This window comes from Acomys minous (genome assembly GCF_964271855.1).
Source record: "Acomys minous genome assembly, chromosome: 18".
Lineage (NCBI taxonomy): Eukaryota > Metazoa > Chordata > Mammalia > Rodentia > Muridae > Acomys > Acomys minous.
Window position 1 is genome coordinate 45416238 of NC_140501.1, and position 72089 is coordinate 45488326.

At 41.7% G+C, this 72089-nt stretch overlaps 1 long non-coding RNA gene across 2 annotated transcripts; it reads right to left on the reverse strand.

The window, feature by feature from the left end:
• Positions 1–3235: 3235 nt before the first annotated feature.
• On the reverse strand, positions 3236–9384 carry LOC311589235. Of its 2 annotated transcripts, none has more exons than XR_014776463.1 (3): positions 9196–9384; positions 4202–4332; positions 3236–3709 (listed from the first exon to the last, which is right to left on the reverse strand). It is a non-coding gene; the product is annotated as an uncharacterized lncRNA (long non-coding RNA). The 2 variants fall into 2 exon arrangements; XR_014776464.1 differs by lacking the exon at positions 9196–9384 and adding an exon at positions 8780–8926.
• Positions 9385–72089: the final 62705 nt, after the last annotated feature.

A 72089-nucleotide genomic window follows, 5' to 3' on the forward strand; every position in this document is an offset into this window, starting at 1 on the left:
ACTGTGCTAATGCTCAGTCTGAGATGTATATGCACAGTATGTATCTTTGAGACAGCTGGTAGTTAAACTGCGTTGGAAATGAGAGTTGAAGGGGAGGTGGGAAGGCCACCCAATGACAAATTGCAGCTTTATCGTTGCTTTCTAAGTCTATAAACTATGTCAGATCCTTTACCTAACTCTGTTTTCTTGGAAGTTTGTAGATGGTACCATTTGGATAACAGGATGTTTAATAAGCATTGAAAAATAATAAGGAGATAATTTGTGAATTTCCTGCCACCTGGGAGTTTTCACACTAATACCGAGTTTTCATATTCTTATTCATCTTTATCTATTTAATTATAACCATTGTGCCAACATAAATAATTCCTACCACGGACAGAAGTTATTAACTATTTTCACTCTTTATTTTTACTCTTCAAAGGCTGAATTATATAATCTAATGTCCTGGAGATGATTCACCCTCACTTTTACTTCTGTATCAGTTTCTTAGTTTCTCATCTATCACTCTGACCAGACTAAATTTAATGTTGGTGAGAGACATAATCATGTTGTTGACTAATATTTCAATTACTAGATACTTGTCTCTAGTTCATATGCAGTGTGTGTGTGTGTGTGTGTGTGTGTGTGTGTGTGTGTGTATGTGTGTATTTGATGTTTAGTTTTGTACATATTTCTCTCGGTTCTGAGTCACTTTTGACCTGTATGCCAAAGGTTTTCAAAAGTTCTTGGAATATTTCTTTTTTAAAATATATTTCATTGATTTATTCATATCATATCTCAATTGTTATCCCATCCCTTGTATCCTCCCATTCCTCCCTCCCTCCCATTTTCACCTTACTCCCCTCCCCTATGACTGTGACTGACGGGGACCTCTTCCCCCTATATATTCTCATAGGGTATCAAGTCTCTTCTTGGTAGCCTGCTATCCTTCCTCTGAGTGCCACCATTTCTTAACACTGAATTCATAGTTTTGTTTTAAGCAGTGGTGACAGAAGTGCCTGTACTTGTGGGGGTGTCACAAGATACGGTTCAGAGAGGCTGAAACACAGCTGAAACTGTGCAGAGTGGAAGTTCATGAATGATATCTTATTCTACTTAATTACTCTGATGGTTCTGGGAAATTTTGAAAATGTGAAGAAAGAGAAAAAAAGATTTACAGGCTTGGGAAAACTATGACAAGCCATGGCCTTGTACCCTTGCCCCCGAGGCTCTCAGGGTCTGTGTGTGGCAACTCCCTGACTTGATGTGCTTCTCAAGTTCCCGCCACTGAGCTCTCTGCAGGCTGCAGGAGCCTGGGTTACATCTTGACTTCATTTTCCTGGTTCAGGGCTACATCCCTAGCAGGTCTCTCTCTCTCTCTCTCTCTCTCTCTCTCTCTCTCTCTCTCTCTCTCTCTCTTTGTAGTCAGTCACATGTGTAGCTCCTAGGTCTTCATGTGGCATCCTCCTCTCATCAATTTAGGTTCTGCTTGGGAATAATTCCCTAAAAAAATTTTCCTAACTATCAAAATACCATCTCCCCCTTAAACAGATGCCCAGTTGTTTCATGTCTCATGATGACTGTTTGGTTCTTTTATTACACATATTTGAAGTAGGTTATAATTTGTAATTTTATTTGGGGGGGTGTATTTGACTCCTTCTGCTGGGATGTCATTGAGTGAGTGATTGGCTGCATCTGTGAGGGATTGTTTTAAATGACAATTGATAGGAGAAGACCCAGCCCATAGTGAGTGGCATCGTTTCTGCATAAGTGGCCCCTGGGCTGCATGAGAAAGTTTCCTGAACATAAGCCTATGAGTTAGCCAGAGAGGGAAGCAGCAAGCAGTGTTTCTCATAAAGGCTCTCGCCTTGAGCTCCTGCCCTGGCTCACCTCAATGACGGCCTATGCTGGAAATGTACAACGAAATGAACCCTTTCCTCCCCAGGGTGTTTTTGGTTGGAGTGATTTTATCATAGTAACAGAGGAGAAAATTCTAATAGAAGTAAAACTTCCTAAGGAGACTATTAATTAAAGTTTGGATTCTTCATGGACTTTGCTTCCACAGGTCATATTGTTTTTTTAAAATATTTTTATTTAATTTTTTTAAATTTATCTGTGTTGGTGTGAGGGTGTCAGATCTTGGAGTTACAGACAGTTGTGAGCTGCCATGTGGGTGCTGGGAATTGAACCCGGGTCCTTTGGAAGAGCAGACAGTGCTCTTAACCACTGAACCATCTCTCCAGCCCCACAGGTCATATTGTTGAAGATTCTCATACTCCAAAAGGAATGGCTGCTATTGTCCATAGACTTAGAGTTGGTCTATAGTGGGTGGCAATGGAAGCCCCTCAGATTTCCCTGATTATCTTATGCTTTCTAGAATCAAGACTTGCAGGGAACATTTGAAAGTTACCAACTGTCTGTATGTCATTAGTCAGAAAAGATCCTAATCTCCTATTTTGGCCACAGGATATAAATACAATAACGATGCCAGGGGCTGGCGGGGATGGACTGGCATCCTCAAGTCCTAGAGGAATGAGGACAACCTACTGCACCTCATGATTGTAAGCCAGTCACTTGGGAGGCTGAGGCAGGAGGATGGCCTGTCTGGGATACAGACTGAGTTTAAGCTCAGCCTCAGAAACATAGTGAGCCATGGCTCAACATGAGGAAAAGATCGGAGGTGATAGCTCACTGGTAGAGCACTTGCCTGGCATGAGCAAAGCCTTAGGTTCAATCCCAACCCAAAAGAAAAGAGAGAGAGATGAAAACATGTCAGTACCACAGTAGGGAGCTGGCCACACCTGTGGGCTGCAGGCTACTGTTGCTATATTTTATATATAATATCCCTATATCATATATACACATATATGTATATATATATATATATGGAAAAGTACCTGTCTTTGAAACACAATCTTGCAGCCAACTTCCCAATTGGCAGGGAGGGCTGGAAGGGGGGGGACTGGGGGATAAGAGGTACCTATCTAGGTTTCTCAAAACATCCCTAAATGTTAAGTGTGGAATATAAAATCAAAAATTAAAAAGTAATCAGACTCCTGGGCTTTCAGCTGTGAATGAAGAGAAAGGGAGCATATCTCTGGACTCTGTAATAATTGTTTTGAGGAAACAAATCCCTATAGCTTACAGGGGGCGGGGTTTAAAGCATCCCTGCTGCTGTCATTCTTTCACTTCATCTTTTCATAAATTAATTAGTTTACTTACTTTGCATCCTGATCACAATTCCCCTCCGTCCTCTCCTCCCAGTCCCTCCCTCTCTATTTCCCATTCCCATTCCTTTCCCTTTCTCCTCAGAGAAGGGGAGGCCTCCCGTGGACATCAACATGTCTTGGCATACCAAGTTGCTATGGGACTAGACAGGGCTGCCCAGTTAGGGGAAAGGGATCCAAAGGCTGGCAACAGAGTCAAAGACAGCCCTGGCTCCTGATGTTAGGGGACCCACAGGAAGACCAAGCTACATATCTATTACAGGTGTGTAGGGGGTCCAGGTCCATCCCACGCATGCTGTCTGTTTGGTGGTTCAGTCTCTGTGAGCCCCTATGGGCCCAGGTTAGTTGAGTCTGTAGATCTTCTTATGGTTTCCTTGACCCCTCCTCCTTTTCTTCCACAAGATATCCTGAGCTCTGCTTAGTGTTTGACTGTGGGTCCCTGCATCTGTTTCCAGAAGCTGCTGGATGAAGCCTCTCAGAGGACAGTTATGCTAGGCTCTTATCTGCAAACACAGCAGAGTATCATCAAAAGTGACAGCGGTTGGATCTCTCCCATGGATTGGGTCTCAAGTTGAGCAAGTCATTGGTTGGCCATTTCCTCAATCTGCTCCGTCTTTATCCCTGTGTATCTTGTAGGCAGGACAAATTGTGGGTCAAAGGCTTTGGGAGTGGGTTGGTATCACCATCCCTTCATTGGAAGTCTTGCCTGGTTACAATAGGCGACCATGTCAGGTTCCATGTACCCTGTTGCTAGGAGTCTTAGCTAGGATCACTTTCATAGATTCCTGGGAGTTTTCCCTGTCCTAGGTTTCTGGCTCATCCCAGAGCTGCCTTCTACCTCATAGAGTTCAGCTCTAAAATCTTTTACAATTAAAAAAAAATCTATTCACTTTACATCCTGATTGTAGCCCCCTCACTCATCTCCTCTGGTCCCCTTCTTCCCTCTTTCCACCTCTTCCCTCCCCTACTCCTCACAAATGGGGAGCCCTCCTCACCTGCCATCTGATGCCAGCCTATCAAGTCTCATCTTGACTGACTGCATCCTCTTCCTCTGTGGCCAGGCCACCCCACCAGTGTGCAGTGATCAATGGGTGGGCAACAGTTAGCTCTGAAATCTTGACCAAGACTTTAGAAAAAAAATATTCAGTAATAAAGTCATTTTAAAAATTCAATCCTAGTTGGATCATTTTGAAATCTACAATATAAATGGATTATTAGAACAGTGTCCACATGGTAAGAGGAGGTGAAGGCAATAGCATATTACTGTTTTATTTCAGCATGTCTTTTCCAACAAGGAGCAGTTGAACGCCCAAGAACACGTTTTATGTAGTAACTCACATGCTGTCAGGCAAAGATAGCTGACACAGACACTGTTCTGTATGGCTTATAGCTTTATTACAATCTGTTCTTCCTGGGTGCTGGAGACTGAGTGTCCGTGTTCCACACACATTCCTGTGAAGCCCTGGTGGGCAGAGAGAGCACCGGGAGCTGATGAGCGCACCAGGCTGGAGCCTTCAGAATGAAGTTAGCGCCTTCAACAGGGACCCAGGCCACCGTCCATCCCACCTTGTGAAGCTACATTGACAAGTTTTTATTGAACAGGAAATGAGACTTCACTATTCTTGAAACCAGCTCCCACCTTCCTCTAGGACTTCCTGCTCATATAAGTGTCACTCAGCACCCACTGGTGGTAGTTCTGGGTCCTAACTGCCAATGGGTTGGTCCAGGTGCTGCTTGCTTCCAGAGGAGGGCAGGTAGATCTTGAGATCAAAGGTTCCAAGGTCCCCTTTTTTTTTTGTTCAGAGGCAGCTTTGAGCACTCAGGGTAAGGCTCATGGCCTGGGCACTAGGCCAGGTTCTCGGTCTTCCTGGGGGAGGTGGAAAAGGAGTTTTCCACCTGGTTTTACACGTTAGCTCTTTTAGAATGAGATGGCTGGTATCAGAAGGCAGTGGAGACTCTGGAGCTCCACAAGCCCATGCTAACACCCAGAGTGTTACAGCTCTTTGTTTGAGAGCAGAGGAAGCGGGCGGATGTCCAAAATCTGCTGGCAGGCTGGTCTGGTGAGACTCAGGCCTGGTAAAACACAGACCCGGCAGGCCCTGTGGGTGCTTCAGTGGGGATCAGCACCGAGCTAGCAGTGATGGAGCAGGCCCAAGCTGCGGCAAAGGCAGTCCTGCCATTGTTGCCTGACCACCGGGTCTCCAGTGGCGGTTCCCCCTGGTATAAATGGAGTCTCAGATGGTCATGATGGAGGCGCCAGCTTGCCAGTCAGCCTTTGTTTATAAACCTTGGGAAGTAGGGAGGGATTGTGGGGAATGTGTCTGATTCGCTAGGGCTAAGGATGCCAGGATACGTAATCTACACACAGTGGTACAGTGCCTCATTTACATGCAGTATCAAGGGGCCCAATCACAACAAGAAGAAACCATAGTACTTAATTGTCCTATGGGTGACGGGATGACTTCTGGTATGAATAGAAGTCATTTGCTGGAGGCTAGGATCTCAGCACAGGGTCGGGTACTTCCAGGAATTTCCTTGCTTGCTGAACAAGTTCTTTATCAGGAAAGGGTCAGGCCTGTAGTCTTCACTGAGGACTATGTGACACTCCTTACAACACTGGGGGTCACCTAACCAGGTGGAACGAGGACCCTCCTGAGGAAAGGGAGTCCACTCGCATAGACTGAGTGCAGAAATGGCTTTCCAAAGATGTCGGACTTCAACCTTACCCAGCAGAGTTCCACAAATAAGTATAAACCTATTATAGTTCATAGGTATTAAATTATATAACTAATTTTAGTTATTTAATTTATGCTACAAACAAACAAATTATAAGTATATTTATAAACAATTTTTATAACAAATTATACATTTCTGTTATGTAGTAGTATATGCATGTACTTACATGTATACCTAATCATATACACAAATAACTAATATGTATACAAATAATATATAAATAACAAACATGTGTACTTATGACAGCTCTAGGCTCATATATTTGAATGCTTGGTCATGAGGGAGCAGGTATACTTGAGAGGGATTTATGGGCTTGTTGGAGTAAGTGTGGCCTTTTTGGAGAGAGTCCATCCCTAAGGTTGGGTTTTGAGGTTTCCAAGGCAGACCCAGTGCCTCTCTCTTTCTGTTGTCTGCGGACCTGAATATAGAACTTTCAGGTCCTCCAGTACCATATCAGCCTGTGTGCCGCCATGTTTGCTGCTACACTGATAATGGACTAAACCAGTGAAACTGTAAGCAAGCCCCAATTAAATGCTTCCTTTCTATAAGAGTTGCCACGGTCATGGTATCTCTTCTCAGCAATAGAACACTAACACACACACACACACACATACACACACACACACATACACACACACACACACACACACACACACACACACACACACACACACACGGCTTGAACTGAACAGGCACCATGTATTATGAATAGGCAGGGTTTTTGATATTTCTCGATGTTGAATTCTGAGGCCAATGCAGTGCCTTGAAATAGTGCACCAAGGTGGATGAGGAACTTAACAAATACATTGCATGTGTTTATAGTGTTAAGATGTATTCTGCGGGCTGTAGAGACCATTCCGCCTTTTAGAAGCACCTGCTAGTCTCCCAGAAGACCCAGGTTCAGTTCTCAGTACCCACGTGGTGGGTCACAACCCAGTCCCAGGAGACCCAGCTCCCTTTTCTGGCCTCTTCGGGCATGCGTGCATGTGGTGCACATACATTCGTGCAGGCTAAATGCCCATATACAGAAACTAAAAGGAAATAGTTTTAAAAATTAAAATACATCATAAAGTCGCATGCCTTTCCGCGAGAAATTTCAGTATTATCAGCGTTCTGAGACCTGAGCCATAAAGTTTAGGTGGAAGGAGTCGTTCCCAGAGTCTCCTTTCCATTTGTGCTTGTGAGAGGGTAGACGGCCTCCTCAGTACTATGTTAATCTCATTATAGTTTTAAAGTCTCTGAAATGAAAATGTCTATTTGTCGTGGGAACTGGGGGGTGGGGGGGGAGGGTCAGCCTGAGATTGCTCCTTCCATGGTAAGACTTTTCCTGTCATTCAGCAAGTCAGACTGTACATATTTATGCTTTGTTTAGATGTGGTCTGCATTAGCATGGTGTCTGTCTGAATACGACTTCGGAATTGACAATGTTTGTGAACAGAAAATTGAAACTCTGGAAACAGAAACAAATGAGAATCACGCTGTTCCTTCTGTTTTCCGGGTGGGACTAATTCTTTCCCCTTATTACCTTTCACCCTCTGCCAGTTGCCCTGGGTCATCTGCAGAGCATCACCATGGTCTCTGTGCTCATCTTCAGGGACTCCGAACTCTCCTTCCAAGAGCATCTGTTCCTAGTGCCCCTTATAACTTTCCTGGCTTGAATTAGCTTTATGTCTAAAGCTGAGGTCAGCCAAGGCACGAAAGGTAGGCAACAAGTACTGTCCCCTGACTTTGGCTGCATCCTACCTTCTGAAGCCACACATTTTCCTCTGGTCTACAGACCCCTGTTTCAGGGGCCGAGGCTCCCTCAGGCTGCTCCTAAAAACAAGTGCTGAGCCTTGACAACCCTTCTACCATGATGATGACTGAAATCCTTAGAGTTAGCCTCTGCAGCCGCCAACCCACATCCCGATTTTGTGCAATGATTGATAATTGCCATCAATATGTCCCTAATGTTCTCGTCAATATGGTCTTCTTCCTCTGACGGAAAGATAAAATAAAATGAAAATGTGAAACTTTTGTTAGCTCTGTGCCTATGAGGGGATGATAAATCTCTCCCATTCACGTCATCTGGTTCTGAGTCAAGCGAAATTCAAGTCTGCATAGGAAAAATCAATAGTATCAGGCCCCCCCAAAGAACTGCTCTCCGTGTCTATTTTTTTCCCTGAATAATTCTTTGTGATCTGAAATAGAATTTTAATGATGGACTCATCAGTGTGCCAGCTTGTGAAATTTACTGGGAAATGTGAGGGCAACAGCTTTCCCCTCTCTGGAAGCCTAAAAATGCCAGCTCGTGTTCTTGTAGTATTTTGTCTGGCTTTGGAGAAAATCTTTTTTTTTTTTTTTTTGACACAGAATATGGACTCATCTTAACTGTGGAATGGGTGGATTCTTGTCTTCCAGGAGCTTGCATCTCAAATGCCAGCTGCAGCTCCAATCTCTTAGCAGCCTGAAAGACACTCTGCCAGCTACCTCACCTATGGTGTCCGGCCTGCCCTAGTATATAACCAGTGTCAACAGAGATGGGGCATATATCAGGAGCTTGCTTCTCTATTCCTGTCTGGGTGAGCTTTGCAAATGTCATCTTCAGGGAGACATCCTCCCTTGCCCACAACAGCAGTGAGAGTCTTCCACAGAGCTTAAACAAGTGCTGGCTCTTACCTGCCTCCATGTAGGCACCAGGCTCCACTCTGCCTTCAGTCTAGCTTTTGAGCTGAACTGCCTAAAATTAGATTCTCCTTTCTTTATGTGGGAAGCACTTTGGAGATAAAGGGGACAGATGGAGATGAAAGCATTGGCTTTATCATTGGTAAGAACCGGGCTTGGGGGGTGTGGCTTACCTCTGTCCTTCTGGCAAGCTTTAAAGATATGTCTTCAGAATTGGCCGTACTCATCTGGGCATAGGAAAAGACTACAGACGAATCCCACTGACTCTTCATAAGGGTGACATTTTTTTAAAATGTCAGGTCAGAAGGGAGCAGGTCAGAGGGGAGCATAAGCTTCATGGGGGACCACCTACAGGGAAAGGTGATAGGATGAGGCCTGGCCGAAGCAACTATGTGTAGCATCTCTCTGAAACACAAGGGAGCTGGAACAGGCCAGAGGGTGCTCAGAATGTGAGTGTGGTTCCAGTGGCTGCTGTGATGGTGTTGCACTAATTTCTGTGCCTTAAACAACAGAATTTCATTATCACATGATTCAACAACCTAAAAGTATCTCACTGAGCTAAAGGCAAGGTGTTGGCAGGGCCACCTACCTGATGATACTTCTAAGGGAAACCTTCCTTCCTTCCTTCCTTCCTTCCTTCCTTCCTTCCTTCCTTCCTTCCTCCCTTTCTTCCTTTCCTTCTTTCTGCTAATGATGTTACCCATATTCGCTGGTTTATGGCTCTTACTCAATGACTACATCATTCACCTCTTCCATTATAAGATCTTCTCTGAGCCTCCTACATCTCTCTAATCATCGTAATTACAGTTGGCCCACTTAGGTAACCTAAGAAGTTCTCTAAAGATCACAGACCTAAGCACAGTGGCCAGGTCCCCTCTGTTATGACATCATAGCGTAGTCACAGACATGAGTGATTAAGATGCGGGCACGTTTGTAGGGTACCAACAGTCTTATTATAGTCTTCCTCATGGAAGCTTCGAGAATTGGGAAGCAACGTCCCTTACCGGTTCTGGTGGGAGTGTCACTTTTGCATCTATCTAGTCATTTCCTATGTAGAAAATGTCTGGATTCACTGACCTTCTATCCACTGCAGAGCAGTCTCTGTGGAGAAATGGAACTGAACTGCTTTGTTTTCTGGGAGCCTGATAAGACAACAGTGTAGCTAGTGATTTAGGGATCTCTATGTCTTATTTTACATTTCAAACAACTCTGAAAAGTAGGTATGAATATTAAAAGGTAGATATAAATATTTCCATTTTGTGACCAAGAACTGATCCTTACAGCTGGATCGTCCATCTCAGACCCCAATGGCTTTCTGTTTTCCTTACAGAAAACTCTGCCTTGCATATCAGTCAATGTCTCAGGTCTTGTCCCACCACCATTATGAAAGGACCTGACATAGTTCTTGTTTGCCACCACTGGTGGCTGTCTCTGTGTGGCAGAGGACATATCACATCTTGTTTCCAATGCCACAGAGTAGCTGTGAATCGCAGAATGCCCTTGTGTTCTGTTCTTTCCGGTTTAGCCTCCCATTGTCTTTCAGCTATGAGTGTGCCCCTACAGGGCTGGTAACTCTGCTGCTGTCCGTGGGAAATCTGATGACTGTTTCTTCCCAGGCACTGAGTGCCTCCAGTTCGCTTATGGAATACAGAGATGATTAACACAGGCAATATAGGGTAGAATTTAATGGAAAGACCTGAGACCATTTGCTACAAAGCTGTGACCAATACATAGAAATAGTCCAAGCATGTATCTTAAACTAAATGTACACATACCGTATTTTCTGGAAGCCTGAGACCTGAAGCAAAAATGGATCCTTGATGAATATTTGCTGAATGCATCTTCTAAATACTAGGCTGTGACAGAGTTGATAGTGACCATTATCACCATCAGATGTCTTGAGTGTTAAAATGCTAAGTGCCGAATTGTCTGATTTGGCATGTATTTGGGTAGACTTCCTTTCCTGGGTTTCAATATCATCAGCATAGTATTTGCTGTCAAGACAACAGTTGCAATGTACCGGAATCCAAGATACATAGAGTTGATTCCATATCATGACCTAGGTGCCATACAAGGGAACATCATTGTCTTTATCCTTAAGATGCTGTTTGCAAGACTGACACTGAGCTTAACATGCATCTGTCTTTGCAGGAGTAGTTCTAGAGTATGTAGTGATGGCATGATTCCCTCTGCAAATGATTAACTTAGAAAATACTTCTCCAAGCATTTAGATTGTCAAACTTGCATTACGAGGCAAACATGCATTGTTTCAGTGAACATAGGCCCAGGAAGCTAGTTTTACCTTAGCTTCTTAAACTTCTTTGAGAAACAAAATATAAGCTTGTTTTGTGACAAGTGGGCACCGCTGTCGGAAATGCTCAAATGCTTAAGAGAGGCCACTGTAGTGAGTTTTTGTTTGTTTGTTTGTTTCTTCAATAACCCAGGCATGAATGTGTTTCATTTCAATCCCAAGTGTCAGGTACAGGGCTGCTTCAGATTGTCTGCACCAGCTGACTATGATTTGTCTCATGCTCTAGCAGGGGTGTGATTTTTGCCATCTGAAGACAATTTAAGTTTAAAATTCTGGGCACTCTTGAGAGGGTATAAAAATGCCAGAACCCCAAGGCTGGGGGCTGCTGATTTTCCTGCTGCTTCTGGTCCCTGCTGCTGCTGTTGTTATTTGCTGTTAGCTGTTTGCTGGTTGGAGATATCCTAATGATGAAGAGTGGACTTACCCCAAGGAACTCAATGCCCCTAATCATCAGGAAGCAGTCTACGGAGATTTATGCCCCCTTTCCCCTCTATTCTTCTTTATCTCCTATCTAATGTTGGGTGGTTGGAAGGGAGTGGGGTGGAGAAGGGTGGTAGGTAAAGGAACCCAATAAAATAACCAAAATGTATGGTTACAATCCATCAAGATGAGAAAGTTACACTGGCTTTTTTTCTGACCCAATTCTTCACAGTTGGTGCATTTTATGATTTTGTTTTAAATTAGTGAATGTATTATAATCAAATGTATACATGATTAAAGAGTATCACACTAAGCAGCTGTGATATTCTGGGATAAAAATTAGCATTATTACCTTAGTTCAGGTTTCATAATTTATTCTCATATGTACAAACACCATGTTTCTATTATAACTTTAAAAACATGCTTTAGATATGATCTATTGAATTGTTATCATGGAAGTTGACAACTTAGCTATATTTTTTTTCTCTTGTCCTGCTTCACACACTCACACTTGTCTCCCACCATTTACTTGTTTTAATACTTACATTTTTGGTAGATATGTTATTATTAAGACTACGTGAGGGCAAGTTTGTGCTTCTGTTTGTGAGCTCTGATCACAATTTTGTCTTTGCCTTGTCTTTCAATTATCTTTCATAATGGCTCATACTTTATGCACTGGCTTGATTTGCTATTCAGCCAACATTGATTTAATCCCAAACCTGCTCATGGTTATCTCAATGTAGCATTTGCACACACCTTCTCCTTTGCCCTGCCTTTTAGAGGAGACATTATCCTTGGCACCTGTGACCAACTTCTATGCAGGAAGCCTGGGCACTCTTTCCTGTTTCCCTTTATCCCTTGCCTTTTGTTCTTGTCTTCTTGCTTCTGTGTGTGGTTAAGGACTTGTTTCATCGAGCATATTTTCTGGGAATGGATGCATGATGAAACATTTCCTGACATCATGCATTTCTGCCTTTGCTTGTAATTATCCTCCAGGAATTTGAGGCCATTGTTCAATTTCCTTTTAGATTTAAGAATTGCTTTTGAGAACTTTGAAATTTCTTTTTTCCTGTTGCTTTAGGCGTGACCTATTTTTTTTTTCCTCCTACATGAATGGTATTTTCTTCAACTCCATTTCATGTACCTGATGTGACCTCATGTGAGTCTTTCATTCACTTTGGAATTTCACAAAACTTTGGTTTGGAACTCAATGCCGTCAGCTTCGCAAAGGTCTCAAGTCATTTCTGTAGCCGTATTGTAGTCATTTCTATCTCAGTTTGAAATTTCTTAGGATGGTTGAATGATATTGTCCTTTTAAAATGAGTTTTACTCCTCTACTTGTTTGTTTTCTTTTTCATTTTTTTCTAAATCTCTCTTTTTAAAAGTTCCCTATTCCTTTTAGTCACCGAGAGTTGCTAGTTTTCAAGGAGTCAATGAGGCAGAAAGTTACCACAGTGGTTCTGAAATGGTTGTCTCTTTATACGTCTCTTTCTGAGCCCGGAGTTTTCCAGAAGTGACCTCGTGTGCAATGCCACAATAGTCGGAATGTGGATGCAGGTGATGCAGACGTAGATGCAGAGACTCAGCTTGCTCTGACTAAACTGGATGCTGCACAGACCTGGAAAAAGTGTAAAACAAAGGCACAAGTGTCACATCTTTTTGTTTTGGATTTATGATTTCTTCATAGAAATGCATTATTTGTGTCAAGTATTAGGTATTTTTTTTATAATATAATGACTCCTCTGCAAATACTCAGCAGAGTCTCTTAAGCTCTCATCTGAGGAACATTTATAGAAATATCCACAGTAAACAAAAGCTTTTCAGGATTCTCAACATTTTAAAGAGAATATTAAGGCCTTTTGTAACAGAAGGTGTGAAAACTGCCACCATAAATATTCCTTATTAGACCATTAGAGTCTTGTTTCTCAGGTACAATACTTTTACTTCTCTAGGGACATTAATTTATGTTGTGTATGCGTGTTCTCTTTGTGTGTATTTGTCCATGTGCAGTTTGCAGGTACAACGTGTGTGTGTACATACATGACAAGTTTGTGTGTGTGTGTGTGTGTGTGTGTGTGTGTGTGTGCATGCATGCGTATGGGGGTGAAAGGTTTACATTTGCATCGTTCTCTATCACCCTCCACCTTACTTTTTGGGCCAAGGCCTCTAACTGAACCTAGTGCTCATCAATTGTTCAAGAACATCTGGCCAGCAAGCTGCAGGAATTACAGAGACTTGAAGCACCATTTCTACCTTTTTTCTCTTGGTTCTAGGAACCTGAACACTGGCCCTCAGTCTTGTGTGACAGTAATTTTACTGATTGGGCCATATTTCTAGCCCTAGGATATTTCTTTTGAAATTTCCTTTTCCTCAGGTGGTCTTTCTGCTAGCTCTCTCTGCCTCTCTTGTCCTTTACCCCCAACCCCACATGTCCTAGAGGCTTTCCAGAGATGACTAATGGTCCTTCTCTGCTCCTGTAAGAGTCGGAGCTGGAAACAAAGAATCAGGGTTCAGAGCATCAGCCTGTGTTTTCTCTGGCTACCTGGCTACTAAAGCCCCAGGTATGAAATCAGTGTCTTTGGGTCTTTTCTATTAATTGACCTCATTTCCCAGACAGTTTTCAATTTCTTCTTGGAGAATAAGTAGGGCTGAACTTGAGGTCTGTTCTAATGTGATTCTGTTGATGTAACAAATATTATGGTCAAAAACCAACTTGGGAAGGAAAGGGATTCATTGGCTTTCATATCCAGATCACAGTTCATCACTGAGGAAATTAAGAGTAGAAGCTCCTTCAGGAACTGCTGCAGAAACCATGGAGAGATGTTGCTTGCTGGCTCCCTCAAAATTGCTTTGGTTCACATCCAGCCTTTCTTAGACAGCCCAGGCCCACTTACTAACCTGTGAGCAACTCATAATGGGTGAGGCCCTATCAAATCAACCAATAATCAAGCAAATGTTTTACAGACATGCCCACAAGCCAATCTGATAAAGTCAGTCTTTCAGTTTAGGTCCTTCATAGATGACTCTAGAATGTGTCAAGTTGATAAAAACGTACAGTATAGGAGTCAATCATCAGACCTTCTGGAGGTTCCTGACATTCAATACCCTTACCTTTGTAGCAAGGTAGCTGCACTTCTATCCCAGAGTTCTTCACAGCCCTGGGACCACTCTGCTTTGTTCTGTGTTCAGAATCAACCTCCAACATGATGTGAGACTGTAATATTAGGTAATATTCTTCATTTGTTTTTAAATAAAATCCCTCACCATTACCCCTTACCCCTGCAGGTCCATCGCAGCGATGATTTCTTGGCTTTGAAGACCTGTGTCATTTCAGCTGTTCTCCATTTTACCCATGGCCAAGTGAGAGCTTGGCTCTTTCTTGGCCAACCGTTCCCAGTTTCCAAAACACTGTTATGTTTGACTTCACTCTCCTTTCTCTAAGTTTATGGATATATATATATATGAAGTTCAATATAAATATCTCTTCTAAGATTTGCTAATCTATAGCAGAATTGCTTGAGCGTGTTGAATGTTCCATCATTATACAGAACTAGGTCCAATCTTTATGTGGCCCAGGCATGTGGCCAGTGTTTATTTTTGTGAGTGTTTCTTTCTGAAGAGTCCGAGATGATGTCAATTTCTGTTGCCAAAGTTGTCTCTAAGTCCTCTGCTCAGTTCATTTTTAGCAAAGGACAGAAGATAGGCTGGGAAACCTAGTATTAAAAATCATCCCGAAGGCTTTCTTTCTTTCTCTCTCTCTTTCTTTCTTTCTTTCCTTCATAAGGTTGTAAATGAATACACTCGATTTCACTGATATTGTAACAATAAAATTGCTATTTTTATTTTTGTATGAATAGTTTCACAATGATAAATGTTTTATTTTTTCCAATACTGCTATCAGATGAGCATCGGCCATGTCTAGAATTTCATCTCATGTAGGAAAAGGCACAACATGTGGATATACTGAATGTTATATAGGAATATTTTCTAGCATGAGAATTCATTAATATTTATTGAACTATGTAAGCCTTGACCTCTGGTTATATCTCAATAGTATTTAGAGAGACTGAGTCACTTTTGAAGACCATTTAAAGCACAGCTGGTACCGGAAATATTTTTAGAAAAATGACTAGCTAAAATCCACCAGTAGAGAAAATGCTAGGGCTCCTGGGTTTGACCTTTAAAAAGACACTTCCATTCTCCATTTGCTCAGCTGGATCAAGGAGTGGCACTTCCCTCACTTGAGGGCCTTGTATCCAGAACACCTTACCTCTAGGGATGGCTTTATTGAACTGTGTGACTTCTCCCCTACATATTTCCCTGGCTTCTTCAGTGAAGGCAACACGGTTCCAACACATGCCTCAGAGAATTCAAGCTGGAAGTTAGAAGGAGGAAATTAAAATGTATGGTTCCTTAACCACATGTTGGGAAGTCTAGGGAGGGTTTTATCTGGATAGCTTGTTATTTTTCTCATGATTTTATTGTCAATAAAGTTTACAGGGATGTTTACAGGGGCGTTGCTCTATTGAATGGGATGTGTTCTTGTGGTGCTATCTGATTAATAGGAGAACTGACTGCTGAGGAACCAAAGAGGGACACAAACGTCAGCCTGCTGGACAAGGAATTATATGACAAGTTGAAAGTAAAACATTAGTATTTGGCGGGGGGGCTGAAAGCTGCAGGCTGGAATCCCTGCTATGTTAGGCTACCAGGGTAGATGGGCTGATGTGGACCCCACATCATCCAGCTTTATCTTGTATCCCTAAGATAATTCTAGTGAAAAGCCTACTTTGTAGTTTAGGGGCCATTAAAAAAAACATTTATAGGCTCTTATCATATATTGATGCCTTTAACTTTTGTTTAAAATATAAACTTGATAATAATACGGATTGCATGTTTCAAGATATGTATGGCTTTTGCCTTTGGAGTCACCTAGTTCTAATATGTCACTTGAATTATGGTCAACTCTTATTTTTCTTTAGTCATGACTGAGATGTTAAAATTAACCTACATATTTTAAAAATCTGTAATGATTAAGTGAGTATTAAATTTAATAATTGGTGAAGATTTCATAATAATAGGTTTTGATGATGCCTAGTGCACCTTTCTAATTTCAACTGTTTTGGAGTTAGCAATTCACTGTTATATTTTAAATTATTTATTTATTTATTTATTTATTTATTTACTTACTTATTTATTTTTTAGCATGTAGGTCTAAAATAGCTGAGAGACAAAAGACATGAGATGTCAATACAGTTTGATCTTGGAGCAATGGCTAAGAACATCATTGTCCAAATCCAAGGGAGAGATAACTTTGATCAGAATTGCATGAAGAATATATATTTTATGTTAATTCCAGTAACATATTGAAGAGGAGATGGAAATAGACATGGCAATGACTTTTAGCTACCTGAAGAGCTATCTCACAGGAAAAAAATCTCTAAGGTTTCATGATATATATGCCAGATTGGAATCAATAGATATAATCGATGAAGAAGCAAATTTGGTTCAGTGTCAAGTATTTACTCACCGATGAGATAAAATGTGGTTGTAGAAAATAAGAAACCCCTTGACCTGTTTGAACTGCACATCCATCTTTAAAAGTAGTATACAATTCTGATATGTAGTTGACTTACATGACCCAAGCTATACCAAACTAAGATTCTGTAAGTAAAAGCCTCGAAATATAATTCCTATGAATAATTTATAAATGATTGCATCTGAGCATAATCCCCGAGAAGTTCACCTTGGCTACATCTTCAATTAATAATAAATCTCTTGGAGAGTATAAGATCACACTCAGTTTTAAGTAAATTTATTTCCACAGCTGCTTGCTAATCATTTTATTTTTGCTTATTAGAAGCTTGCTAAAAGAGGTAAGAAAACGGAAAGGCAAAGATATCCGTAACATTTTTTTTCATGTAAATTGAAGCAACAGAAAAGAAACACATAAGCGATTATAGATGAAGCCAAAGATAACAATACCGTGAAAAGACTTTACTTGAGAAATAAGGTTACAAGCGTTCCAGTCTTTCTCACTGGGAAGGAGAACTTTGTGAGGTAATTTTTACCAAGCATTTTGGCAACATTGTTTCTATCGGTTGCTTTGCTCAGAGGTTGGGGCGCACGATTATCTGATTTTCAGGGTGCCTCTCACTAATTGAAATGCCAGAGGGATAGGTGGTTGCATCACCATGTTACCTCGGTATGAATGTATATCAACCCTAAGACCTGTCATCCTACTATCCCATGAGCAGCAAAAGTAGAACAACAGTTTCGGTTAAGATTTCTGGTACTTAATAGAAAAGAGGAGTTAAATGTTTTGGATCTAAACAGTCTTCCCAAGAATTTCCAGAAGTTGAAGACAGAAAAAAAAACTTTCCTTCACATCCCAAAAGACAGTCTTCATTTGGTTTGGTGGTGTTTAATTTCTTGAGTTCTTTATGTATTTTTGATATTAGGCCTCTGTTGGATGTAGGGTTGGTGAATATCTTTTCCCAGTCTGTAGGCTGATGCTTTTGTTTTGTTGACTGTTTCCTTTGTCTTCCAGAAGCCTTTCACTTTCATGAGGTCCCATTTATTAATTGTTGACCTTAGAGCCTGAGCTGTTAGAGTTCTGTTCAGGAATTTGTCTCCTGTGCCAACGAGCTCAAGGCTCTTCCCCATTTTCTCTTCTAACAGATTTAGTGTGTCTGGTTTTATGTTGAGGTCTTTGATGCACTTGGACTTTAGTTTTGTGCATGGTGATAAATGTCAATCTACTTGCATTTTTCTACATGTAGACATGCAGTTAGACATTTGGGGAAGAGGTTATCTTTTCCCAATCATATGGGTTTGGCTTCCTTGTAAAAAATCAAGTATCCATAGGTGTGTGGGCTCATTTCTAGGTCTTTGGTTCAAATCCATTGATCCACCTGTCTGTTTCTGTGCCAGTACTCTGCAGTTTTTATTACTGTTGTTCTGTAGTGCAGCTTGACCCCCTGCTCAGATGTAGTAGATAAACAATACAGTCTCCTTGTGGGTCCCCTAATATGGGAGTAGGAAATATTTCTAACACGGACTTTGATGCTCACTCGTGGATCACTTCCCCCTGGTGGGGTGGCCTTGCCAGGCCACAGAAGAAGAAAACACAGGCAGTCCTGATGAAACTTGATAGGCTGAGGTCAGATAATAGGGGAGAAGGGCTCCCCCTTTCTTAGGACTAGGAGAGAAAGAGAGGGAGATGAAGGAGGGAGGCTGGCACTGGGATGCACAGTGGAGAAATTTAACTAATAATAATAAAAATCAAAATAAATACAAGAAAAAGTCAGTCTTCATTCTGGGAGGGAAATTAACAAGGTTGTGATTCTTAATAGCTTAGACTAGTGCACGTTACAGACTGTGCATTTTTGCCCAGTTACCTCTCCCCCTGCCCCCGCCAACTGAAATCTGACTTAGTTAGGCCCAGATGGTGGATCACTCATGAATAGGAATTGTGATCTTATAACAGGGTGAATTGGATCCTGCTTTCACTAAATGAGGGCACAGTATGCAGTGGGCACGTGAAAATAGGGAGTTGGATTGGCTTTGGTCTTGGACTTCCAAGACTCCAGAAAATGGGGACAAAATTGTTGTTGTTGAACTTGCCTGATCTGTGCATGTCTCTTGTAGCAGGCCTTACACCTTCACACATATGGCTCTTGATGAAGCTGGGGTTCCCCAAAATGTCTTCCTTATATTTGACCTTGAAGTACTTGTGATAGCCTGGCTGTAATGTAAGTTTGTTAGTATGAAGGGTTTATTCAGATCTTGGTTCTCGGAGTTCTAGTCTTATATTTAAGAGCCAGAAGCTCTAAAGTGTCTACACGCATGCATGCGTGTGCATGTGTGTATGATGTAAGGCTTCTGGATTAGGTAAAGAGCAAGTATTTATTTGGGGAACATCTTGTGGGGATTCCTGGCCTTCAGTCTCCAAAGGTGAGGGCAGACATTGCTGTATCACAGGAGAACTGCAAAAGGCTACAATTAGAGTTTTCTTATTATAAAACATATAGAAAACATCACTGAAGGAAATTCAAGTCCAGAGACAGCTCCTCATCATCACCTCCAAATGTGTGCCTCCTCTATACTTTAATCCTTTCCTCCTGTACCAGGATGGACCACAGATACCCACACACCCCCACTTTCCATCACCCTAGGCACTTTACTCTTTCAGATATCTCTGCTTTGTGAATATTCACCTTTCCCCCTCTACTTTGGCATTTCAGTCACACAAAACATCATTGATGCTACCTTCCCCTAAGTGGTTCATCCATTTTTCTCTTTGTTTTAGTTCTTCCAAAGCAGTGTTTATCTATTTATTTCTTTATCCACATCTTTTGCCTCACTTCAGATCTTTCTGCTCTTCCTCATACACAGCAATTGTCTCTGTGTGGTCACTGGATACTTCTGTTTTTACAAATTTGTGGAAGCTCTTATTTTCCACGACACTCTAGTCACTTTCATCAGAGTTGATTTCTGTACTTACCCTACTGGGCATCAAACAGGCCACAGTTGTTCAGTGTGATTTCGGTTAAGGAGTCCTATGGTATGTGCAAAATGCAAAGACATTTATGACAATTTTCGGGCAACAAATCATGGCTGTAGCTAAGTAGAAAATAAAAGGAAAAAATCCTACTTGAACAGTCATTTTCACTAATACTCCTTTTTAAAATCTGTGGCTTCATATATTAATATATGTTAATGTCCCATCTTTACAGACTCTGGAAGATTTGTAAGCCAATTTGAAGCTTACACACACTCCTTCTTCACACAAAAAAAGTCAATAATCTCAGCGTTCAGTTCTTATAATGGTGTTGAGACTAGAGTTTCTGCCCTTTCTTCTTTATATATAACTATGGCAGTCTAATAGGTATCTCAAAAATACAATGGTAGAAGAATCTAAAGTCAAGACCTGTGTGTATATAATTTGATTTTTCACAAAGTCGTCCCTTAACCTATTAGGAAGAGTCATGGTTATGCATGGTGAGGCTAAGATAAGCAGAGTTATCTGCAGTTCATGAGCACTGGTCCTGCTTTGATGCAACAGATTATTTTGACGACCTGACTATTTTATACAAGATTGAGACATTTTAATTATACAAGGAATAGGCATGGTTTTTGAAATGAGACTTTAAATTTGGTTCACCTTTTTAAGAATTATTTCAGATGTAATGAATATTACAGGTGCATTTTGAGATCTTGGATTCTCTCAGTAGTGATGAAAGTTTATTAGCTTTCCTATAATGTTTGGTGTATGTAGGTGTGTGTGTGTGTGTGTGTGTGTGTGTGTAGATGTGTGTGTGTTTGTGTAGGTGTGTATGTGGGTGTGGGTATGTATGTGTGTGTGGGTGTGCTTTGTGTGTGTATGTGTGTAGGTATGTGTAGGGGTATGTGTGTTTTGTGTGTGTGATTGTGTGTATGTGTGTAGGGGTGTGTGTGAGAGTGTGTGTGTAGGTGTGTAGGTATGTGTAGGTATGTGTATATGTGTGTAGGGGTGTGTGTGAGTATGTGTTTAGGTGTGTGTGTGTGTGTAGGTTTGTGTGTGTAGGTCTGTGTGTAGGTGTGTGTGAGTGAGTGAGTGTGTGTGTTTGTGAGTAGTGTGTGTACGTGTGTATGTATGTGTGTACATGTGTGTTTGTACATGTGTGTGTGCGTGTGCGTGTGTGTGTGTGTGTGTGTGTGTGTGTGTGTGTGTGTAAGGCTGAAGCTGACTTGAGTGTCTTCCCGCATCACTGCCCACATTATGAACAGCCTCTTACCAAACGCAGAGTCCCAGAGCTCACCTAGTTATCTGGCTTGCCCAGAAGAAGTCCTGTCCAGTCTTGGGGTTGCAGGCAGTTTCCACCACTGTCAGAGTTTTAGACTCCAAAGACCCTAACTCAGGCCTCATGCATGTACTGCAAGTGCTCCAAGGCCCCTGCATGTAACTTCTAATGAACCAATTTAAAAAGAGGAGAATCCAAGTCAACACAACCAACATGAGGCTTTTTCTTTTTCTTTTCTTTTTTTTTTTTAATTAATAAAAATTGTTATTTTATTTTTTTTCATTTTTTCTCCTATATTAATTTATTCTTGTTACATCTCAATGTATCCCATCCCTTGTATCCTCCCATTCTTCCCTCCCTCCCATTTTCCCCTTATTCCCCTCCCCTATGACTGTTCCTGAGGGGGATTACCTCCCCCTGTATATGTTCATAGGGTATCAAGTCTCTTCTTGGTAACCTGCTGTCCTTCCTCTGAGTGCCACCAGGTCTCCCCCTCCAGGGGACATGGTCAAAGGTGAGGCACCAGAGTATGTGAGAAAGTAATATCCCACTCTCCACTCTACTGTGGAGAGTGTTCTGTCCATTGGCTAGATCTGGGTAGGGATTTAAGGTTTACTGCCTGTATTGTCCTTGGCTGGTGCCTTAGTTTGAGTGGGGACCCCTGGGCCCAAATCTGCCTATCATAATGTTCTACTTGTAGGCTTCTAGGACCCTCTGGATCCTTCTACTTTGCCATTCTCCCATGATTCTCTCATCTAGAGTCCCACTAGAATGTCCTACCCTCTGTCTTAGTTTCCTGGTAAGTGAAGGCTTTGGTGGGACATGCCCCTTGGGCTAATATGCAGATATAAGTGAGTATATACCATTTGCTCAACCTCCTTAATCATCAGGGAAATGCAAATCAAAACAACTCTGAGATTCCATCTTACACCCATCAGAATGGCTAAGATAAAAAATTCAAGTGACACCACATGCTGGCGAGGATGTGGGGAGAGAGGAACACTCCTTCATTGCTGGTGGGAATGCAAACTAGTACAACCACTTTGGAAATCTATCTGGTGCTATCTCAGAAAAATGGGAATAGGGCTTCCTCAAGACCCAGCTATTCCACTCCTTGGAATATACCCAGAAGATGCTCCAGCACACAACAAGAAAATTTGCTCAACCATGTTCATAGCAGCCTTATTCATAATAGCCAGAACATGGAAACAGCCTAAGTGTCCCTCAATAGAAGAATGGATAAAGAAACTGTGGTACATATACACTATGAAATACTATTCAGCTATTAAAAACAAGGAATTCCCGAAATTTGTGGATAAATGGATTGAGCTAGAAATGATCATAATGAGTGAGTTAACCCAGAATGAGGCTTTTTCTTGGCATTCAACCCATTAACATTGTGGAGAGTTTTAACAGGTGGTAAACATCCATGACAGGGCCTCCCCCCATGTGCCAAGTATGGAAACAAGAACCCTGGAAAAAAGTGAGTGCTGGTGGCCCATGCACATGGTACAGGGCACCTATGAACTCACTTGGCAGCCAATACTACTTTTTAACTTGGGTCTTTCCTTATGAATAATTTTTTATTCATTAAATCTCAATACAGGTTCCTTTCCTGCCAGGCACACCTGATTTACCACTTTACCTTTAGCAGTGATGAGATCTGTGAAGGGTCTTGGATTGTATCCCACTCACATGATAAGTAGTTCATTATGTGACTATTTTATGATGGCCACATATGAGACCTGTGAGTCCGGGACAAAGGGCTTTATTATGGTGTGGCAGGCAGGATGGAGATCAACATACTTTGTACTGGTTCCCTGAGACCCACTTCCCAACTGGTGATGAAAAGGGCCAGAACTTCATTATCTGGGAAGTTGGTCCTGTTAGGACAGAGGGACTTCACAGTTTTGACGCTCCAGTATTCTATAAGGGAAAGTAAACTTGCCTTTCCCTTGAAGTGCCTCTGCTTAGACACCGTTTCTATCTTCCAAATATGTTTTGAAAGCTATTCTGTTTTAAAGGGCACACTAAGTCTCTGCTGGCAAGGAAGGCGGAAGCCCAGGATACCCATGAAGAACTGTCACCCCAATGGCTGATCCAGTCCTTCACCTTTCAAAGCTGAAGGAATCAATCCTCCTCGGGAGTCTCTTTCTCCAGGAATCAGGAATGTGATGGAAATTCTTATCTTCGGAAGGATGACTCAGTCAAGCCACTTCTGTGTAGAGTGAAGAACCAGCCTAAGCAAGCACCTTAAGGCAACGACACGGAAATAAGGAATCTGTAGTCATCAGCAGATGCACAGGTATAGGATCTGGGTTAAAGTGTGGTGTGAGAAGAAATAAGGTGTGAATACTAAGGAGATCAGTCATCACAGAGGCAGTTGGAACACTTTAGATTACTCTCTCTGTTGACCAGGCTTGCTAGCAGGGCAGCTGTCCATGTTGCTATCTGTACGTACTTTGCAGGGGAGTGCATATTCTGGATATTTCCTACAATGCAAAACTAGAGAGAAGAGTAGAGCTGGACACAAACACATCATGGGCTTTAGTCAGTTATTACCTCATGGCCAACATCACCAACCCCTTCCTCCTACTCCCATTGCCCTTTGGGTTACCTTTGAGAAATATTAGGTGTTGGATCATTTTATTTGCTTTAGTTTTTCTCAAGAAAGAGATTCTTTTATCCTTCTTTGTTGCTTGTTCATGGTAGTCAAGGTTTATTCAAGTGTGTGCCGCTTGGCAGACAACCTGCACAGATCACGTGGCTGAGTCTCATTAGGGGCGTTGGAATGCACGTAAACTGTGCTCTACTCTTATTTTGTTTTTATTCTTTAAGAGTATTTTCCCTATGGTGATAGAAGTACCAACATTATGCTGTTTGGGCATTGAAGGAAGTTTGGTGACTGTATGTCTTCTTTGCCTTACCTTCCTCTTTCTTTCTTTCTTTTGGGTAAAATCATGTCTCATTTTGGGGTGGTCTTCTTTTGGCCCAGTGAAGCTGTTAGAAAGCCTTCCTCACCTGTTTACTCATAGGATATGTGGCCTTAAAACTCTGGTTAAAAGTGGGTGAGGAAACACACCACTGTAATCTTATCACACCAGAGCCGGAAGCAGGGGAATTATGAATTTGAGGCTACGTTTTGCTGGATGACACATGGCAGGCCAGACTGGGATACATAATGAGAACCCATATTACAAAGTCAAACAAAGCAAATCACAAGGAAAACCCCCTTGGCCGGGGAGAACAATGCCTGCATGGGCAGATCTGGGCGACCTGTCGGAACTAATCCTTCCTTCTGAGCCGTGAGTTATTCTTGTCTTCTTGTGAGCTGACTCTGCCTTAGAGATGAGTTGTCAGAAGGAAACAGAGCTCAGACTCCAGGGGACTGGCCCCAGATCCTACTAATACCCAGGCTAATCTGCTGGAAGGAAGATGAGCAGCTAGCACAGTTCCCAATTCAACGTGTTAGAACTATTCAAGATAATGGCCCAGAAAGACAAAATGATGTTTCTGTTAAACGCTAGAAGTTCTTCCTGGGTAACAGTGGTTTGTTTGTTTCTATTTAGGTGTTTGTGTGTCAAGTTCAGAGGTTGACAGTGAGGATCCTCTTTTATCGCTCTCCACCTTAGGTGTTTGCTTTTTGTTTTGAGACACGACCTGTCACTGAACTTGGCTTTTGCTCTTTTCAGCTAGACTAACTGGCCAGTGAGATTTCCAAGATTTTCCTGTCTCCACCCCTGTCCCTAGCACTGAGGTCGCAGGTAAATGCGAACAAATATGGCTTTTTCATGGACTCTGGGACATCCAAGCTGAGGTCTTCCTTATACTTAAAGAAATATTTACTTATGAATCAATCTCCTCAGTCTATAGTGTTACTATGATACAGCAGCACCATAGGTCATTTTACATAGATGGGGTGGGTAGGAGACAGTGAAGGGAAAAGGGAGCAACCTCCCCTTAGGCCTGAGATTGTTGATTGTATAAAAGCTGCCAGATGCCAAATAAATTTGTGAAGAATGAATATTTTCCAGATTGCTCAAACAAGAAGAAAACCAAACCAAAACAAGAAACCCAAGCAGTCTGAGTCTTTTGGCAAAGAGTTGGGAGTTCAGAACACAGGTCTAACATCAGTTTAATGGTGCTTATTGTAGGGATCTGGGTAACTAGAGAAGGAAGGCCATCATGGGGGCACAAAGCTGAGACGCCACCCACACGCGGCCATGGCAGGACTAAAAGCATGGCTAAGGAACCGTAGTGAACTTGCTTTGTTAGTGTTTTTCAAGTCCCTGTTTCACGGGCCTTAGAAACAGTCCCCTTTGTATATTTTATTTTCTTCCCAAAGACATACCAACAACTATAAATAAATGTTCTTTCTGTTGAGAGTCACTATCACACGTTCCACTCTTCACGTCCTGGGAAGAAAAATCCCCTAAGAGATGGTTGAATATTTGTAACTAGTTGGCACCCGGAGATACGACTCAGTTTCCTCTTTTATGCCATGCTAGGGAATTTTGAGAAAGTGACTTAAACTCAGTCACACACACCGACATCTTTAGTGATACAGCATCTGCACACCTGTTGTGTGTGTGTGCCATGTAGTTACTGTGCTTAGCGGGGTTTTATTTTTCCTTATCTGTCCACCACACAGTTGATCGAACTTGGCAAAAACAGTGATTGCCGTGCTGTGTCTGGTATGCGTCAGATTAGTCTTTGATTCCTTGTCACAGGAAAACACAAGGTCTTAAAATAGAAGATTAACAGATTCCTTTCTGGAGAGCAGCAGCGGCATTTCCCCAATAGCTTCTAATAATACCGAGTGGGAAAGAGCAGTTCGCTGAATCACGCAGCCTTGCGCTCTTACATAAGGTCAGTTACGTAAGGAGACAGTCACAGGCAACCAGGCAGGAGCACCCTTGGCTGCATGTGTGCATGGACCGGGCATGCGCACGACAGAAATGGCAGCCAGCTCGGGGTGGTCACGTTCATGCTCTGGTTTGCCCATCAGCTCCTCAGCTTGCCCTCTGCAGTGAGCTCTTCTGGCTAACTTATGCCTTCCTGTCACAGGGGAAGCGAGAGGGCAAGTTAATTTTCAGTAGTTGAAAATGGTCACAATTCTTTACTAAGACATTTTTCCAAAAGAAATTGACTAGGTCTCGAGGAGTCTGAACACTTGACTTGGTTTTGCTTTTAATTTTGCATTTAATATATTTTTAAATTTAAATACAATTACGTAATTCCCCTCCTTCTCTTCCCTACACCCTTTATGTTGCCCCCATCGCCTCGCAAATCGAATGACCTTTTGTCTTTGATTATTAATATATTCTAATGTGTTAGCATATATTATATGTATATATACACAAATATATAAATACAAACTGATGAATCGGTTTTGGGTTTCATATATATATGACTTCAAGGATGATCACTTTGTATTAGACAATAATAAGTGATTTGTAGTTTGCATGTGTACGGGTGTTTTGCCTATATGTGTGTCTGTGCACTACCTATGTGCCCGCTACCTGCAGGGGCCAGAAGAGGGCATTGGATCCTCTGGATATGAACTGCGATGTGGGTGCTGGGAATCAAACTCAGATCCTCTGGAACAGCAGCCAGTGCTCTTAGCTGCTAAGCTATCCCCCAAGCTCCACACATGACTCCTGTAGACAGGAAATGGAAATCCTAAGTATGCAAGGTCCACTTTGGCTATTCTCTCTCCCTCTCCCTCTTCTTCTCCCTCTCCCTCCCCCCCTCTCCCCTCTCTTTCTCTCTGGCATTGTGTTAGGTAGGGCAGTATCAGACATTTCTACTGTGGAATTAGTATAAACTTGGGTCTCAGTTTATCATTATTTTTTGTATTTTGGATCAGATATTTCACTTCCTCCAAGCTTCAGTTTATTTGTTATAAAATGTGGATCATCTCTACTTATATCGGTATTAAGAAGGCAAAAGGGATGGGGAAATGGCTATGTGGCAACAGTGCTATTGTGTAAGCGAGAACTACCACCAACATAAACTGTGGGCATATGTGGCAGCTCACCTATGACCCAACACTTTGAAAGTAGAAGTGGAATTAATAAAGCCACCTGGGTAGCTTGCCCATGTCAATCGGAGACCTCTGAGTCCAAGTCAAATACCTTGACTCAGTACATAATAGGGGACTGGTCAAGAAAGACACATATGGCTACCCATGGCTTCTGCACGGCATCCTCACATGCATGCATCCCTATACACATTTATACATATGCCAGACAAGGGCAAAGTGTGATAATATATGTGTTCATAAGGTGAAGAGCACAATATAAGCATAAGACGCTATACTCCTGGAGTTTCCTCCTAGGGGAAATATGAAGAATGCTTCCCAGGGGATGAGGGTTAGATGGCCAAGCGATTTCTTGACACAGGCTTTGTTAACTCTTGCTCTTGAATGTGATCTTATGGAATTAAGTTAGACATAAACACACACACACACACACACACACACACACACACACACACACACATACACATTTTCACCAACATGTACACTTCGCAAACCATCGAAGACACTTTAGGATTGTTTTAACTCTACAAGAACATGAAAGAAAAAAGTGTCACCCTTTGTCCCTCTAAGCATCAAATGTGGACTCATAGGATAGTTACGCTTTAACAGCTGGTCAAGAATATGTGCTTGCACACAGAATTCACATAACATCTTGGGAGATAAAGAGTGACCCATTTGAGTTGGAATTTGGCCTTTCTACTTATGTTAAAGGCCTTCATTTTGTTTAGAATTAAAAGGCTTTAGAGTGATAAGAAGTGGGAAACCTATGGGTGCTATTCTGGCAATTCCTTATAATCTCTTTTTATGGATGTGTGAGTCTAGTGCAATGTTCAGAAGTGAGACACAAACACAGAGATCTCCTAGAGGGGGGCTTTCAGAGGCTATATAGCACGGTAATCCATTTCCCTGGCAAGTGTGAGCTGAGCTCTAACTTTAAAGCTGTATGTATCTTAAATGGTGACCTGAGGTTATTGGGAGCCTGGTGTTAGCCCACTCAAAAATGGCTAGAAAAATAGTCATGTGAAAATCACTGGCCAGAACTGCACTTAGGCTTGCATCTGACCCCAGTTTGACTTTGCATATGCAAACAAACTTCTTGCTCTAAGTCGGACTTCAGAACCGCCTTGCCAAATACACAGCTATTTGTATTCCATCAGGCACTGGACTAAACAGCTCATTAGTCATTTGGGCTTATAGGATGGAGCTACTTTCATCCTTAACTTTCAATGTTGAACACTACTAGAAAGGAAGAGCACAGGTCACCGACTTTCCCTCGCATCTGCGTTCTAACTACAAGCTGGACATTTGTGTTAGGGGTTTCAAATGATTGAGCTAATCACTTTGCCTTTTGCCAGAGTCAAACTATTAATACTGGAGCTTCCTGGAGTGACATAAAAGCAACTTAATGAACACAAATTAACACAGACACAGGGCTCAGTGCCATGTCTCTGGGTCCACCAAAAGATGTTTCCTTATAAAGAGCTCTTGATTCGATTGTGTGTAATGAATGAGGCTCTGTCAGAGTACAGAGCCCAACAAAAGTGGAGGCGGCCCCCAGCTACAGTTGTGGACACTGGGAGGCCATCACAGCCTTAAAATCTAGGGAGAGAGGAAGCAGACAGCCTGCTATGCATTGTGGGGGTTCTGAGAGAGCTAGTCTGTAGTTGTAGTGTCCTAGCAAGAGACATCTTGGCAAGGGAGCAGCCCACGAGGGCCACAGGCAGGCACATGAAGTTGCTGAGGTCACCAGGAAGATCCTGGTTTTGCTATCTACTGTAGATGATATGAATCTCCTGAATCCATTTTACTGTGCAAAGTGGGTGCTTAATAATTGTATGCATATCAACTGAGTGAACATAAAGTGCCTAGAACCATGCCTAGCCAAGAAAGAGCACCCAGTGTAAACCTCTTGCTTGTCTGGGAGTGCATGCTGGAGGCACAGGGAAACAGGGCTGCCTTGTGAGGCCTAGTCTACCCAGTTAAGCATCATATAGATCTCGCAGGATGTGGCAGGAGTGGACTCTGACATCTGAATTTTCATACTCTAACTAGGTCTCTGTAGCCCTCTTCCTCCACTCTCCCTTCCGTATACTCAAGCATGAAGTGGCACCAAGGACTGTCAGAAAAACTGAAGGAGTCTCTATAGGTATCCCAAGGGCATTGTTCATGTCCTCTGCCTTGTAGAGAAGGGGCCTGGATTATCTACTGTACTTTAGAAAGAATATAGAAGAAGACTGCAGAAACTGAGGGTACCAGTGTCAGGAACTGCCTTGCTTCTTTTCATCAGACCCACATTGTATTTCAGACTCTACCAGTTGGAGAAGAGCTTTCTCTTGTCCCTGGCATACAAAAGCATTTGACTTCAGGTAGCCTTTTAATTGGAAATCAAACTAATCATATTAAATCCTTCTTCAACAGTGCTGGGCTATAACAATGGAATAAATTATACTCCCTGGCTACAAGGAGGCTATGGGAGCTCCATGTCAAAAGAGCCATCAGGGCAGTGGAAGGAAAGGGCTTGTAAGAAAGAGGAACATGCAGAGGACCATACCAGGAACTGCAGAGTATGTTTCCATAAGAAATCACGGAGAAGGGACAGATGACACAAAGGGCCATTTGAGGGGTCATACAGAGACCTAGTATAGTGGAGTTGAATTTGAGCAACCATGACCTAAGGACATGGGTTCTAACACCCTCAAACAACATGTTCTAATATACTTAGGACTGAGCACTCTGCAGTCTCTTATGCTCTGCACTTTCCCAGTTATGAGTGTAGGCTTAACTGCCATCTGTTGCAAAAAAAGACATTTCTTTGATAAAGGCAGAGGGAAGCATTAACCTATGAATATAATGATACTTCATCAGGAGTTGGTCTAATACTATTTATTTAACAGAATAACAGTAGTAGGTTCTCCTCTAGGGACAGTGACTTTCTGGCTATAGGTTCTTGTCCCTAATAATGGTGCCAGCTATGGTATTCATCTTGGGGAGCAGAACTTAAGTCCAGTCAGAAGATGGTTGATTACTTCCATGATAGCTGTGCCACTAAAACTCTAGTGGCCATATCGTTCCAAGCCAGTTGTTATTGTAGCTTGCAGGGCTCACAGCTGGGTAAGACTGGTGGTTATTTTTCTCCTCAGTAGGGTACATTGAGCCCTTCAATTAAAGTTAGTAATTGGGATGAACCTTCCATGCGACTATAAGATTGACTTCTCTAATATTTTTCATCACCCAGTATGTACTATCTTTAGCAATAGTGTCTTACCACCATGTTCTGGAGGGTAACCAAGAACATTGATAATGTTTGGGGATTTATAGGCTCCTCCTAGCCAACAGCACGAAAGAGGTAACCCACTCCTGGCACTGGGCTTCTTTTTGTTAGCCTGTGCTGTGCAGCAGGGTCATTGTTACCCTGTTACAGGTTAACTGCATTTAAACCGTTTTTATATATGCACATGTGTATGTTTTAGGAATCCTCCACATTAGTAAGTTTCTATTTGACTTTTTGAAAGGTCTTTAGCGTTAGTCATCACCCCCAACATTCTTTCCTTTGCTCTGCCCTCTTATCCCCCACACCATTTAACCCTTCCTGTTAACCCTTTAGGCAATTGTCCCTTACCTTCCCTCCCTCAAAGGCATCTCCAGCTTGTCCATTTATGGACTTCGGCAGAGATTTCAAATGAGGCACATCTATCTGACCCTTCTAAGCTGATATCCAAAAAATGAGAGAAAACATCTGATGTTTGTCTTTCTGGGTCTGGGTTACCTCATTCAGAATGATTGTTTCTATCTCTACCCATTTATCTTGGAATCCTATTTTTCTTAACAAGCAAGTAATATTTTGTTGTACCAATGTACCACATTTTAATCATCTGTTCACCAATTGATGAGCATCTACACTGCTTACATGCTCCGGGTATTGTGAGTAGAGCAGCAGTGACATGGAAGAGCGTGCCACTGAAGTAGATATAAGATCCTCTGAGAATATGTGCAATAATGGTAGAGCTAGACCATAGCATAGATCTCTAAGGCAAGCTCCATTAATTAAGCTTAGGTAGGCTTCATTATGAGTCTAGGTCTTTGACTGTCCCTTCTGTAGATCATTTACATTAGAAAACTTATGATTTTTAATGCTTTCCTCATCCCTTTGAAATAGAAATCTTGTCTCCAGTTCTTGCCAGCTTTATAACCCAGGAATATCTCAAGGATCGGAAAGCCATATCTCTGAGTTAGAACCACTGAAGTGGATATCACCCTTATCTTCAGTTTGTGGGAGGGTGTGGTTTCGTTTTGTTTTTAATAATAAAGAAACGTGCAGGGGAAGTATGTAGAATGGATGCTTTCTAGCATCCTTGAATACCTTTTAGTTACTTCTACTGAATGTTAAAAATTACTCTTGCTTTTTTCGACAGTGGAGCAGAGTTAAAGGCCTGAGTCTCATTGTAGTCTAGGTTTTCTTCCTTCTCTCTCTCTCTCTCTCTCTCTCTCTCTCTCTCTCTCTCTCTCTCTCTCTCTCTCACACACACACACACACACACACACATGAGTCAGACAAGTGCACACAGATCAGAAATTCCAAATAAAGCCATTATTGTTACTAAGAAACTGGGGTTCCCTTTTGTGGGTACTTCATTATATTGACAAAAATTAAAAATAGCCTTAGAAAGAAGATCAACCACCATTTTATTAGAGTCAGAAAGGAAAACAGTGGGGCAGACAAGCTGTAAATACTGGGCACCGCCTAAGGGATATGGAAAAGAAGAGAAAATCATGATTTTTAAGTTATGCATGGAGGTCAGAGAAATAGTGAGAAAGCCCAGAGTATCAAGAAAAGCATATTTAAGAATTTGTACACTGTCCAAAGAAAAGACAGAAATGAAGGGGGAAAAGTTACATATTTTTTTAAAGGTTAGAATTTAGAATAGCAAGCAGGCTTGATAGTGCTGCTTGGTGAAAATGCCGTAAAGCAGCTGCCTCTGGGCAAGGCTCCTGGAAGGCTTAAGTGCCTTTTCCTTAGAGGATAATTATTCCTCCCATTGCCTTAGCATGTCTTCAGCTGAATCAGCTTCCCAATAGGGTGGTCTCCGGGCAAAGTGATTGACAAGCCTAGGGATTAACTCTCATGGAAGGAGACAGTCTTACGGAGTGCTCTAATCTTTGATATCCAGAATGTCATGTTTTTATCCTAGGCAAGAGGTAAGACCCAGATTCTTGGACCAGGAGAAAGTAACTTTTCCTTACTTGAGGAGACTCAGGAAAGACTTGGAATCTTTACCTTTTTAATGAGGAGTAGCTGTTGATGTCTTTTTCTAGTGTTACAAAGAGAATGGGAGGTGGGATCCATAGCCTACCTATCATGAAGTATGAGTCCATCCTTAATGGTCTCCAAAGCTTCTTGTACCTGTATAGCTACCTAATAGGACCACATATTCTTTATAAACAAAACATTCTACAGTTTGGTAGTTTGAATGAGCAAGAATAGTTCCTACAGGCTCATATGTGTGAATGCTTGGTCCTCATTTAGTAGAACTCCTTGGGAAGGATTAGTAGGTGTGCACTTGTTGGAAAAGCTGTGCCACTGTCTCTCTCTCTTTGCCTCCATGATGATCATGGACTGACCTTCTGAAACTGTAAGCAAGCCCCAATTAACTGCTATCTTTTATTAGCGTTGTCTTGGTCCTGGTGTCTCTTCACAGCAATATAGAGCACTCTTCACACTTCCTAAGACAGCCACAATAAAACGTAGCGAGATTAGACACCTGCTACACAATGAAAATGAAATTACTTTCCACAGTCTTAAGTTGACACTGAACTATAAACCTTGAAACTATGAGGCAATCTTCTTTACCTCAAAAACAATATAGCTTGTCTCTGAAGTAAACTTTTTTTTTTAGAATAGATGTGCACTCTATTGCCTTTTGTGCAGTGTTAAAAATTGAGCTCGATGGCTTTGTGTATAATAGGTAAACATGTTACTTCTGAAATACATCTTTATTTATTGATTTTTCAGTTTTGCAATTGCTTATAGGTGTCAAATATTTTATGGCTGAAGAACAGCATCTGCATGTTTTTGACCTTGATAAGGTAAAACATGGCAATGGAAAAAGCAAGAAGACAAGATGAAGCAGTGAGGGTACATACATACATACATGCATACATACATACATACATACATACATACATACATATGAATGATACAAAGAGAGAATTGTTTTGTTATGAGTGTATGGAGTTAAGCGGAGATGTAGATCAGTGCAAAGTTCTTAGTTTGATTCCCTAGTATTCTACAAATTTGAATGGAGGAATCTGTAAAGCAAACTAAAAAGTGATCTAATGGTATTGTGCTGTATTAGAGTAGAGGAATAAGAAGTTAGTATTTGCCAATGATATAGAAAGCTGGTGCTTAAAATGTAAATATAGTATATGAAAAGAAAGACATGAAATAAATCTGGAAAAAAATTAAAGTTGTCATTTCTGAAGCTAGATTGCTATTGCCACGTTGCTCTGGAATCTCCTGGGCATTGTGTTCTTATGATCGCTGCTGGAAGAATCAAGAAGACGCAGAGTACAGTGCAAAAGTAGGCAGAATTCACTCAGAGGAAAGTGAGGGAGCCATAACAGAGCAGAGTGGGCAATGACCTAAGAGATCACATGAAGGAGAGCACTCTCAAGAGGCTGAGAGTGGACACTGGCCAAAAGGCCATTGTTCTAACCAACATCTTCAGGTAAGCTTTGCACTATTTCTGAGGTTTCTACACTGTATAGCTTTCCTCAGGGAATTTCCTGTCTAGGTGATTGACAGGCCCATTTATATTAATTCTTAAAGGGTCAGGCAATGATTTACCTTTGCTCTTCATCAGAAAGTCCTGCCTGGATAGTGATCTTAGTCAGTTCAGAATGTCATGTGTCCTACCAGGGAGAAAACCAATAGAGATCTATCCTTTGCACAAGATCCTGGTTCTGAGGGAGGGTCCATCCTCATTACCCTTCAAACCTGCTGGTACTGGCTGGCTTCCCAGCAGGAGTAAGCACGCACACTCAGTAGGATGCTGCTTGTCAATAGTTTTGTACTATTTACTTTAAAAGTTACCATTTATTATTTTTATTGTAAATCATCGTGTGTGCATAGTTTCTTCTTGGCACCTGCATTAAGTCCTATTTTTCTTCTTAAAATCCTTTCCTGGCCTTTTCTCCCCTTCTCCCAGGCAAACCAGAAGGACACCCCCTTCTCTCCTTCCTGCTTCCTCATGGACGCAGTGACCCTCACGGCACCTCTGGAATAGTCTTACATGGTGGAGTTGGTACATTCATTCCTCTCCACACGCACTGATGTGCATCAAGGCAAGCATGCTCTAAGTAGCAGACTCTTCCCGTCTTCCTGGGCAGCTGACTATTACAAATGACAAAATAGCGGACCAGGCCAGAAACAAAGTTTGTTGCCACAATCCTGTCTTTCACAACCCTAAGTGTCTCCTTTTGATGGTGCTTGGAATATTTAAAGGCTGATGGGCTGCTCCTTCACCCCAGCTATTTAAATTGGCCTTCTTTTTCTCTAAACTAAATTGTTTCTATTTTTTTTTAAAGAATTAATTTTTTTATTTTTTTAAATTTACTTTTCTCCCATAAATACATCCTGATCACAGTTTACCCCTCTCCCAGCCCCTCCTCTCCCCAAGATCCACTTTTTCGCTGTTTCCCATCATCAAAGAACAGGCTTTTCAGGGGCTTCAAGCAAGCAGGACGTAACAAGATACAGCAAGACAACGCACAAACCCTTGCAACAAGGCTGGGTGAGGCAACCCAAGAGGAGGAAACGGGTCCCAAGAACAAGCAAAAGAGTCAGAGTCACCCCACTTTCACTGTTAGAGGACCCACAAAAACAACCAGGCTAACATCATAATGTATCTGCAGAGGACCTAGCGCAGACCCATCCTACCTCCGTGAGCCCCTTTGAGCCCTGCTTAGTTGTTTCTGTGGGGTGTGGTGTTTCTAGATCTCTCGGTCTGCTCTCTTCCTATTGTAACTCCATCTGATAGTGTAGAGCCTTCTCTGGCCTATTTTGTTTTGTTAGCAGTGTCTGTGTTTTCTGCTTAGATTGTGTTTATAAGTGGCTCCTAGGACAAACCAGAAAGCTATAGTGTGCTCTGTCACACAAGGCTGGACAGGAAAGGACAGACCTACCCTATTGTTGGACTCGGATATTATTTGCTTATTATTTCTTTTTAGTATTTGCAAAATACCTGTTTTATTAAGCTTATATTTAGATAAATAAAATGTAAAATTGTACATACTAACAGAATACTATTCAAAGTTTTACACACACACACACACACACACACCACATGTGATGCTTAAATCAGATTAGCAGGCATTTCTTCAATTACTCATCATATCTTTAGGGCAAAAGCTTCTTTCTTTCAGCTTTGAAAAGTGCACAGTACATTATTGTGATCTGTTAGAAGCACCAAACTATGCAAAAGCACATATGAAATTCCTGTACTCTTCTCATTTCAATACAGTTGGATGCTATCTTTGTGTCCACGTGTGCGATTGGCCCAAGGCTAATGGCAGGTGTCTTCCTCTATAACTTTCCCCCTTATTGTTTGAGGAGAGCATGGCTGTTTGATGAGAAGTGTCCCCCATAGACTCATGTGTTTGACAAATTGGTCCCCTTCTCTGGAGCCTTTCGAGGAGGTTGTTGAATTTTAGGATGTGGCACCTTGATGGGCAAAGTATGTCAGTAGACTTTGAGTACACTTTAAGCACGTCAGTGGGCTTTAAGTATTTATAGCCTCACCTCTAGCTTGCTCTCTGCTTCCTGTGTGTGAGGCTGAAGATGTAATCTACCAGATTCCTGCTCCTGCCACCATGCCTCCCCGACCGTGGTTGACTGCCTATTAGTTGTTTTTGATCATGGAGTTTTATCCTATCGATGAACAGTAAATGACATATCCAGGCTTTCTTTGAAACCAGAATTCACCAAATGGCATCACTAGCTGGTGAGCAAGGTCCAGGGCTTTCTCTCTTTCTGTGGTTCCAGCACTGGGTTTATAGACCTCTGCTGTTACACTTGGCTTTTGTGTTGGTGCTGGGAATCTGAACTCATCTCCTTATCCTTTCTTAATAGTCACCTTACAGACTGAACTATCTCCCCAGCCCCCGTAATACCCATTTCCATGTATATAAAATAGCAAGACTATACTAGTCCTAGTTTTCTTGTGAACAATTATTAGAGTGGTAAGTTTGGCATATTTATCATTTTTAATACCTACTAAATGTTAGGGGGGGAAAAGTATTTTTGTTACTGAAAGAAAAAAAATATACATAGTAGGAGAGCCAGTGGGAAATATAGCTATATACAGTGTCACTTTTCAACCTTTGTTGTATTACTTTTTGACTAGTAATATTTACAATTTTATTAACCTGGATTCATTTCTCTGATGCTCTGCACTTGAGGATTTAGTTTTGGCTGGAAATGGGAAGTCAGAATCGTGACAGGGGCAACGATAGCATGTGCTTTTAAGGGAAATGAAATTAACTGTGAGCTGTCAATGCGCAACTGGAAAATGACTCTTGATGACTGATGTCTCATTCGTGGATCTGCAATATGGCAGAAGAACAGCAGAAGCATGCCAGTGGTGAATGGTCTAAAACCTGAATGCTTTGTTGGGAATGGAGAAAAATCTAGCATTATAACATTGCTCACGTTACTTCAGTGAATACAGTTAAGAAAGCCTACCATAGCCATGCCCACAGGCAAACACAACCTTGACAGATCTTCATCTAGACTCTTCTTCTGGGGTGGTTCTAGTGGTGTTAAGTCAAAACTAACCATCTCAGCCACTGCTTTGTTTGCCCAGGCTTGGAAATCCTGCTTCGCATGAAAAGCATCTGTTTCCTGCTGACCACGATGACTGGTTATACAGAGATCTAAAAATGACATGGATTTCTGAAAAAAAAAATACCCTCATTAAAAACCAAGGATGTAGAATGTATACTATGGACCCTATAGGTAAAGTTACTTTTAAAATGTTGTTCATTGCACATAATACTAGTATTACTGTATGACCAAATGTATTAATGAATACGAAGGCTGAAGGACTTCTAATTACATGGTCTCTATGATCCTTTTCAAGTTGGATATTCCATGAATACAAACTGTCTCAGCTTTTACCTTTGCTCTTTCAGTCTTAGAGCTTTCTATTAAGTCATGTGACACTTTCCAACTCACTTCCACAAATGGCAGCTGTCACAAAGAAGTTACTTGTAAAGAAACAGCTCATGCCAAAGACAATTCTTCAATCACTCCTTATTTCTTTTCCATAAATCGTTATTACTAAGTATTTCAATCTTGATTCTTTATGTCTCTACACCCACTTTCAATTACTGTTCTGTCCTGGAGCAATGGCTGCCTCTTTGTACTCTTAGTTTTCTTAACACTTCTTTCCACTGCATCTCAACTCAGCTTGTCCTGGTCTGGAGAACTGTCAATGGCTTCCACCCATATGAGGAGGAGAGGGTCGTATTTCTTCAATATTCATACTCTTTGTCACACTCTGTCTTCCTATCTGTGTTGAAAAGATTTTCCAATATTCCTATTTTAATTTCCCCTTTTCTCATAGATTTCTGTCCCCATTTTGTCTTTCGTCTTGTACGTCAGATATTATGCCAAGCTGATCAGTGACAGTTCCATTGTTGGTATCATTAGCTAATGTGCCTATATCCTCGACTGATAGAACTGTGTGTCGAATTGAACACAATATATTGAGCAGATTGGCCGTCTATTTTCTGTCTGTCCTTCTGGTAGTGTCTTATAGCTCTACAAATAGACCTAGGCCATAACCACTGTAGATGGTCACCCGTCTACCCAAACCCCTCCTTGGATTTCTAGATCTGAACATTTTAATGAATTTTTATGAGCATCTCACATTGACACATTATGTCATGGTGCATGCTGTGTGAAAGATGTATTTCCTAACACCACCACCACCACCACCAACAACAACAACAACAAGAATAACAAAGAACAAAACAAAAGTTACTAAAGCATTACTTTCAAATAATATAGTATGTATAAATACATATATTACATATATAAAATTCTAGAAATTGTACATAGTTTTGAACAACACAAAATTTCCAGTTTTAATTTTAGAATTATAAAATTATTGGTCCAACTATTAAAATAGTATGAGCTAACAGATGTTAAGCATTTACCACGGTCAGGGAACTGAATTAAATTTCCAGCATATGAAAGGATTGAATCATAAGAAGCACTCTATACAATAGCACCTTGATCATTTGCATTTTAAAAGTGAAGAATCAGAAACACAGAAAACTACAGTACCTTTTCCCACTCTGCACGGAGAGACAGTGCCTTAGAACTTCAATCTATGGCCCCAATTAAGGCTGGAATTCCTCACCATCTTGTTCCACTGCCTCTTAGAAGAACTCAGGGACTACAGGAAATTGCTAATGAAACATTTAGAAGATATTAGAATATAGATCAAATAGATGATTAGATGAAATGACTCTCTTTGAAGACGAGACAGAAAAGGACTCTGAAAATAGAAAAAGACCGGAACTATTAGGAAACTACAATACAAAGTGGAATGCCTCAGTGCTGTGATCAATGTAGAAAGCCTCACATGGAAATTTAGAGCCACTCAAAATCTCTTTCCAGCATGCCCACAGACAACCTAATCTAGATAATTCCTCACTGAGATTCTCCCACATGACTGTGTATTGGGACAGTTGATAATTAAAACTAACCACAAGCACCATTTGGGTTTGCCCAGAACTGGAAGTCTGTGTTTTGGGAAAGCATCTGCCTCAGTCAAAGCAGAATTATCAGTTATATGTAGATCCAATGTTATAAATTATACCACGTGCTGTAAAACTTCAGGCATATTCTTTGCTTTTCCAGCTTGACTTCACTAGCCTATAGAGTGGATCATCTCATTGCCTTGAGCAGTGTACGTCTAATGGGACTGAGCCACTGGGGCAGGGCTGGTATATATTTTCTACTATGTGTAGAAAATTTATACTTCTTCATAGAATTCTTCATTCTGAAGATGAAGGGTAATTCCTGTGAGTCAAACTGTTTTCTTTCTTCTAAAACCACAGCCGGTACTTGGTAGAGTTTGATTACTAAGTATGTGTTACCCATGAATCCAGGAATAGAAAAGTAACTGTGGGCATGTATTTTCTCTGCTCTGTGTCCCTACTCTAAGTCATTTTCTTTCTAATTCTCCACTTTTTATAAAAGAAATATTTTCTTAGTTGACCACATCCACTGTCAACAGGATCCAGGCAAAGACTCTTTGGAGATGGCAGGGAATTGAGTGGGATTAGTGGAATGTCAGGACATAATAGACTTGGTGTGCAGTGTCTTTCTTGTGCTCTGCTGCTTCTTCTGGGGATAAAATGTTACAATAGCACTTTTTTTGTTGTAGAGATTTTAAAATGATTGGATGCAAGCACTTCGCAAGATGAGAGTGTTATTGTAAATATTTACCCTTTTCTTGCCTACTTTTCCATAGTCTTCAAAACTGAGTATTCTTTGTCAGTATGAGAAGGGGTGGAGGAGGAAACTGATTGATTTCAGAAAGAATGAAGTGGTTTATTTTAAGTGACCATTAATGGCAGGATTTGAATTATATGTTGTAAAAATTATAGGGTTGAAGCTATGCACTAACACATAGGAGAGAGAGTGATAGGAGTAATTTTCACAGATGCTGCATGAATGAGCATAAAGAAATCAGAGTAGCACAATATCCAGTGACCTGAATATATTGACTATTTGAAAGCCTGGGTACCATATAAATGTCCGTATCAAGGGAGAGTGACTAAACACTAATTTAACTTAAATGTCAGAAATTATTTGAACCTTTAAAGACCCACATTATACTATAATTTTGAACAAAGAAATACTGCCCACATACTATGCTATTCTGTTGGCTTTCTGGCTTACTACTCTTTTCCTTGGTAACAGAAGCCACCTGTATGGTTACTATGTCAGTATCTACTCTTAGCAAATGAAGGGATGTTTTAAAGATCCTTTTTTTTTTTTATCATGAAGAAAAGCCTTGATATCATGTATTTAAATGTTACATCAAGTCAATAACACAAGCCAGGCAGTTGTGGCTCTGGACAACATGTCGAACTTGGCATGCATTCGGTTGACGTAGAGTTAGTGTAAGCAGAGTGGAGGTTGCCCTGTAATGATCGTGACCTGGGCTTCAGTAATGAATGCCTCTGAAATGTGCAGCGTCATCTAAGAAACAGCTGCTGCTGAGCATGGGAGAGCAGGCAAGAGTGTCGATGTCTGTCCAGGAAGCATATACCAGAAGTGGCTGGGAAAATATGGATACCGATGAAACTATCAACTAGAAATGTTAGGTCCCTGCGATCCCTGCCTGCCTGGCTTTAATGTGTTCTGAATCTGCCTACATGAAGAACTTTTTAAAAGTCACCTTTTCATTTTCCCAACCAGATTTCTTTCTTTCTTCCCCCCCCTTTTTTTTTTGCACTGAAGAACATTTTGCTTAAAATAAACTTTATTACATTCACACAGCTTCCTACAGAAAGGACTGTCAAACCTTGAAGTGCAATTAGTTTTTTTTTTTAAATTTTGTAGCATTATAGCCTCTCGGAGGAGGAGTGTGTTCACACATTTAATGAAAACACCTTACCCTTGAGGTTTCGTATATGACCCCAAATAAAGTGAAGTGGGGATTTCTGATCGCCTATGGAGTCAAAATGGTTCAATCAAATTCCAAATGGAAACAGGGGTGCCACTTGTCAGCCAAAGCTTCTTGATTAATTGCCTTGCGTGGGGTAGCGGGCCTTACCCCTTACATGTACAGTTGGAGCGTTTGGGACCGGGGCTGTTTCCGCAAGTTCTGTTCTTCACACATGCCAAGTGTGGCTGAGTCCTTAAGGGATTCTCTTTGGATTTCTTCGTTCTTAGGACTAGAGTTTCAGGATTCTACTCAGAAAGAGCTCCAGCCAATATGTGATATTTTTTTTCCTCTCCCATGAATCTTATGCTGCAGTAGACACAACGAGCAGCTCTCACCTCATGGGGTGGGGGATAAGCAATTTTGTTCTGGAGCCAAGTACGAGTGGCATGGCTCAGGAGCACATATTGACATCATCCTAAGTACCATGATTCATCACGGCGACAAATTGGTGGGTTTTATAGTACAACAATAGAGGAAATTACAAATCAGGACACTTCAAACACATAGGGAGAAAGCGTCAGGTGGCTGAGTTATGACGAAGAGTGCCCTCCAGTCCCCCAATCATTGAAATTCTGATTAGTTAGTCAACCTTAGAGAATGCATAATGTAGGTGTGGCTTTTCACTGAGCGCTTTTGTTACTATGTCAGGGGAGTATGGATTTGTATTTATATACATATCCTGTATTTACCAGTGAAGATGTTTTAACCCCTAACTTGACTTCAATGTGTGAAAGTTAGGATGGTCCAGTGAATAAGACAGAGACACCCCACCCCCAGTGGAGCCTGCAGCTAGCTGGAGAAGACAGATGGAAACGTAAGTTAGGAATCATGTTAACAGAAGGCAGGTGTGAAGGAACAGTGGTCTATAACACTCTGGTGCTGTGCGGGAGAACTTAGCTTTCAGTTTCAAATTGGATGGGTTGTGTAGAGTTCACTGAGCAGGTGGAATTCAGAGGAAAGACATGGAAAGGGATGTTTCCCAGAGCTAGGAGACACTTAGTACAAAAATCCCAATGCAGAAACTCAGTGTCTGGGGCCATATGAGAGCGGTAATAGAAGACCCAAAGTCCGAGATGAACTGAATTCACTTCCTGGAGGTGCATTAGGATACACCAAATTCCCTCCAGACTCCTATGTTCAATTTCTAACATATTTGGATCTACAGTCAGGAAGAGGTGATAAGATGAATGCCCTCTGGGCTCACAGTCAGAAGTGACAGGGTGACTTTGGGTCCATGCAGACACACCCAGTGAGATTACTCTGTGGTGATGAGGTCACAAGCTGTTTAGGTGGTGCTTCTCTAAGGCAACGGATGCCAATGATTACCTATGCATCTCAAGTGACAGCAGAGTGGCATGGGACACACCTTTCATCACAGCCAGCAGTAGAGAACCTGCAAATGCCTCGATCCTGTATTTTGGCCTCTAGAATAGCAGCACAATAAGTTTCCATTGTTTAAGGGGCAAACAGTCTTATGGTCCTTTGTCATTTCCTGTCTCCCCCAAAAGATGAGCACATAGGCTACTGTAAGGATTCTGGTATTTACTCTAGGTGATATGGGATCTGACTTACCTTTTAAGGCAGTGATTCTCAAGCCTGTGGGATGTGACTCCCCACTTTGGGGGTCAAATGACTATCTGACACTATAATTCATAACAACAATGAAGATAATTTAATGGTTAGGGGGTTACCACAGCGTGAGGAGCTGTATTAAGGGGTTGCAGCACTAGGATGGTTGAGAGCCACTCCCTTAAGGGGATAGTTCTAGATGCCATCTGGGTAATGCATGTTTAAGGAACAAGGGTGCAATATTGAAGTCATATGTTCAAGCCAGAGTTGCTGTTGTTTAGGGTGTTAGCGATAGATGGGTGGATCAGTGGTTATGTTTAGCCTATTTTGGGGGTTGTTCATGTGAAGTGTAAACCCAGCGGAAGTGTCCGCAGATAGAAACTCTTCAATGGTGGAGCCTGTAGGATATAGGCGTGTGGGGAAGCTGTGAGGGGAAGGAGCTGTGAGGACCATAAAATCCCATTTACTTCAGGAAAAGAGAGGGCACAGAGCTAACGTGGTCCATTCTGACCACAGGCGTAGCTGGCACTATGGAATTCGAGAGACACACTAACACTGGAATTCTGCAATGCTGCACGATAGGCTGTCTTTAGAGATCTCCGTTCCAAAGCTGATTGACGTTAGTTATGCTGTCTGTACAGGAACTGTCTGGAAGAGCCTAGTGAGGGCAGTCAGTCATCGGCATGCCTGTGGCGTACTCTTCTTTACCATACTGCACACCTGTTCCTGGTGAGCTGACTTGTTTCGTTCACACACACTGTCCCACTGGCTTACACGTTTATTCACCTGTGGTTAATTGTGCAAAATATTTTTATTTAAAGTTCCCATCTTCCAGGCGGCGGGATAGAGGGAGCCTATCTTTATGACCATTGGTCCCTGGGTGATTCCCCGGAGGCATTTTAAAGTCTGTTAGAATGCAAGTGAAAAGTAATTCCCAACTTGATGGCTTAATAATTCAAGAGATGGAAAGTTATTTTGATTTCATATACACAGTGCCTCCTAGTGCCAACCACACCTTTTTTTGCTGAGTATTTTAAGCACTGCTTTCTTGTGGGTGACAAGCAGAGGCAGCAGATAAGAGGGAACTGGGGACCCAGTGGTGCACAGGAGCTGTGGAGTGGCAGCCAGCCAGCCGGGGTGGAGGCTGTAGGGTGTAGGTGTGTGGAGAAGCTGTGAGGGGAAGGAGCTGTGAGGAACAAGACGAGGTGCTAGAAAATGTTCTAGAACATAGAGGAGGACAAGTGTCAAGATGGGGATGAGGGAGAAGAGGCGTTGGGCTGGCTTTGAGTGGGAACAAATGGAGAGGTGGGGTTGAGGGAAAGCTTTGCATGGCGGTGGTATAACTTAATACCATGGATGTCTCATTTGGCTAATTGGTTTGAAAATGATAGGAGGGGTGATTTAGGATGTAGATGAATGCAACAAGTACCCTTGGCATTGTTTGGGTGCTGGGTGTGATGTGTGACTTTTTTTTTTAACAGTAGATACCCTTGCTGGGTGACTCTGACAGGCATCTCATGATATTGCTTTTGTGAACTTTGGATACTCTAGACGCCCTCCATTTTCTACACAACTTCTTTTTTTTCCAAGAACATCTGAAAAATGTTGAAGTGCAATGAGACACGCGTAGTTTAGTTAACTCTCTGTCACACTTACCTTCAGGAAGCATGTTAGCTGCCTTGCAGACTTTCAGAAGGAAACCAAACATTCCTGTGTCTCAAGAATCTGTTCTTTACCTCTTTCGTTTCATCCACAGTCCATGGAACATGTGTTTTCTGCTCACTCATGTCAAGGCCACAGTTTAGAGCTTATCCTCAGGCTTTAAGCATCAAGAGACTCCCGTACCTGCTTCCTGGATCCCTGAGACACCCTAAAGCCATTCTAATAGAAGGAACCACTGAGAATTTGCAGTCAAGAGTGAGAGGGATATGGACACTGGCTTTTCTCTGGGCAGCACCAAACTTACTCCTTTTGAAACTATTGTGCCTGCTGACTTTACCCTTCTTAACCAGAAGCATTTGGATTCTCCCATGAGAGCCTCCATCACTGTCAGAGCCTGGAGACCTTATTTCTTTATGGTACATTCCTCTGACTCCTCAGTGGCCACACAAAAGCACCCCAACAAGTCCCATCATTCTACTTCATAGATAGGGTAAATGTGTTCAGTAGTGGAACCGGGCCAGGGGGTGGACCAGGGGCAAGAAAGTGATTGGCTGGCACTTGGAGGTAGAAAAATTCAGACACAAGCTGGCCATCTTCCATTTCCTCACTGGCTGAGCAGACAAGGATGGAGGTGAGCACTCAAAGCAATGGAAACTCTCATGCAGGATGTGGCATGACCCAGTCATCCCATTACATAAAAGATGGGAAAAGTCATAGGAGTTCCTGACTTAGAAGTGTGTCTCTAATTGTGAAGGGAAGACACACCAAAGAACACCGACAGCTGTGTGCAGGGACTATGGCAGCAGACTCACTGGCTGGCGCGCAAATAGTTATGAATGATTAGGAGGCCTTGAGACTATTTCCAGCCTTCTGAAGGAACAGAAATGTACTTCCTAGTTTGGTGAGATGACTCATGACTATAAGGTGGAATTTGGAAGGCTGAGGCATGAGGATTACCACGAATTTGAAGCTAACTTAGGCTACATAGTAAATTCTTGGTCTGATCGAGATATAGTGAGACCTATCTTAAAGTCAAACAAGCAAACAGTACTTTACTTGTTGGTGGAGGCAGGCCTAAGGCAAAAAAGTTCTAAGAAGAGAAGGAAGCACATATGCCCTTAAGGAACTAATGCAGTTTTGCTGGAGGATAGAGACTGGACAGCAAGAGGTAGGTTGGAAGAACATGGAAAGGTGAAAAGAGGACAGAAAGACTCAGATAGGAAATGTGGATGGTTCTTGTATGCACATACATGCACATGCACAGTCGTGCACATACGTGTGCACATATAAGTGAATAAGCGTAAATACTTGACCCAGCCATAGTTTAACATAGTATATCATAATATATCATGTATTTACATACATTCATTCCTGTTATGGATTTCCTGAGAGTTGAACTAGATTCAGTCACTGTGTGGCTGACCTTCTGTCTCCCTGTGGCCTCCTGGGCTTCTCTACCTCATTGTGTGTCACTGGAGACACAGCCCGTTCCCTGTTCCTGTAGGAAACAGCTGACTTTCAGGGCAAATGGTAAAGCTAGAGCATGCGAAGGGACTGAGTGGAAATAGAGCGCGACAGAATGACAAGCAGTGATCAAAGACAGCAAAAAGGTGATCAGGAGACACAGGGGGCCTGAGATCAAATATGTTTTAGAACCCAAAATAAAAATATGAGTCAGACCTTAATCAAGGCTATTATGCTTGATGCTCTGCCTTGATAAGTCTAATAATAGCTGACATTGAGTGCCGCCACCAGGAAGTCTTCTGAGCATCTGTAGAGGCTTTCATCTGAGCATCACAAATTCTTATGAAGTATATCATCATCATCATCATCATAATCATCATCATCACCACCATCATCATCATCATAACCATCATTTTCTATTTAGAGGGACGCTGAAGCACAAATGTGTTAGGCAAGTCACACAGCCACTCGACCTCATGTGGTGCTGGGTTTGTGACATGAGCTGAAGGAGCATTTGTTTTAGTGCACACTGGGTCACTCATTCTTTTCTCCCTAGTGGTTACTGTTCCTCACCATCTACAGGAGTATGGCATTCCTGCTAGCAGCCACGGCAACACCTTGTGCATGGTGATGGATGTTCACTCTGTGCTGTTTGTGTCACCCAGTTTACTTGTCACAAAACTGGGGAGAAGGAGTGGCCTGAGTTTTACTAAAGAGGCATCTGGGATAATTAGAAACGTGGTGCAGAACCAGAGCTACTCTCCTCCAGCTGAAGAGAGGCTTCATGATGTCTTTACTTAGCTTCTGACACACGACTTGTGTTGATAGAGAAACAGCTCTCACCTCATCTCAAAGAAGAAACAGTTTGTTTTGAAGCTAAGTATGAGTTGACCACAGCCTAGGAACACATGATGAGATTACACCCAATACCACGTTCTAATGTTGTTACCAAGGTTTAACAGTTACAGAACGAAAGAAAATCTTACATCAAGACACTACTCAAATGCATTGGTGGGACCATCAAGTAGGCTGGGTACAGCAAAGCAGGGAAATCTCTGCTGTAGACCTCAGAAGCTGTGCGGTGCCATTCTTACACTTTGGCTTGATGGAAGCCAGGGGTCTGATAATAGTTCTTAAACTACTTGTCTTATAGTCATGAGACTGCTAGGTCAAACACTCAGGTGGACTATGAATGGTTATAAAAGACACTAAAGAGAGCCTGAGATACTTTGGCTCTTGACTGTAATATTCCAATGCCTAATAGCCATGGGTATTCTACTCAGTCAACCAGCCTAGTAGAGTCTTTTAACATAGGTTTGGTTTCTCCTAAAGTCCAATTCCTATTCTTCAGAATTGAGAAAGAGGCAGTTTCATGGAGGGCATTCCTTTCTAGGTCATACTTCATACCTGACTTCCAGAGCATGAAAGAGCACTGATGATTATTAGCCTGAAATGAAGAGAATTTATTTTAATTTAATTTTATTTTTAAGTTATTAAAATTTTAAGTTATTAAATAAAAACTTTCATTTTAATTAAAATGTCTTTGATAATAGATATTTTTTAAAAGTTTAGTATCTAGAAGCAAATTTCTTCCAGAGGTGCCTCTGGATAAGGGGGTTTGAAAGAGGCTATTGGGAGGTGTTGAAAGCTGTGGTGAGGGGACAGTTTGGAAAAATAGAGTTATATTTCATTTCCCTGAAGAAAAAGTGCAGCAGCAATCATATTGGGGGGGTGGGGTCATGTGGATGCAGAAATATGGAATGGATGCCAAACAGTTCCCACCCATGTGATCTTTGCTCAAAGGTGAAGTTGCAAAAAAATATGAGCCAAAGTTTGGCAATGCCATTTACGAATAATAATAAAATTTTGACTATGAAAACCTCAATTATTATTATACCTATAGGAATTGCCTGTGTATCCCTATGGAAAAATCCAATGCTATGTTAGAGACAGTGGAAAGAAGAGGTAAAATAGAACCCTAGGGTGGACATTGTCTTCCATCCCCTATGCTGATCAAGGAAGACAGTTGAAACAGGCAGTAAGGCTCTGCCTGGCATCCCAGACCCTCTGTGCTTGGAAGACACACTGAGTGGTGGTTGCATATGGTGGGAGACCCTGTCCTTTCAGAGAGCTTTAAGTCTAACTAACATGTAAGAGTCCTATCTGCAGAACTATATATCACTCACCTGATAGAATTCATCCCCTTCTTCACATAACATGGATAAAAAGTATGCTCTTTTCATGTAGGGCTTGCAGCAGGAAATTTAGACATATATGGGCCTGTGCATATAAGCAGTCACACTGAGCAGCCCTCAGCCAACAGATAGTGAAAGCATAGATCTCCTTCCTACTCGTACACCTCTGAAATTGTAACAGTATGAATTGAAACCATTTTTTCCCCTTTATTAATTTATTCTTGTTACATCTCAATGGTTATCCTATCCCTTGTATCCTCCCATTCTTCCCTCCCTTCCATTTTCCCCTTATTCCCCTCCCCTATGACTGTTCCTGAGGGGGATTACCTCCCCCTGTATATGCTCATAGGGTATCAAGTCTCTTCTTGGTAACCTGCTGTCCTTCCGAAACCATTGATCTATTTCAAAAGCCCTCTTGGAAAATGATATGGTCTACCACATGGATAGTCAGGTGGAGAATGCCAGGCATGGCCAGCTCACCCAGCCTGCCAGGTTCTACTGTTCTCTCTTAAGTGGGATAGTGTTCTTTGTTCTTACTCAAAAGGCTAAGCATCTCAAAGCTACATAGATCTTATGAAACAAGTAGTAGAACAGTCTAACCCCATTTTTGCAACTTGCTTTTTTAAAAGACGATTTAAGTATGTTAGAGGTTGGCCTGATGTGTTCTGATGCTAATTACTGGCTCTCAAGATCTAGTTACTTCCCTGGACCTTGCCTCCCTGATTGGCTGAATAAAATACCTGGGCAAGGCAGAAGGAAGGGGCAGAGCGAACGTTTGCAGGCAGAGCAGAGAGGATCTTGGGAGAGGAGATAGCACAGAGAAGTAAGAAAGAGGAGAGTCACCATGGGATACGAAAAGAGCCATGTGGGCCAAGAAGAGGAACTCTGAAGTTCCTCATGGAAAGAGATGGCCAAAATGAACAACCTTAGCAAGTATTTTGGGATTATGGATGGGAGGTAAATCAAATAGAAATTATTAGAAGCAGATGGAATGGATGGAGACTGGGAGATGATGGAGGATAGCTAGGAGCTGTCAGCCTTGCCCCAGGGAAAGGCTTAGCCTAAAACATACCAGGTGTCTGTGTCTTTATTGATTGTAAAAGTGGGTTAGGTAACAGCGTCGTCATAACTGTAGCCTAATAATAAATACGTATTAGATGATGCTCTTCGATTAGCCACAACATAAGCATAATGAACACAGCCAACTGCACATGTTAAAGGTGTGCAAGCTTAAATGTTTGGACAAACAGGTACACTGCCCCTCTAAACTTGATTCCACAGCCATCTTTTCACCTCTCCGGCCTGACCACTGTACTCCCATTCCTATTCAGATGATAGTTCTGAGACTGGATCATCTTGCAGTTCCAAGAATCGTGTTACTAGAAGGATGAGCTGGAAGTGAGTGGAAACTTGGGTTCCTATCTGAGTTCTTCAGTGAATTTTCCTCGGTTCTGAGGGAGATGGCTGAACATACTGAGCACAAGCTTTTTGTTGCCCGTAGGTTTTCTTGTGTAATGTGTGTACACAAATTATTTAATTTTACGGTTGGGTTTTCAAATTCTGCTGGTTTTGCATATGTTTTAGATATAATTCATTCTACAGGCATATGCTTCTCAAGGATTTTCCCTTAGTTGTATGGGTTATTCCTTAGTTCTTGAATATTCATGAAAACAACAGAAGTTAACATTTTTGATGAAGTCTGATTTCTCTTTTTCTTTTCATTTACGTAATGGGTGTTGGGTTGGGTCTAAAACATCATTGCTGAGCCACAGTAAAAATCTCTCTTCTGTATAACTTAATAATTTTAGAATGAATCTGGGGTCTCTTTGACCATTAATTTTAGCACATGGTACAAGAATTGGGTTGCTTTCTTCTTATTTTCCCTCCCCTCAAGTAGTTACTAGTTTTGAGTTACATTACTGAAAAAACACAGCTCTTTCCCCCACTTCTGCTTGTGTGTGGTACTTCTTTGTGCATGTGAGTATGTGTACATGCGTGTATTTGTGCATGTGTACATGTTGATGGGTGCATGTACATATGTGTGCATGTATGCATGTGTGTATGTGCGCATATGTGCATGTGGGTGTGCATGGAGGCCAGAAGGCAGCATCAGTTGTCTTCCTCAGTCTTCACTAGGGTTACAGACACGCATCACCACTCCTATCTTTGAATGTGGTTATTGAGGATTTTAATCTAGATCCTTGTGCTTGGACAGCAAGGGCCTGCCCTGCCTGAGCCATCCCCGCAGCTCATAGATGGCTGTTCTCTCACCCTTTTAAACATAGGATATTCAGGGAAGGAATTACAGGAATAAGAGGGTGGCAAGTTCTGTTTAGTAAAGTGATGGAGCTCTGGTTGTGTAATAAAGGTAGTCTTGGGAAGATTTCAAGTCTTTCACATTTCCCCAGGTTTCTGAGGCAAATGGGGGCTTTGCTCCCAAGCAGCTGTGCCACCCGGCCTGCAGGCTGCTTCCCAGAGCCTCACAGAGCCTTCAGCACCATTGGCTGCATTTTCTTCCTTCAATCCTCTCTCTGCCACTTGAAATTTATTCTGCCTTTGCAGGATAAGCTATGATCACATATTTCTTACCCTTTCTAGCAGCCTTCTTTTGTGGGAATATATCTTAAGGTGTAGTTGTAGACAGACAGTGTGAATCCTTCAATCACTCCAAAGACAGTCAAGGAATTCATCTTAACACTAAGATCCTTCTAACCCAGTTCTTAGGAGACAGACAAGTTGATCATGTGGCCCCACTATTATTTCCCAAGGCTTCTGGGGCAAACCTAGCCTGAATGATTGAACTCTGCTTATCCCATTGTTTCAAGTACACATACATTACTGCTTAAAAGAAAAAGTCATGTGGAAAAAGATAAGAAATTACTCAGAGTGCTCAATTAGAAAGACTAGTGAGAGATATTTAAGCTCAACAGAAGTAGGTGACAATGGCCCAGAGGAAGGGAATATAGATAGCTGTTTTCCTAGATTCTGGGGTTAAGGCCCTGAGACTTCAGGTGAGCACTCTGAGACAGAAGGGAGGACATTCTAGTGGGACTCTAGATGAGAGAATCATGGGAGAATGGCAAAGTAGAAGGATCCAGAGGGTCCTAGAAGCCTACAAGTAGAACATTATGATAGGCAGATTTGGGCCCAGGGGTCCCGCTCAAACTAAGGCACCAGCCAAGGACAATACAGGCGGTAAACCTTAAACCCCTACCCAGATCTAGCCAATGGACAGAACACTCTCCACAGTAGAGTGGAGAGTGGGATATGACTTTCTCACATACTCTGGTGCCTCACCTTTGACCATGTCCCCTGGAGGGGGAGACCTGGTGGCACTCAGAGGAAGGACAGCAGGTTACCAAGAAGAGACTTGATACCCTATGAACATATACAGGGGGAGGTAATCCCCCTCAGGAACAGTCATAGGGGAGGGGAATAAGGGGGAAATGGGAGGGAGGGAAGAATGGGAGGATACAAGGGATGGGATGACCATTGAGATGTAACAAGAATAAATTAATAAAGGAGAAAAAAAAAGATTTAATCCCCAAAATAAAAATAAATAAATAAATAAATAAATAAATAAATAAATAGAGAATTCCAACTCTTCCTGATGCTCTCTGTTGACTGTTCAATTAACTAAGGAGGTGTTTGACTCAAGTTGAGTTTGTACTGTTTGAGATCAGGATATTCAGATTAGGCATGTTCACACAACTACACACAGACTGATGGTATTTTAGCAAGACAGCCAGAATGTCAGAGAGATTCCCATAAGACCAAAATAAAGTTAGAAAATGCCTATTACCCAATGATTTAGGAGCCATTGGTACCTTGTAGTGCAAGGCATTGTCCGTGTGTTTATGGTGATGCGGTGTAAGCAAATCTGTGTTACCAGTTGTAGAACATTACAACAATATAATTACCTCAGAGCACAATGTTTGGCAATGGTCACAAATGTCTGAGCTTCTGGTTTATGTACTGTGTTCTGCTTTTTATTGTTACTTCAGAGTGTGCCCCTGATGGAAAACTGCTTGCTCTAAGGCACCAGGCTGTGTCACAGCAGTGAGGGATCCACATAGTACATGTTTAGTGCTTCTCTTGATCACATCAAGAGGCATGTCAGTAGTTGACCTATATGGCTTCTAAGGTTGTGTTAGCATTCTCCATCACTTCACACGTTGACATAAGTCATCTAGCAATGCCTTTCTCACAACAGCATTTGGTAATGAATGGCTATGTTTTAAAAGATAGAGCACTCAATGAATAAGCCAGGCAGCGGATGTAAGTGAACTTAATCAAACTTGTGGCCATTTACCAATTTTGATAAATGTGTGGAAAGATAAGAGTTAGGGCCACAAGCATTCTCAGATCTGGCTGTGTTTACCCAAAGGTTCCATGCTGGGCACAGCACACCATAGTCTTCTTTGCTCCCCGTATTCTGGCTACACATCAGGTTCCTGTCTGTTCCCTAATTCTGGTGCTCAGTCTGTCACTCTGGCCTCTCTTGTCTCATTGGGACAGCATGACCACCACAGGAGGGCCGCTACTGTGCCTGGCAAGTCCCGCTCTTCTCCACCTGCCTACTGGGTGTCCCTGGCAATTACGGATATTGGCTTATACTTATTTTTCTAGCCAAAGATCATTGAAAACTGGAGTAGTTAAGTGGTGGACAAAAAACTATCTCCAAGGACTTCAAAATAAAGACAAAAGAAGTAACTACCCTAAATCACATGGGTGTGGTTATTTTTATGTTTTATGTTTTATATTATTAAGATTCAAGTCAAAGTTAGAACCTTGGCAAGTCTATGAAACACAGCCTGGAATTTCGGCAGGACTGAGGATACACAGGCATTTCTTACCTGCACTTATCCCAACCCTCCTTTCTCTACACATATTGCTTTGCTGACATGGCACATCTGCTCTTTTCCCAAGCTATGGAGTTGTGTATTGTAGTCACTCAGATTTCCAAAACTGAAGAGGATGGCCTTGATGTTCCTGCCAGCCCAAGGGACGCAGTTGGGGGTTTCTGTGGCTGCTTAACAGATGGCTGGAACCACTAGCAGCTTAGTTCCCATTAAAGGCTTTAGCTCCCACCTCTTGGGTGAGTGTAAAGACTAACTTTGGTATTTTATGTTTTCAAACTGGCAGCTATCAAAGCTCTGTGATTTGCCTCATGGGAACAAGCAAATAACATCTCATTCTACATATGTGCCGGGGAGGGTGGGGCAGACGTTTCCTGTCCTTATTATTGCTATGTGAGCAATTACTTGAGGTTAGACTATTTGTGGAAGCAAGAGAATAGTGGCCACAACATATATATATATATATATATATATATATATATATATATATATATATATATGTATCAGTATATATATATATATACTGATAAAAGAACAGAACAGAAGAAGAACCCTCTCCAGAACCCTAGTAATAACAGGGAGGCTTTTCCCTCCTTGTATTGTGGATGTTTCTCTATTAAATGACTCTGTCCCATACAGCGCTCACTATGAATTCTACTAGTAGTTCTTTACATAGAGAAAAATAATAATGGGACATACATGTTAGCATTCTTTGCCAATTTCCAGATTTTCTGTACATATATCTGGTCCTCTGCGCAATTATGCAGACAAGAGAGGTGATTATTATTAAGACTTTGTTGTTATTTTATGGACAGAAAGGCAGAATTTAAAGATTTAATCCAAACATAGTAAATTTAGGGCCTATATATGATTCCAAGTCTGGGTTTTCTAAGCCCAGAGCCTTTTACTCTGCTTTACTTGATTGAAATGTGTGTGAGGTTAACAAGGAAGTAGAGGTTTAAAGTAAAGGTAATGTATATACGGAGCCAAGGAAGCTGAGACAGAGAGGTGGGCAAGAGGCATCCAGGCTATCAGGAGTCAATGATGTCGCCAGCATTTACTTACCACACAAGAAAGAAGATTACAAATAACTGAAGTAACTCCTGGGACCAGCAGTGGTGAGCTAGATGTCCAGAGACATTCCCCTGAGAAAGGGCTGTACATGGGAGAGCAGGTGGCACGGGAGGCAGGAGGGCCATGGATAAGCTCCAGGGGCCAGCAAGGACAGTGAGGCAGTTCTTTAATGGAGTAAACAGGGCTTCGGTCAAAAGTAAGTGAGAAGTTTGGTGAGACTCCAACTGTTTCCTAAATTAGGCACATCTCAAAGTTCCTAACATGTTTGCTATGCTTGTCAACTGAACGCATGCCTTCAGGCCTGGTGTGATGGCTCACTGGGTAAAGGCGTGTGCTTCACAAGCCAGGCAATCTGAGGTTCAACTATGAAAGCCACAGAAAGGAAAGAACCAACTTTACAGATTATTTTCTGACTACCCATATATGCGCCTCTCCCAGTACTAAATAGAATGCGGCTCAGAATGCCTTCACAAAGCAGCCCCGGGCTTAGTGAATTGCTGGAGGTGGCAATGGCCTGCCTATATTGCATCATATCCATTACTCACATCATTTATGATCCTTGAAGCATCTTGTAAAAAGAAGTGTTAGCCATCAAAGAAAATGGTTGTCTATGCTGGAGAGGGTTGATGGCGCTTATCACAGCTTCTCTATCCCTGTGACAAAATACCCGAGAAAAGCAATTGAGGATGGTTTTGAGGAAAGATTAACGTTGGCTCACTATCTGGGAAGTTTCAGTCTTCAGGGTCTTGGCTGAGTGACTCTTTGTCCCCTGCCGGGGGGGAAGGGGGGAGAAAACAGAGCATCATAGTGAAGAACATGTGGTTGAGGCGGTGGCTTAGCTCACGATGGACAGAAAGAAGAGGAAGGGGGAAAGGGAAGGCAGATGTGTGGGAAGGGTATAGCTTCCCAGGGGTATAGCCTCAAGACCTGTTTTCCCCAGTTAGTCTCCCCTCCCAACAAGACCATCTTCTTCTGAAGCCATCAAAGATTTGGTCTATTATCTAGGTTGGAGCCTCTATGGTCCAGTCAGTGGATGGATCCATCTCCTAGTGCTCAAGCTTTCAGTATACAACCGCAACACTAATTTAAGTGCCCATAGGCAGTGTGGGAGATGGATTCTAAGCTATGCGCAACTGGCTCCAAAGATAGCTCATCTTTCCCCCACATAGATGCCTTCCCTACCTCTCTGTCTTGCTCATGGATGTCGGCCTCTATTTATTTAGGTTTGTTTTTGAACAGCCACCTTGCTCAGCCCAGGTCCATGAAAAATAGAAGCTACAGGGAGGGAAGCAAAGAGAAGTCTCTGTATATTGTTAGAAGCTCTGTCAGAGAGAAACGAACACTTCTGCCAAAAGCAAGGGGGTTCTGCGTGTTTGTAGCGCCATCAAGGTTAAGGTCAAAGTTCTATGCAAAAAGATGAAACACTTTGTTAATTAAGTAAAAAAAAATTGGAAGAATGTTTTCTTAGGCTTATTAAGTTTACTTGAGGAAATAAAAGACTTATATTACATGTAAATATCATTATTCAAGGTGATAGATCTTCAGGAAATTCCCAATCCCGCCGCCCCTCCCCCCCACCCCCGCCCCCAGAGTCAAAGATTGTTCACACTAATTTTCCTCATACTGTTACCTTGGTTCATGTTTGGTCACTTTCATCTCTACTAAGGCTGGAAGTATGTATTGCCTGTCTACTATCAAGGTCAATAGAGTTTTTATTTGTTTGGATGTGACCTCTTATTTCCTTAGATAGAATTCTTAAAAGTCAAAACTTACTTCTTTCCTCTATTATAAGAAAATTATTTACAATGTTTAAAGGATGTTGTCAGTAGACATGACCAAAGTTTCCTGGAGGTAGACTCCAAGGCCTCGTCCCTACAAAGAGAACTACAGGCAGCCGAAGGATGCTGAGAGCAGGGGAGTTAACTAGTTTTCCCCAGGGAAGAGCACATAAACTGGTTGTGCAATACAAAAAGGTCAGCCCTGAAAACATAATGCAAGTTACATTATACAGACCAAGAAGACTGTATGCATATACATATATGAATGGAATAACAATGAAAAACAGGCTATGAATTTGAAAGAGAGCAAGAAGAGCTATATGGAAAGGTTTTGAGGGAGGAAAGGGAAGCGAGAAATGATAATTGTATTATAGTATTAAAAAGCGTTTTAGAAAAGCAGAGAGGACCAATCACATGTAATACAAGTTTTCTATAATTGAGAAAGCATAACACTTTCATATTTCTGCCAAAATAAATATTTCTAGCTTTCTTTCACAGGACTCCTCACAACACCAGCGTTGGTATGCCTCTAATGTTAGAGAGATCAGAGTGAGGAACAGGGTACAATATCAAAGAGGATGAGATGGAAGTTTACAAAAAAGATAGAGAAGACTACATCACTTCAGTGCCAAAGGGATCCATTTTATCATAAAATAACTTCAACCTCTTTTTTTTTTTTTAACTTAAAAATCATCTTGGTCTTAAAAGGATGAATACAATTATATAAAGTTTAAATTACAATGATTGATCTGGGAGTAATCTTGTTGATCATTCATCCCATTTTATAAATGGAGAAACTGAGGTTCAGGGTCTCACTAAACCTCAAGTCAAATGGCAGGGAGGTTGGTGCTTATAGCGTGGCAGTTAGACAGCGGTTCTCACTACACCCATCGCCTTGTCTGGAACTTGCTTCCATCCAATGGGAAAAGTGGCCTGCGCTTAATTAGGCCTTAGTTTTCTGGAAATGGATGCTCCAAGGTCTCATTTACTAGACACCATCCATCTTGTTGTGCTTCTTTGCCCTCTGAAGGATAGAACGAGGCCAGATACGCCCTGTGCTGAGAAAACTAGACCCGCGTGGTGAGCCATGTCTACATGACCCAAGAACAAACTGAATTAACCCTCCCTAACCCCAGGTGACTCTTCAGTGTGGCTCAGACAAAGCGCTAGAGGAAACAGGCAGAGCCAGAGGCAGCTGGCTCATACTGTTGGCACATCGCAGGCACACTGGCAGCCCTTTGACCATATATCAGTGACAAACTTTATTCCCCTTGGCTGACTGCACAAGGTGAATGTTCTCTCAAGAACGGTGCTATTGTGAATGGTTGAGCACTAAGGAAACACCTTGGGCAAGCTGACAGAGACTTTCTAATTTGGCTTTGTAGCCACCACTCTCTTAAACAGTATTGCAGTGGACTGTAAAAACTATAGCATGCAATTTAATCCAGTTTTTAATCAAAGGTCCTTCTGTTTTCACGTGAGCCATGTATTATCTCCCTGTCTTACATCCCTGCCTTTTCTCTGAGGAATTATAACCAATTTCAGCATCCTTATCCTAGATTGTACAAACATTTCAGTATCGCTCAGAAGACAGCAGCAAAGTATCAATGTTTCTAAATCCAGACAAGAGACACTGGAGTTGTTTACAGACAGAGGTTCAATAGATATGTCTCTTCTATCAGCAGGAGGGTCTAAGTGCTTGGGTTTCTTGCTCGCTGGGAGGCCCACAGTTTGGATGTCTCCTGCTGGCATGGCCTTCTGGGACTTGTTCTGCCCTAGGAAACAGAGGCTCTTTTCTCTCTGCAGAAGCTGCTGTGTCACATCACTCTTGGGCTTCAGAGACAGGGCAAAGGGGGCGCCTGCCAGTGGACCACAGAACTGTGTCTTTCAGGTTCTCAGGGGCATCACAGGCCCTCCTTCCTCAGAGGATCCTCACTGTCTCTCTCCCAGGAACCTCTCCTGCCAGCCTTGCTTCTTTTCAAAGACATATCCACTCTCTGGGAGCCATGCTTTCTGAGATAAGAAAGTGAAAGGAAAGAGGAGGGAAATTTACAGACAAAAAAAGCATAATTTTATAGTCAAATAAATCATTTTTTTCTATAATTACACCATCTCTGTAACATGGAATTTTCCCTTAATTGCTTAGAGACTCTCTGAAAGTTCCATACAAGGAAGCCAGGGCAAAACTATCTTCCACAGTATGACAAATTCACATGCATGTAGATCTAAAAGTGTGTATGCAATATATATGTACCAATGTGTGTAAAACATACGTATATATGTTTAAACACATACACTACACTTGTCCATGAGAGAACCTTGTCTCTACTGATATCGGAATTTATTGTTTGTATTTCTATCTTCTTTCCTTTCTTTTCTTTTTCTTTCTTTTCCTTTCTTTTCCTCTTTCTTTCTTTCTTTCTTTCTTTCTTTCATTCTTTCTTTCTCTAGACATGGTTTCTCTTTGTAGCCCTGTATGTTTTGGAACTCTAGCTTTAGATCAGGCTGGCCTTGAATTCACAGAGATCCACCTGCCTCTTGTGCTGGGATTAAAGGGATGTGCCACCACTGCTTGCCTCTTTTTATTAATCCTTTAATTTATTTCTTTACTTTTAATTTATAAACGTTATATACATTTATCAGATACAACATGTTTTAAAATATGCTTACACCATATGACAGTTAACTTGACCTATTTAACTCATGTATTTTCTCCTATGTTATTTTTGTTGTGAGAACTTTTTTTTTTTAGAAAATTTGAAGCACATAGTGTATTATTAGTAAATAATTATATAAAAGAAATTGAACTTATTATTTATGTACAGGTAAAATTTTGGATCCTCTGAACAGCATGTCCACAGTCCTCTCCACCCAGCCTGGCTCCCTCCATTATATGCTCTACTTTTGCATATAAATGAGATCACATTGCATTAGTCTTTATGACTAGCTTTTTTCACCTAGCTTATTTCACTTAACAAACTGTCATTTCAGTTCATCCACATTGTCACAAATGCCTTGGTTTCTCCCACTATCATTTGAGTTATACCTTTTGTAAAAACAAAGATTTAATACATCAAAAAACATCATTCATTTGTTATCCAATTTCCTATGTTCCTTCCATTTTAATTTAAATTTTGACCTGTTAAAGGTTTTATATGCATGCATGTGTCTGTTTTATGAAGCTTGTCCATGTAAAAGTTATCATTGACAGATGTTCAGGCTGTGGCATTCAGTGCCTTCCTCATCTGGGAGGAATATATATATATAGTGTGTGTGTATAATGTCAATATATTAATAAGTAATCATCTTAATTATTAATATATCACATATATTATATATACTATATATATTATACTTGGAAGACATTTAGGACTTAGAGGATGTGTCTGCCAAGTGAATTTGATAAAGTGACTCCAGAGAATTCAAATGGGAAAATAAGCACACCTAGTGGCTGAGGAGAAGTTGCTATCCAGATGGGCATTAAGGGATTTTGAAATAGTTTCAAAGACGAAGTTTGTCAGGATGAGCCAACTAGATGAAGAAGCTGGTGAGCAGGGCTGACGAGCCTGGGGAGATATTATCAGAAACCCTGGGGTTGGTCTTGATATTTGGACAAGCTAACAATTGAGAGCATTTTCAGTTAAAAAAAAATAGCCCTTCTCAGAGAAAGTAAAGAAGGTTATCTCAGCTACTGTCCCCTCTGGCGATCGAGGTACGTCCTCCTTGAGGAATGGACAAGCGTCATTTACACCTCGAGGTAACTGTCAGTTTCACAGCCAGGGACCCTGTGTAAGTTGAGGGTTTGGAAAGAAGAGGCCAAAAGTATTTAAGGAGAAATATGCAGGGTTCCTACGGTCCTATCTGGAACAAAACCCTCTGGCCATCTGACTTTACAGAACAGGAAGTTGAGGCAGCAAGAGGGAAAAATACTATATTGTGGGCAATCATGGGTCAATAAGAAAGCTAGGATAAAAACGCAGGTGAAAACTTTTGCTCCAAAGGGAGTTTTTAATTATTATTAAAAGAGAGGTTCCTCAGCTCTTGTCTTCAGGTTGGTGAATTAATTTCCTGGATTGGCGAGAGAGGAGCTAACTACTTATTCAATTAGTCAAATGATGACATTTCAGGAGCCTGGCCAGCCAATAGGAGTAATCCAACATTGCCTGATTGTCTGACTCCCAGGAAAGAAAAGTTAAAAGAGCAAGCAGGGCTGCGTTAATTTCTGCGAGCCTTTCACAGCATTCCTCCAAGTTTTCTGGAGCCTCTTGTTGTTTCATACATTTCTTGCTTAGGAGAAAATCTGAGGCTTTTTTCCTGAAGACTGATCTGCTGTCGGGAAGACCTCCTTGAAAACCGTATGCTGAATTATGTTCCCAAGTCTTCCAAGGTCTGCTTTAAATGCTTTCTCACTGTAAAATCCAGTTTTACCCTAGCTTTCTGTTCTCGATCCCTCTTGAACTCCGAGGCTCTTATTCAAGGCATAGGCTTAATTCTCAATGTCCAGAACCTGATACAAACTTTTATTTCCCCCTGAACATATGAACATATGAACATAGCAACTAATTTATTGGAGAGCTGTAGGTGAAGATTTACGTGAACAAAGCAGCAGATTTTCAACATGAAAACATTCACCTTTATGATGTATATTAAAATTCCTCGGTTATCATCTGTCAATGTAGGAGCTTTTTACAATTCACAAAAATTGTATGTGCTTCCTACATTAATAGAATCCAATGTCTTTTTCCATTATTAGCACAGTTACAATTTTCTACATATTAGAATCCTGTTGTGGCTCTGCAGAAACAAGAGGGAATTAACCCTTTTGTGTAGAAGCTTGTTCCAAGTTAGAAGGAGGGGATGCTTACAAGGCCCAGGAAGCTCCTGAAACTTAGAAGGTTCACAGGTCCCTTCCCCAAGGTCGTAAATGGAGTAAACATTACTGAAGAGAGGGGAGTCTCCAAATAAAAGAGTCGTCTGTCTAAAAATGGTACGGGGGACTCAGGGAATGTCATCACACATACAGGGTGGGCTTTTCAGTTGTCTTTGAGTTATCCATATTCAGTGGTTCATGGAGCTAGACTTGAAAAGAATAATTTCTTTGGTCTGTTTCCAATGCCCTACCTTGGCATGGGTAGACATTTGTTCACTTCTCCTTCATCCAAGTTCATCAGGTCCAGCAACCTCAGAAGAGGAGTTCTTTGGTCGTATTTTCATTGAAATGAATTGAAACTGAGCCAATAGTACGAGAGCATCCTAGTCATGGTGTTTTTGTTTACATATATGTGAGAGGATATCGGATGGGGACGAACAAGTAATTCTTTTACTGGACGTGCTAAGAATTTGGCTGCCACCAAATTATACAGTAGCATAGGTTCAATATTATGTTAAGTAGATGAAAAAGAGAAGACAGGACCCTCGAAATGGAGCCAGGAGACTTTGGAGCCTAGTTCTTTCGGGCTGAAATAATTGCTATGGGGTCTGGTTATCTCGCGAGTAAAACACGGGTAGCAGTGCTCAGCTCTCTCAGGGCCACCGCGAGGAGCAGCGGAGGAATGGATGCTGACTACATTGCTACAGCATGTAGACTTCATCCTGCCTGATGAGTGGTTCTGAGCACAAGCTCTTTTGCCTTGGGAGTCCTGGTCCTGTTTAACCCTTTGTTTCCTTTACTCTGCCTCCCCCTTTTCATCCATCCTTCAGGGGAAAGCATTTCTTACGTATGTTCCTTTAGCCCTGGGTATTATCTCTCCCATATCATTTTGAATAAATATTGAAATGCACTTATGTATCATTACCACAACTTTACAATACAAATCTATTAGTGTGTCTGCTCCCCCTCCCACCAACACCTCTAAGGGTCCTCCTCACTGCTTAAGTTTCAAACTTCTCAGACCATCTTCCTGTACGTGCTCAGTCACCATGCCTCTCTATTTTCATTTGTTTCCTCTTTTTATTTATTTATTTATTTATTTATTTTAATGCATCTTGCACTCACTTTAACACATTCCCTCGTTTTTTGCCTCTCGTCCTACTTCTACCGTACACATGACGTCAACAGTAGCTAACTAAGCAGTGACAATGACCTTCTTTACTTCAGCATCTTCAGAGGAAGCCATCATAGAAGTGGATTCAGGAGAGGAGAGCCACTGTAGAAGAGATATAATGGCTGGATGAGAAACGTGATAATGTAAAGTCAATCGCGTGTTCTGATGCGTAACTGGGAAAGCCTACATGGCTATTATTAGAGGGAAGAAAGCCAAGAGAAACTTGAGGCATAGAGATAAATAGCAGGATGGCCAGTCTGGTATTGCCCTCTGGGCCTTTTCCTCGTCTCCTTAGGACTGAACAAAGATGCTAAGAATACAGTGGTACCTCAGTTATGTACCTCCCTGTAGGCCGCAGAAAGGTAGGCCCTGGCAGTCTGACCTTTAATCATTGCCCACCTACCCTGACCTGAAAGTTTGTGATTCCTCATCCAGCATATAAATAATTCACAAAGCAATTTCCACAAAGCCGTGGCAGTGTGACATAGAAATCAATGGTGCCTGGGCACAAGGACAGATGGTTTTACAACTCATGTACCCATCAGCTGGTTACATCATTCTTCCGGCTGTTGATTGTTTTCCCTGACATCACTGCCAACTGGCTGGGTTGATTCATCATGAAACAGAGGTAATGGTCACCTTCTTGTCAGTCTTAGCCGAATTCCGGGACAGAATGGGCGACACAGGCCTCTGGTTTGTCTCCCATGCATTTACCTGTTTATTCATGCATGGGGTTTTGTTCTGACGGTAACTCAAGCATGTAATACTCAGAGTTCTAATACATTGACCTGTTCCTGTTGAGACGACTTCAACAAATTATTATCCTGCTGGGGTTCGCTCATGACTTTTCTGTCTTTGACAGAATATTTAAAGTGGCTCCCACTGTAAACACTCTTCATTGCCAAGCTCCAAGGTAGGTGCAGTATGTTCTTAAAAGTTCCAGGCTACCCGATTTACTGTTCAGTGTATGTGATCAATAACAGTGCTTTGTCTGCCAACTTTTCTGAGAGTTGTAATAATAATAATAATAATAACGGTGTCATGTAAGCACCTCTCCTGGCTTGTGAATCTTCACAAGTCTGCAGATGGCAGAGGCTGCAAGCAGACACCCTGCTGTCACTCAACGGAAGCTGTGCCTGTGCCTCTCATGTAGCAGTTCACAAAGCAAGTGTGCATATCTTACCTTTAACCCTTGTAACAGCACACACACACACTTGGGAGTTACTTTAGCTCATTTCTCACTGCCAAATGACACAATCCTGAAGGGTGCCTATTCTCTACAAGTATTTTTGTTTTGTTTTGTTTTGATTCATGGCTCTGATCCAAGGTCAAGTTGTATCAATTGAATGGTCTTGATGCCAGAGCCCTTGAGCAGAAGCACGGTGTGTGAATAGGTGCGCATTTGTTCTGGTCCTCCTCCTTTGTATGTATCCTCCGGATTCATTCGTGGAGACTGTGATGGTTGCATCGATGTCCTGAGCCCCAATCCAAGTCTTCACCTCTAAACACGACAGTCAGGTTAAATTTCTACCTTCTGAACATGCATCTCAGAGTGAAAACACCATATTCAAGCTACCGCTTGGATATACTTTTATTTCCAGTGTGATAATGAGCCCCCTGTTAAAGGTGGGTCATATGAGCAACCCTAGGCTGAGAGAGAGAGATGGGGCAGTGCCCAGGTGTCTTCCTTCACAGCGATGCCTCCACGGTAAGTGAGCAGGGGTTGGGGCACTCTAACAGGGTAGAGTAAGGAAGAGAGGGATATGAGGACCATTTTCCTTCATCTTTTTTTTTCTTTCTTTCTTGAGGTTGTTGTGTGACATTTAGAGTGGTGGCTAAGCATTTTGTGACTAGGAGAGAAGAAGGCATTTCAGGCATTAAAAAACAAAACAAGACAAAACAAAACAAAAAAAAACCATGGTGTTCCGGGAGGTTGAAAAGCAATTAGAACCAGAGAGTTTCAAACCAGTCGTGTCTACATCTAAGCTTCTTTTAAAGTGATTTAAAAATGTTATTTATTGTATGTGCGTATGCATATGTGTGTATGGTGTGTGTGTGTGTGTGTGTGTGTGTGTGTGTGTGTGTGTGTGTGTAGGTAAGAAGACTTCCCCCACTCTCCCATCAGGTCTCTCCTTCCACCTGGCTTCTGGGAAAGGAGCCAAGGTCATCAGGCCTGCATGGCTAGCACGATGAGACATTGGACCTGCCTCTTTGTACTCTGTGTTTTCTGTTTTAAGATTTAACTGCTCCACTCTTCCTACTGTGATGAATAGGGAGTCCACCAGGCTTGAAGCTCGTCATGTCAAGGATGCTGCCAGGCATTTGCTTTATCTTCAAGGCCACGACTAGACCTACTTACAATAGCTCAAAGAACAATACGTGCAGTCAGCATCGAACCCCTACCCAGATCTAGCCAAAGGACAGGACATTCTCCACAGTTGAGTGGAGAGTGGGGACTGACTTTCACACAAACTCTGGTGCCCCATATTTGACCACATCCCCTTGATGGGGAGGCCTGGTGGCACTCAGAGGAAGGATAGCAGACTACCAAGAAGAGACTTGATACCCTAGCATCATATTCATAGGGAATCAGTCACATTCATAGGGAAGGGGAACGGGGTGAAAGTGGGAGGGAGTGAGGAATGGGAGGATGCATGGGATGGGATAGCAATTGAGATGTAACAGGAAGGATTTTATTTTTCAAAAAAAGAAAAAGAAAAAAATTAAATTAAATAAAAAAAAACAATAACTCAAAGAAAATGTCTAACTCCCTTTGTGGAGGGACGTCTAGCTTACCCTGGAGCATTGCCTTCTGGCCCTGCCATTCCCTCCATCGCAATTTCTGCAGGTCACTGTTTTTCAGACCTTAGATCTTTCTATCTGACCCTTTTCCTATGATTAGGTATATCTTAAATGCTGGTCCTTCGTTATTTCTTACACTTGTATCTATTGGACAATGCCCATTGGCTAGTGACTTTGCTTTGGACGCTTGTCTAAGAGGAGGAGAATATGGCATATGCTAAGTAGCAATGAGGGAGTTTACTGCATTTAATCGTTAAGTGAACCCTGTGAAATGAGTGTCATCTCAATTTCCTATCAGAAAAAAAAATATCTTGGGACAATTGAAAACCCAAGCCTGCACCTATAGAAGCCACGTAGCCTGAAGATTAACTCAGTGATCTGGACACCAAATTCCACGTTTCCTAGCTATACAGGCATGCATTATAAATCCTGTCTTTATTTCAGTCCTCATAATCTTTTATGGCTGTTTCTCCTAAACTGTTTATGTATGACTGCACAGTTTCCATCTGAATCTAGATCAGTCATGAATCGCTTCATGTCAGGGATATATTCCGGGGCAATTTAATCACTGTGCAAATACCTTGGATTGTACTTAAATTCAGATGGGACAGCTTACTTCATACTTAGATCGTTATTAGGCTAAACACTCCTAAAGCCTGCTCTATAAGCAAAGCTGATGGAAACAATTCCATATAGCAAGGAGTAGATGCCTAAGCATAGGAAAGGAAGGACATAGGTGCAGTATAGAAGGTTAAACATACTGGCACATCTGCCTAAGGTGCCTGCCATGCGTGCAGCTTGCGTAATGGGGACTTGTTCTAGGTGAGTCACTGAGTTGTTAATGAATGAGAGGGCAGGCCAGGACTGTCCCCAGCTGTACACTTTAGGACACACTCCACTTAGGCTACAGGGAATTTATTAAGATACTTTTTTCTTCAGTAAAAAAAAAATACCGTGTTGTCATATTATTTCAATTTAATTTGTTCTCTGTTAACAGCAGCTCAAAACACAATCATAATGTACAACTATAGGATGCATTTTTCATTATCTTGTAAAGTTTTGCTGCTTGTAAGTGTTAAGAGACAGTCTCTGTGGTCCTGGGTAGCCTGGCACTCACTACTCAGTAACTTCCTCCAACAGGCACTCAAATGTTGGGGTTATAGGCATGTAGCAATATGCCAGGCTTTCTACTTATGTTTTTTTTTTTAATCTTATGTTATTTTATTTTTAAAACCTTTATGTTAAGAACTAGGATACAAGCCTCTCAGCATAGCCCAGGTCCATACAAGAAAATGGCTATTAATATTGCGGTCATTCACCTCCACACTTTAACTCTTGGAAGATGTAAAGGGATGGTACCATGGGGCTGGGGGTGGGGGGATGTCCTCTTCTGTGATAGCATGAAGTTTTCAAATAGTTCCTGAAGGATCTTTAAAGTTACCTTTACTTTTCCAAGTCTAAAATAACAAAGAATGGTATAGGATGGCCAATGCATAAACCAGGGATATAGTTTGTGATAGTTATCAACTAGTGTCCTGGTTAGTGTTTTGTAAATTTCATACAGGCTCAAGTTATCTGGGAAAAGAAACTGCAAATGAGAAAATGCCTCCACCAAATGGCCTGTAGGCAAGTGTGTAGGGCATTTTCTTAATTAATGATTGATGTGGGAGGGCCCAGCCCACTAAGGATTGTGCCATCCCTGAGCAGGTGGTTCTGGGTGATATAAGAAATGAGGCTGAAGGGGCCAGATGTGGTGGCACACGCCTGTAATCCCAGCATTTGGGAGGCAGAGGCAGTTGTACCTCTGTAAGTTCAAGGCCAGCCTGGTCTACAAAGCAAGTCAAGGACAGGCAAGTCTACACAGAGAAACCCTGTCTCCTGTTTCAGAAAGAAAGAAAGAAAGAAAGAAAGAAAGAAAGAAAGAAAGAAAGAAAGAAAAAGAAAGAAGTCAGACTACTGAGATCAAGCAAGTAAGCAGAACTCTTCCATGGTCTCTGCTTCAGTTTCTGCCTCCAGGTTCCTGCCTTGGGTTCCTGCCCTGACCTCCCTTCATGATGGCGCATAACGATAAGCTGAAATAAACTCTTCCTCTACAACTTGCTTTTGGTCATGCTGTTTACCACAAGAGATTGGTATCAAGATTGTGGCGTATTGCTGCAACAGACCTGACCATGTTTGGGGAAAGATTGTATGGGCTAGAAAAGCCAGTAAGTGCTTAGAGCTTAATAAACTGTTATGGGAACTTGGAAGACAATGGCAAACAAAGGCAGTGCAGATAAAGGGGGTCTGGCTTGTACATTTCAGAGGAAAGTTTAAGAGTCACTCAAAGAGTTCATTGAAGCCATTTGTGTGCTATTTTGTATTAAGAATCCATGGTTTCTGGTCAGATGGTGCCGGAAAGTCAGCTGTGACTAACAAGAAATTAGCAGCACTGCTGTCAGATCTTTATTGGAAAACTTGATGCTGGTCAGCTGGAGCTAAGAAATCAACTGTTATTAAGACCAAAATCATCTGGTAAAATCTCAGAGTATTCACTCAGGGTCAGCACCCACAGACTGTGGGTCCAGATGGGGAGCCCAGGCACCTTATGCAGGCTACATCTAAGAATCCCCATGTGGTCCTGCTTTTGAAATCATGAAGAAGTCATGGAGCTTTGGCCCCGCCCCGTGAGCAGTTAGGAGGGCCATTGGTAAAGGTGCAGGCTGTGGAGACGTTACCATATTTAAATAGCAGGATGGTGAGATGACCACCAGGGGATAGCAGAAAAGTAGAGCCAGCCTGAAACTACTAGACCAGGTATGTGTTCTGTGAGTGACGGAGCCTGAGAGGTGGAGCTGCCCAGCCCCTTCTGAATGCAGAAGATTGAGTGAATTCCACTACAGGGTTTAAATTTACACAGTTAGACTTTGGATTTTGCTATGTTCAGATTGTGTGACTGTCAGGCTTCTTCCCTCTTAGAAGGAATAAGAAATACCTAATTTTATTTAATTTTTTTTAATTTTACACTACCCACAGTTAAGACTTTGGATTTTTAGAGAGACTTTGGACTTTTAAAAAACCTTCATTGTTTAAAGAGACAACTTTTTTTTTTGAGACTAAACTTTTACATGTTTGAATTTTAACTTTTAAGTTTGAGTTTTAAGGACTGTAGGGCTTTTAACATTGGAGTATGTTTTATATTGTGATACTGATATTAATATGAAATTTTGGGTAGAGACAATAAAGAAAAGTTTATGGTTAATAGTAATATGTTGGTGTATCAAACTGACAGAAGGTCATCGGTCCTAGGTAGCTTTTTTGTAAATCTGATACAACTTCAACTGAGGAAATATTCCTGGCATACTTTCTATAGGCAGGCATACAGAACATTTTCTTAATTAATGCCTGATATTGGAGAGCCCAGCCCAAGAGAGTGGAACCACCCCTTGACAGTTGGTCTTCAGTGTATAAGAAAAGACTTGAAGATCAAGCCAATAAGCCGAGTTCTTTTGTGGCCTGTGCTTCAGTTGTTACCTCCATGTTCCTGCCTTGAGTTTCCACCCTGACTTCCCTCAGTGGTGACGGGCTGAGACCTGAGAGGTGTAAGCCAAATGCTTTCTTCCCTTTTAGTCATGATGTTTATCACAGAAATAGAAAGAAACTCTGACAACTAGTTTGTTCTGTGCAGAGTTATTTCTACTCCATTTCTGTATGGCATTTGTCACGGTGGCTAGCTTATACCTACATATTATGTGTATGAATAATGCATAATTCTATGATAGCATAACTGTGACATCACTGGGTGGGATTTCCTTTTAGCTTCATGATAACTTTTGGGAGCCACTATTGAGTACTCGGTGTGCTGTTGACTGACACACTGGTACCCAGGGTATGACTGTGGTAGGAGAGCATGGGAAGATGTTTAACATGTGATGATGTGCCTTCAGAAATGTCTTGGGTCACTCACTTTAGTCGCAGCATCCAGGAGGCTAGAGCTAGCCTGGTCTACATAGCAAGTTCTACGATAGATGATTCTACATTAGACAGATGCTGTTTAAAAATAAACATCCTAGGGACTTAAGAAGGATGATCATGAGTTCATGGGGCCAGTCTGGACTGTAATATAATACCAGGAAAAAAAGCATTCTAAGTTGCATATTCTATATAATGAAACATTATTGTTTGTGTACTAGGGTGCAAGACCAGGTAGAATATTGTCTATGATAAGATTCCCTGTTTCTTTCTTTTTACATATGCCTTTATAAGTAGTCTGTTATTTCATACATAGTAGAAATTAGTTTAAGGAGTTTAAAGACTCTGTAGTTTGTAAAAAAAAAAATTTGCAAGCAACTTTCTAATCATGTATCTGGTGCCTAAGGCAAGTGCAACTTTTTTCTTTTTTTAAAGCTTAATACACAATCATATTATAGCTTCTGCTGGCTCATTCCAACTGTGAATTGTGCAAAAGTGTTAGGGCCTCATCAAGCCCTATGTAAAGCAATAAGGCTGGACCGCAACACAATTAAGCAATGAGTGAGTCTGCGGTACCATTTCACATGGCCGTCATCTATGGATAGAAAGTTCTAGTCTTTGGAGGGTGGCATAGTAAAAACTAGGTTGGGGACTAGGACATGGTAGCTTGGTACAGTTTGCTGGGAAAGCATCCTGAGTCACTGAAAAGTGAATTACAAAATGGCTTCTCTCCAGAGAATGACATGGAGGATCATAGTTATGGGAGCGAGGAACGCATAAACAAGTGCCCGCAGGCAAGGAAGGCTTGGACGTGCCAGTGAGCCGAAGGGAGGGAGAGAACAGGGCAAGATGAGGGCGGCTCCTACAGCATATGGTGAATGGCAGTGATTTTAATTCATCCATAGCACTTGATTTTATGCATAATGCTTCTTCCCACATAAATCAGAACCACACTTACACAATGCAGCTTGGGCATGCACAAGGAACCAGGGACTGGCAGGCTCAGAGTCCTGAAGGAAACTGAGTGAGAACAAAAAGAAATCAGTCTCTATAGAAATGACAGTTTTAATAAAACGTGACTGTATAAATGTGAAAGAAAGTTTCATTTTCTGTGACGTGTGAGCAAGGCCGTGATAAAGAACAAAGGGAAAAAGTTCATGAACATTTTACAGCTGGTAATATTGTTTGGAACCAGGTTTCAAGCAAAATGCAACTGCTGTGTCTGGTAACCATGGCTGCAATGATGATGATAATTGATGCAAAAATGCCATTTCCAGACTTATCATCACACACAAAGGATCATTTACTCACATTATACTGGGTATTCTTGATGAACCCGAATGAATCTTGAATTTTCTTTAAAATTTTATTAGTCTTTTGAGAATTTCATAAAATTTGTTTTGGTCATATTCACCTCATTCCCCGACTCTTCTCAGATCTGCCCTCTTCCCAAACACTCAGTTCCTGTCACATCTGTCTCCTTCCCAAACAACCCAGATTTGTGACCTCTTTAAAAAAAAATCCAATTTGTGCTGGCCATATTATCCTGGCTGTGGGGCCATGCACTGGAGTGTGGTCAACTATTCAACGATTACACTCTATTTAAACAATATTTTTATTGATTATTTGGAAATTTCATATAATGCACACATTCGTTTCCAAAGCCCAGGCCCACCTCTACCCTTATGACTTCCGAAGGAGGAGGAGGAGGAGGAGGAGGAGGAGGAGGAGGAGAAGAAGAAGAAGAAGAAGAAGAAAATAACCCCCCCAAAAAAGCCTGCTGCCACTGACTATAAGGAGCAAGGAAGCTTTTACAGTGGTATCAAAGACTGCAGATTCCCAGTTGACAATGAGACAAGGAAGGCTTCTGTGACATCGCTGACACCCCCCCCCCCAAAAGAAACAGTCTAAGAAAGAAGCAATTGAAGAGAACTCTTAAAATTTGTGAGAATGATGCTCGTCATAGTTGATGGCTTCTGGTAGAGGTTGGGGCTGGGAAGGACACAGGCTTCTTTAAGGGGCTGGCCACTGGGAATTTGAAAGAAAACTGACTCTGCCTTTCTTAGCAGCTATCAAATGCCAATCACTTGTCGATTAGAGGCAGGAGTTCATATCTATCATCTCTCTCCACTCTGGCATTTGGTTGGCTTGATAATACACAAATCTTGTGTATGCTGTCACAACAGCTATGACCTTTTATGTGCAACCGCCTGGTGGTGCCAGAAACGTTCCTGTAGTCATCCACCACCTCCAGCCCTTACATTATTTCTGCTTCCTTTTCTGCACATATTATTGAGGCTTGGCAGAAAGGGGCGTGTCCTATTCAGGGATGAGCATATGACAGGTCTCTCATTCTCTGCGCCTTAACTGGTTGTGCATCCCTGTGTAATTTCCATCTACTGGAAATAGCTTTTCTGTTGGGAGCTGAGAGATGCATTAATCTGTGGGCATAACGACGTATCATAAAGAGGTAGTTTACTATGTCCATTTTGCAGAATAATAGTAGTAGGTTCTGTGCTCGGGCCTACAGCCTGTCTGGCTACAGGTTCTTGGCTGATAATGGTATCAGTTGTGGGTTTTACCTTATGGACTAGGACTTAAATCCAATCATCAGAAAGTGGCTGGTTACTTCCCTGATGTTTACACCGTTATTACACCAGGGAGCGTGTCTTGCTGCACCAATTGTTGCTGTAGCTTGCAGGCTTCGCAGCTAGGTAAGAATAATGTTTTTCTTTTCCTTGTAGAATGCATAGCACCTTCCAATACTACGAAAGCTAGCAAGTCAGGAGAAAGCTTATAGATCAGTAACAGCTTTATATATCCATGTACTACCACTTGAGTATGTGGCATCTTCCGAAGCAGGGTCTTACAGTCAAGTTCTGGGGGGTGGGGGCAGTAACTCAAAGCATTAGCAATAGCCAGGAATGTGTGGGCTCTCTAGGGCCTCACTGGGCAACAGCTCCGAAAGATATAACCCATTCTTAACACTGGAATTTCTATATAGAAGCCTGTGCTGTATTGTAGGGACATTGTCACCCTGAGATGGAATAACTGCATTAAAATATATATGCCTGTGTATGTGTGTGTGTGTGTGTATGTATGTATGTATGTATGTATGTATGTATGTGTGTGTGTGTGTGTATGTATGTATGTATGTATGTATGTGTGTATGTATGTATGCCTCTATAGTAATAGACTTCGGTATGACTTTTTTGAAAGGTCTGTAGCATTAGTTATCAGTCCCCATATCCCCTCCCTTCCCCTGCTCCTCCCCATCCTCTACTCCAATGCAGCCTTTCTTGTTCCATTATCCCTCTTTAACTCCCTTTGCCACTGCATTCTAGCTCCTCTCTCTTGAAAGCCCCCTCATGACCCTTTGTATTCCAAATGAAACATGCATAACTAAAGATTCATAGCTAACATCCATAAGTTAGAAAAAACAAACAAACAAGTGACACTGGTCCTTCTGCGTCTCATCACTCAGAATGAATGTCTCTGGGTCTACCTATTTACCTTAAGATTTCATAATTTCATTTTTCTCAACAGCTGATTAACACTTCATTACGTAAATGTGCCATATCTTCGTGATTTCTTCATCTGTTGATGGGTAGCTAGGCCACTTCCATTTTCTGACTTTTTTTTTGTGCTATAGCAGCACTGAACACCAGTGAATAGGGCGATGAGTCCTATGGGTATCTACTCACGACTGTATAGCTGGACTGTGTGGCTTATCTATTTTCTAGTTCTTTGATGAGCCTCCACATTGACTTCTGTAGAGGCT